General features: G+C 41.1%; 1 long non-coding RNA gene across 1 annotated transcript; it reads left to right on the forward strand.

Moving 5' to 3' along the window:
• Nucleotides 1-31,025: 31,025 nt before the first annotated feature.
• Nucleotides 31,026-43,606, forward strand: LOC110080346 (uncharacterized). The gene is made up of 3 exons (XR_002300770.3): nucleotides 31,026-39,267; nucleotides 39,471-39,622; nucleotides 43,478-43,606. It is a non-coding gene; the product is annotated as an uncharacterized LOC110080346 (long non-coding RNA).
• Nucleotides 43,607-72,089: the final 28,483 nt, after the last annotated feature.

Consider the following 72,089-nt stretch of genomic DNA (forward strand, 5'->3'; position numbering starts at 1 on the left):
TGGATTCAACTTGCAAACTTTTCAACTAGTTCTGGTCATCTAATAGAGCATGTATTTCCAAAGGGTGTTGCAGCAAGGAAACTAACTGTGATTCGTGACTTCTAACTGGATTACAGTACCTGCTTCCTGATTTCAGCTACTATAGTTTGTATTCAGTTTTTTTGGCTCATCAAGAACATTGTTCATGGCTTTGTGTGGCCTAACCTGTTGTGCCTTGCATGCTATAAACGTTCAATTATGTCAGAAAATGGAGATTTGGTCTTATGCTGAGCATGTGCTACTGCTGGTGAATGGGATCAGGTTAAGCTTTGTGTTGCTGTTCTTTTGCATAACCTAAAGTAAATAAGGAAAACCAGCTGTTAAATAGTTTAATTCCACTATTTATCCTCCACAGAACTAAAAGGGACCTCTCAATGCAGTGCCAAATCAGACAAATCATTTCTAACTTAATATAAGCTTGAGCTGTAGCTGGGCAGAGTTGCACAACAATCTCAGCTGTCATTGAGACATTTCTATAAGCATGGGGAGGAAGTGGATGAAAGGAAATGTAAAATATAGGTAGAGTGGTATAAGTCTTATCACTGGCTGATAATGGCCTATATTAATGCCACTGTTGACTGCTGTTCACTTTACATGGTTCAAATGTTATTCTGTTATAGTTTATTAAATATTTTATTACACTATTTGGTTCAGAATATATTTCCCCTGTGTTCCTCCTCTAAAAATTAGGTGCGTCTTAAGGTCAGGTGTGTCTTATGGAACAAAAAATACGGTATGCCTATATTGTTCATCTTTAATTCATTGATTCCATTTTCTCATTGATGTGTCTCCTGCAGAAAGAAAATGTCCAGCTTGTTTTTCTTCAGTAGTGCTTCTATTCTTATTCTTTTCACTGTTGATCCAAGGCCTTTCACAGTTAAAGTTGCAAGTCTTATTCTTTTACCCATGTGAATTCAAAATTTCTCTTTCCAATAGGACCCGTGTGCAACCTTTCCTCCCATCAAACTACCAAAAATAAACTGAAACATAAACATAATAACACCCAATAGTTTACTATCGCCAATCTTGTGAACATAATTTTTCATCCACTCCACCATATTCCCATGCCATAACCACTGGCATGAGCAAAAAGTGGCAGAAAGTGAGGAGGAATTAAAGAACCTCTTAATGAGGGTGAAAGAGGAGAGCATAAAAAATGGCCTGAAGCTCAACATCAAAACACTAAGATCATGGCCACTGGTCCCATCACCTCCTGGCAAATAGAAGGGGAATATAAGGAGGCAGTGACAGATTTTACTTTCTTGGGCTCCATGATCACTGCAGATGGGGACAGCAGCCATGAAATTAAAATACATCTGTTTCTTGGGAGTAAAGTGATGACAAACCTAGAGAGCATCTTAAAAAGCAGAGACATCATGTTGCTGACAAAGGTCCACATAATCAAAGCGATTTTTCCCCCAGTAGCGATGTATGGAAATGAGAGCTGGACCATAAAGAAGGCTGACCGCTGAAGAATTGATGCTTTCGAATTGTGGTGCTGGAGAAGACTCTTGAGAGTCCCCTGGACTGCAAAGAGAACAAACCCAACCATTTTGAAGGAAATGAACCCTAAGTGCTCACTGGAATGACAGATCCTGAAGCTGAGGCTCCAATACTTTGGCCATCTCATGGGAAGAGAACACTCCCTGGAAAAGCCCCTGATGTTAGGAAAGTGTGAAGGAAAGAGAAGAAGAGGATGACAGAAGACGAGATGGATGGACAGCGTCATCGAAGCTACCAGAATGAATTTGACCCAACTCTGGGAGGCAGTGGAAGACAGGAAGGCATGGCGTGCTCTGGTCCATGGGGTCACAAAGAGTAGGACATGACTTAACAGCACTTAAAAGCATACTTTTTAACGACTAAACAACAACATGCCCAGTTTTCAATTGGAAAGAACCAAGGTCAAAAAAATACCTTCTGGTCTGCCTGTTTCTAGATTTCATTGGTGCAGAAAGACAACATTTATAGGTTTTGCTCTTGCCTCACTACCCTTCCCTTAGGAAACCCATGGAAACTCAAATCAAGAGACACTGAGTTTTCTGCCCCCACTAACTTTGGGGAGTCATCAGAGAGTCTTTAAGTGTCATTCCTCAGAAAATCAGTCTAGGATGCCTGAGAAATAAGTTTCACTTTCACTTCTCCCTCTGGCAAGCAGAAACCTAGCCTTTTGCTTTCTAATCTATAAGTGTAAGGGGGTTCTGCTTGGAATTATTATTACATATATTTGGAATTATTCAGATATATTTGGAAGTATGTGAATATTGCATTATTTGGTGAATTCCAAATACTTCTGCATCCAGTTGCACATTCCTCCTTACTACTTTGGTTGAGTTGTCTGTTTCTCCAAGCAAGTGCATGAGGAACAACATCTTTCTCCTGGGAGGCATGTGTCCCACTATCTCTATGTTAGTTTGTGTTTTTTAACCAAACTCTCATTGATGATTTTGAGAACAGGCAGAGATAATCTGATGCAATATTCATACTGAGCTTTCCTTAAAAATACATGTTAGTTAGACATAGTAGTTTTACAAGCAAGGTGTTCCTAATTATAGAAGGGTAATGGAGTCTTTGCTTAGCTGCTATTATTATTACTGCTTGGATTGTAATCATCATCATCCATTTACAAGCCTGTAGTAATAAGTGACTGAAAAATCTATACGCTGAAGAGTATTAAAATTGGCAAGATTCAGGAATCCCTTAATGATGCACTTAAATCTCAGAATCAGCATGTTGAACTAAATAAATTAGTTACAAAATATTTCTGTTAATCAGTCTTAAAATGGCAGGAGATAGCAAAGGAGGTGTAGGGTAGTTCTAAAAGGGTAGAACAATATTTTTGGCAATGCACTGGTAAATATGTAGGCCACCTACAATGCTGACTTTACCTTATTGCCTTGTGGACCATGGAGTTCAAAAGGTGGGAGAAATGTACCAAAACTAAATAAAGTTTGCCATTCCCAAATGGCAAACATCCAGCCGCCTAGCTCTCCCTCAATCGCATCTAATCAACTTGGCTTATGACATGTTCCTGCAATATTTTGTATTTGCTTGCTTTCCCTCCACACCACTGACTTTCACAGGAAGTGAATGGATGGATCAGAAATTTCATCCTTTAAACATACAGGGAAGTTCTATGGGATGGAGTGGAAGGGAAGGAAATGGATGGGTGCTATTTTTCAAGCTGCCAATTGTCTACACACAACCACATTTTGTCCAAAGGAAAAGTCCTACATAATTGCATTTTTCCTATATGTGTCTATCCGCTCTTTTTAAAAATAAGGTTTATATATCATTCAGTTAGAGATATTTGAGGTCAGTTACAATACTGAGTAACCCTATATGTTGGCATGTGGTGAATATAGTCCCATTGCTATTTAATTGTTTTAATGTTTAGTCACATGACAGGTAGTGCAGAAGGAAACTGAATTGGTGAGTGCCCATGGAGCTCAAGCAGTGCATAGCAGGTCTGAACTTTGGGCGCTGCGGATCATGAGGTTACAGTGCTGGGAGTAAAGACCTGTTGGGGTCCTTCCCGGGATGAGGGCCGCCAAAGGAAGGGGGCTTGCATGCTCGGGCGGGGCATGATATTTTGCCAGTCGGGGTCATGCTGTCTTAGAGGCAGTACAACAACGGGGCATGGGACTCACCCATATAGGTTGGTGAGGGGGGTCCTGTGTGACCTTTGGCACCAAACCTGATACTGTACTATCACAGGCCTCTGGTTTCTAAGCCATAAATTATGGCATGTTGATTTAATAAAGTGTGGCCCTATTTATACCCATCACCTGCATCTCACCTCATTATTCCAGAGTGGGAGGGCAATGTCCTTTGTGGTCAAAACAATTACAATGTAAATAACATAAAGCTTTCCTCCTCTTGGTATGGCTTTACTGCAAATGGTCTCCAAGTCAGATGAACAATCTCATCTTTATCTCTCTTCCCCTTCTATAACAATTTCTTAATTGTAAAGTTACTATTGCTTTGTCTTAATCACAAGAATCTCTCCCTGTATTGTTTCCTCCCTTGCCAAACCCAACTATTGGAAAAGCCATCTTCAGTTTTTATGGTGGCAGTGGAACTATAATAATAAGGCAGAGGTAGGCCAAATCAGGATCAAGAACATCCAGCCAGGGAAGACCAACACTTTGTTGGCCTATACAATTGTGCAACCCAGCATTTATATATGTTTATATAAGGATGACTGAGATGTGTTATTTATATAATAGAAACTAACCAGGGACAGGGACTTGAGTCATAGGACTCGCTGTCAAATCAGACCTAAGTCACTCAACTTGACTCAACTTTTTCCCCCCAATGACTTGGACTTGACTCATGATTTGGAAACCACCTACCTCTTCCCTTTCTTTCTGGGGAATAAAGCCTATTTTAAAAAGAGATCCATAATTGGAGCTTGGGACTTGAGACTTGGTACCAAAGACTCAGACTCATATTTGAGACTTGGCCCCCAAGACTTGCCTGCTTCTAACCAATTGGATTCTGTCTGATATTAGTGTATAAATATACATTAACTGCCAGATCAAAGAAAAAGTGACAGTTAGGGTGAGGCTTATTCTGCTTTTTCTGTTTGACTGTTAACATGATTGCTTTTCTACTAAGAATTAGTTTTTTAATTTCAGTTTTACAGAGGGCAGCGGGTGCAGCTATTACTATATATTATTACCAAAGTTGTTATGAAACCGTAAGTCTGTCAAACACACCAAATAAAATACAGTGGTGCCTCGCAAAACGAGCGCACCATAGAGCGATGAATTCGCTCTACGGTGACACTTATTCGATTGCTAATGCGATCGCAGAGCGACGGCTCCAATGGCTTTTTTCTTACCGCTCAGCGATGTTTCACACAGCGAGGGTTAATCTGGGACGAATTAACCTTGCTGTGCGAGGCACCACTGTATCTTCCAGTATTATTAGTTTATTTTACATGTTATACATTCATACATGCATCCATTCATTATATCAGTGGTTCTTAACCTTGGGTTACTCAGCTGTTTTTGGACTGCAACTCCCAGAAGCCTTCACCACCAGCTGTGCTGGCTGGGGTGTCTGGGAGTTGCAGTTCAAAAATACCTGAGTAACCCAAGGTTAAGAACCACTGCCTTATATGACTAAATGAATATTATTCCAAATGCGGGCACACATGAGTCCATATATGTGTATCAAGGGAGAATCTAGTATTCATGATCTGTGTGGTTTTATATAGTCATGCTTGATCCACTTCTGTGTGTAAACTCTCAGCAATGTCAACACTCTTCCCTTAACCGGTCCACAAAGGGGGAAGTAATTCTCATACATTGGTATAAAGCAGCAGGTTGGCATTGCTGTATCCTATATATAACAACCAAGCATTCAGTTCCAGTGTCTCTGTCACCCATCTGAAGTGATACAAACCTGATAGCAATTTTACCAATTCTCTGGAAACTAGACCTTTGGATCTTACCATATAGGACAATGATTCAAATTTCCCAAACATATAACTGTCATTGCGAACATACAGTCAGTTGCCATAGGCTGTGTTACTTCTGAAACAGCTAGATTTTGAGAAAAGTAATTTCAATCCCAGCAGGTGTGCTGGCTCAACTTCTCATCCCCTCAGTTTTAAATTAGTAAAACTATTGGCAGAAAGGGTTTGTAGTGGGTGAAATCAGGACACATCCCCTTTAGGTGCTTCCCAGAGGTAGATGCCATTCACTCTGCTACTGGTGGCTGCGTTGCAATTTAGGAAGAATCTAAGAGGAGAGTTTAAGTACTTCACACACTGAATACTTAGGTATACAGTGGTGCCTCGCTTAGCGAGTGCTTCGCTATGCGATGAATTCGCATAGCGAGGGGGTCCGGGCCATCGCTGGAGCATTCGCTCAGCGATGGCCCCTATGGCGATTTTTCGCTTTGCGATCTTCGCAGAATGAAGCGGGGGAGAACAGCTGATCGGCGGTTCCAAAATGGACGGTGGAAGGTCCGCGCCGCATTTTCGCGCCCTGCCCTCGCTTACCGAGGGCGCAAAAATGGCGGCGCTATGGAGAAACATCGCTTAACAGTGAGTTTTCAAGCCATAGGAACGCATTGAACGAAGTTCAATACGTTTCTATGGCTTTTTTATTCCCGTTTAGCGATGTTTTTGCATAGCGAAGGTTAATCCGGAACGGATTAACCTTGCTATGCGAGGCACCACTGTACTAGTAAAATATTTCCTTTTTCTAGAATGACACAGTTATAGACTTGGAAGGTACACCTAAGTTCATCCAGTCTTAATCCCTGCCAGTGTGAAAAGCCACAGCTAAAGCATCTCTAACGGACAGACATCCAATATCCATTTGGAAACCTCTGGTGAGGGGGGAGCCCATGACTTTCTGAGGTTGTCCCTTTGACATTATCTTAAAACTGTTGAGCTGCAAGGAACCACATAGATCACCAAGCACCTGTTAGGGAGACACAGTGGGTAATTGAACTCCCAACCTTTGGATCCACAGCCAGATGCCTAAATCACTGAACTTCAAACAGCACTTTGTATCGAGATATAATTTCTGCAGAGTATATGTGTGTGGCGAAATGCCCACGTCACTCCTGTCCATCATATGGAGCTCATATGCAGGAGCCTATGATAGGACAGGAGGGGCAGAGCTAGAATGACAGACAGTTAGAGAGAAAGGGAGAGTTAGGATATGAAATTGAGTGAGTGAGGATATTGAATTGAGAGAGTTATGACAGAGCTTGGAAAGTAGGAGTGTTAAAGAGAACAGGAAAGAGTGAGAAGGAATAGTGAATAGACAGATCGTATTGTTGAAGTGGTTATTGTGAATAAGTATATGCAAGCAAACCCAAGTTCTTTAATGAGAGATCTTAAACAGTAGTAAAGGAACACCTGTGATTTACCAACTAAAAGATCAATAAACCTGTTGCATTGGCAGCACGCGTCTGAGTTAAATATATTTGGTATAGTGTGGACTAGATCCACTGGTGGCAGCATAAAAAGAGTAAACACATCCAGAGGGTGGACCTGAGTGTTGGGGGAGAACAAACAAGGGACACTGAGTGGACACGACAATCTGTAAGGAGGAAAGGGTAGGATAGCTTCTCCCTGCCCATCACTACTTCCATTTGTGAAGTTATGAGGGGTTTTAACACTTAAAAGGTGGGGGGAAGAAGGGAGGAAAGGAAAGAGGAGGGACGTGCTACAGCTTCTTGTTGTATCAATAGGATTATCCATGGTACATTTTTCTTCTTTCTACACTTTTGGAAGTAAACAGATTGGCTTTGGTTGCCTTCTGACACATGTGCATTTCTCAGAGTGCCAATGGAAAAATATCATCTCAGTGAGTCTTCTGGGGAACATAGTGAGGTCACCACAGGAAAGTCAAAAAGTTATGTTTTAAAGAAAGAAGAAAAAATACGGAGGATAGAGGTAAATGCAGCACTACTGATAACCTTTGAGAGACCAAACACAGCTGCACTGCTATATTTAGTACATTAAAATGAAAGAAAAACATTTCCCATTTTATAACAGAAGATAAACCCTTCCAAAAATAATAAATAAATAAAATCAGAAAATATTTTCTCTCCAGCACTAGCCCTACCACTGCCACTTTTTCATGTCAGGGGGAAATGACACCCTAACAACAAGAGGGAATTGTCAACTTACATTGGACCCTTGACTCATGAAGGTACCTACTTAGAAATTTCAAGGTACGTAAAGCTCCAGCCGCAAAATTTTAGTTCGACTTGCAGCCGGAGCTTCAACCTACGAAAGGCGGGGGGAAAGGGCAGGAAATTCAAAGCAGCCCCCACTGCCCCCTTGTCTCCTGCCCCCTGTGCCCTCTGCCTGGCAGGGGAGGGCTTCCCTAGTAGGCCCTGTCTACCCCCAGGAAAGCCTGAAGACAGTGATCGGCGGTGGCAGGGGACCCCCGGGAGGTCTCCCATGGCGGTAGGGAAGCCCTGGAAGGCCTCTGAAGGCAGCGATCGGTGGCGGCGCCGGAAGCCTGGGAGGCTGAGCCTCCTTTTCCCTTACTGTTTGGGCGAAAGAGTTACAAAGAAGCAGTCTCTTCACCACCAATGGTTAGGGTTTTTTAATTTCCCGCCCTCTTTCCCTGCCTGTTTCTGTTCACAGGTCAAAGCTCCGGCCACAAGTCAAAGCAAAATTTTGCAGCTGGAACTGTTCCTAAGTCAAAATGTGCACAGGTCAGGGTGTTCATAAGTCAAGGCACCACTGTACTTGCGACTGGAGCTCCGAGTTACGACCAGGGAAAAGGTGGGAAATTTAAATTACTAATTGTTGGTCGACGAAGAGGCTGCTTCTTTGTAGCTCTTTTGCCCCAATGGTTAGACAGTGTGCATCAGAGGAGGCTTCGGACTGCCTGGTGCTGCTTTCTGCTTCTGAGTGAGAACATATTGTACAGGGTTTTGCAAGGTGGGTTTGGGCTGGGGGGGGAAGCATGTTTCTGTTCTGTGATTTTTGTGTGTGTGTGTTTTGGTGTGTGTGTGTGTTTTTCAGCCCCAGGACGTTCCGATGGGGCTTGCTCTGTTTGCTCTGTGTGTGTGTGTGTGTGTGTGTGTGTGTGGTTTGTTGTTGTTGTTGTTGTTGTTGTTGTTGTTGTTGTTGTTGTTGTTGTTTTTGCCTCAGTGCATTCCAGTGGGGCTTGCTATGTTGTGTTTTGTTTTGGGGTTTTTTTGGTGAATTTTTTCCAGCCCCGATGCGTTCCGATGGGGCTTGCAGTGGGTTTTGTTTGTGGGGGTTTTTTGGTGATTTTTCTTCCATCTGGAACTGATTAATTGTGTTCCAATGCATTCCTATGGGAAATGGTGCTTTGACCTATGACCATTTCAAGTTACGACCATCTGGAACAGATTACGTTCATAAGTCGAGGCACTACTGTAATTCAAAACTCTGGAACAAAAAATAGTTTATATTTTTTCTCAAAATGTTTATTTAAATGCACATTTAAAAATATATAATTGTAGAGAACTATATCAGGACATTCTTAGAAGTGGACATTCAGGTTTTTATCTAAGAAATATGGATCAGGTAGTATTATGTAGGAATTCATAGAGAAGAATTGTGCTTGAAACATCCTCAGGTTATTCTTAATTTTTTCCCCTCACTGAGAGGAAAAGGAGCTGAGGGGTAGGTGGGATCAGTGGGCACAGGAGGCAAAAGGGAAATTGTGAAGCATTTCTTTTTCTCGTTCTTGTACCTATCTTTCACTTCAAATTGCATCCTCAGTGGTACTCCAGGAATCATATTTTTCAGCTTCCGAAAACAAAGCTCAAATTTGGGTAAATGGTGTAAAAGGACATGTACTGAAACATACTCTGACCGCCCTGATTCTGGCCATGGCACAGTGTGGCTGACAGGATCTCTTTTTATAGAGAAACTCTCCGGTGAGTTCAACTGATGCCATTCCCCTACACTTTGGCACGGTTCTTTCATTGATTCGGCTTCCCTCACAGCTATTTGCGGGAGTTTCCTTTTCCTGTCCCAGTGCAGTTCTTCCTTTCTAGCTTGCAAATGGTAATGGATCTCTATATCATACTGAGTTTGGAGGACTTATTCATTTTTCCTGCAAAAGTTAAATAAAGTGCAAAACTTTCAGCCCATCAATCCTTTAGCAAGCTGTCCAAGGTGACATTTCATTAGCACATTTTGTCAGTGGATAAATTGTACAGCATGCTCAGAAGGGAAGGTGGAAAACATCCAGTCCTTTTTCATTAGATCCATCTGAAGTTGAACCACTGGAGATTACATACAAAAAGCACACGAGACAGAGGAAGCGCTACCCTGTCTATAAAGTACATTAATCATTCATTCCTTTCTGAGTGCCTTAAGTCAGTGCCATCTCTCTGGTTAGGCCCAAAACTGGCTATTCAATTTTGAACTGCGTGACAGATGCATTTCAAGGAAAATCACAGACATAACGACTCCTGCCATGCTTGATAAAGTCCTCATTCATCAATTAAGAAGTTTCCAATAAGGCAAGAAGGATGCAGCAAAATGGGTCCATGCACACCACACAATAATATGTTCTACTTTCTCCTCTCTGCTCCTGCTTTTGCTGATCTCAGTGGTTGCAGCTGATTTCATTTTTATTCCTCCCTTTCTCCATGGAGCTCAGGGTGGGAGGTGTACAACTTTCTTGACATTCACCTTTGCAGTGACCCTGTGAAGTAGGGTGATGCTGAGAGGCAATGGTTGGCCTATAGTCATCCAGGGAGTTTTGTGATTGAGCAAAGACTTACAACAGCAGGCTCAGAAGGGAAGGTGGAAAACTTCCAGTCCTTTTTCATTAGATCCATCAGAAGCTAAGCTAGCTGGAAAGCTCAGTGGTTCAGGTATCTGGTTACAGAGTTCAGTTCACTGTGTCTCCTGTGAATAGAGCCAGCCTATGTGGTCTTGGGCAAGGTGCCCCCAGAAGAAGGGAATGGCAAACCACTTCTGAGTATTCTCTACCTGGAAAACCCTGAAAAGGGTTGTCATAAGTCAGAAATGACTTGATAGCACGTGTTGATGATTAGAGATGTATGCATTTTGCCTTTTCCCCTGTTCAAATGGTTGAACTTCTCCAGTTTTTACCTAGAACAGAATCCACAGAATTCAGTGGGATTTCATCTGTGTATGTAGAACTGAATTTTACAAAAGTTTGAGGTTTGTAGATGCAGAGCTTAGAAAATCTGTTTTTTAATCATAATTGTTTAGAAGCCTCCCCCCCCCCAAGTATAAGTATAATGTTGCCATTAAAGTTATAGATTTAACAAATGCAGCTTTCCTTCTCAAAAGTAAAAGAGTTACAGTGTGTGAAAACTGTAACTTTAATGGCAACTGTTTGCTTTTGGAGGCCTTGGAACGATAATTATAATTACAAGATAGCAGCTTGTAGCAGTCAGATTTTTCTGAGAAAGAGCAGGCAGTATCTAGCTGCTCCATTCATCCATTTACCATCTCATGCGAGAAACAAAACAAAACATGATAAATGGTATTGAAGCCAACGTTAAGGAGCCATACGATTCTCTCCTGACAAATGTGAGTGGCAGGAGGAGATGCAGGCCTGTTGTCCAGCTAGCAGGGAGGTGGCCTTACTGCTAGAAGCTCAGAAAGTATTCAGAGAACCCAGGGAGCTTTCTCAATATGGTGCTCATCACAGTGCATGATAGTATGTGGTAATCATTATTGGAATGCTTAGGAGGATATAATTCAGATCTTCTGGTGATTCCAGGGAGAAAGTGGAGGAGGAGGAACTAGGCTTTGTTATGAGGCCTAGACAAGTAAAATATGGAGGGTCCAAAGGAAGAAGCCAGGATAGAGGGTATGATGGGAACAGCCAGACAGGAGGGATGGACAGACTTCAGGCTGGAACTTTGAAATCCACTGACCTCAGCTTAGTGCAAAAGACACACACTTAGAATTAAATAATCAGGAAGCTAGGATTTTCTTTAGAATAGCAGGAAGAAAATAGGTCACCGTCCTATACAAACATCCACTCCTTGTTACTAACTCCAACATGTCTTTGTTTTGGCAATGTAATGTGGGGGAGGAGAGGCCACTTGACATTGTAAAACTATTGGAAGAAGTTCCTCATGATTTGGTTATCAAACTTGCTAATAGACTTTGCTCCACCTTCTGCCCTCCACCTGTGACAGAGAGGAAGTGCTGAATCGTTCCATATTTAATTATTGTATGTCTCTGGGTCCACCCGTATCCACTGCCAGCACAAAATCCAAGAATTTGTGGATGTGACAAGTTGTTGTTTCTTGATGAAGAACAAAACCACCATTTACCATGTTCTTTCCCATGAAAGAAGCATTAATATGTTTTAAATAGTCAAAGCACTCTCAAAGAAAAAAAGATGCATACCTGAAGTACTTCAATGTTCCAATAAATTTGAATTTGAATTCGAAATGTTTTAAAGTAGTCTCCAAAGTACAGAACTTTTCAAGGTTGTTCCCATCCCACTGCAGCATTGTGTAATATTTTTTTCAGTGAAAGAGGGGGACTTCCTGAGACAGCAGCTCCTTTTGCTACCATCCTATGTTAAAATTTCTCATTACCATTGTCTCACAGAGATCTAAACAGAAGCTAAAAGCACAAATGGGAGAGGAGAAAAGGATATATATGATGGGGGTACCTCATGCGATCTGCAATGCACGATACTCTCTTTATGAATTCTGTCCCTTGGATGTTATAAAGGAATTCCCACCATGACCTTTATTCCATTAAACAGGGCAAGTATTACAGCCCAGAACAGGTGGTGCATTAAGGCCTTTGATCATGCTATAAACCACCTCTCTATTGCATAAGAGAGTATTGGAAATGAAATGAAAATGTAATGAAGGGAAAATTCGCGCCTACAAAATGGTGCTGTGTGAGGTAGAGCTAATTGGATCGTAATATAAAATATTGTAAAAACAAAAGGATGGTGCCGTAGGGGAAGCTGGCAATATATTCATAATGCAAAAATGACTTTTCCAGTTGTGGGAAAGAGATGAAGAGGTTTCCAAAATGACAGGCCAAAGTACCACCTGAAAAAAAGTCTCTATATATTTGATTTTAAGACTCAAATGTGGGACTAATTCCTGTGATTCTCTATTAAGAAATATACCAGTCCTTTGTGCAGGTGGTGCTCGGGCACAATGCAGCTTGCTCAAGGTGACATGGGTGGTGAAGAGAATAAACCCATCAAATGTGCGACAAAGAGGCAGCCACCCTTCATTTTGTACAGTCATATTGTGGCACTGTGGCACAGGGGTTAAACTGCAGTATTGCAGTCAAGCCTCTGCTCATGACCTGAATTCAATTCTGATGGATTCAGGTACCTGGCTCAAGGCTGACTCAGCTTTCCATCCTTCTGAAGCCAGTAAAATGAGTACCCAGTTCTCTGGAAGGGCAAAGCATTGTTTGCTTAATTACTGTATGTTGTTAACTGCTCAGAGAGTGCTTTATTACTATGGGGTGGTATATAAGTTGAAACAATGACAATAGCAACAAACCATTTGCGTTAAAGCATTATTTGCAGTCTTGATTAATTTGATAAGTTAATTATTCTCAGCCTTTTTCTCTTCTCTTTCAGAGCACTAATTGTCCTTTCACTGATACTGCAAATAGTTCACTGTTTCCTCATTCTTGTGTGTGGGGATGTATGTGTCCCTAGGCAAGAAATCCATGGGTTCGAGCCTGATTTTGTCGCTCACAGAAGCTTTTGTTAAGAGTCAGCCTGAACTGCCCCTTCCCCTGCATTCCAGGAGGTTGAGTTTCCAGCACTAACCTCCTGGGCAAAGTTTTTCTGACTGTGATCGAAGTGGGGTCCCTGAAAGTCCAAATCTGGAGAAGCAGGAGGGAAGTATGGGTCCTGATCTGGGTTGCAGTTCTTTTAGAGAGAGTTCCCCGGTGATGCTCCTCTCAGAGCCTCTTTTGCCACATCTATTGTGCACCTGTTGTTGCTTGCATCTCCAGTGCCAAATCTGGGTTGGGGGTAGGTGCAGTGAGGATACCAAGAGTGGAGTGGCTGGGGGTTGCATTGGCAGAGCCTCAAGTTCCCAATCCCTTCCCCAGCTGATTGGGCTGGTCGGAGGAAGTCACTCCACTCTATCTTTATGTGCACCTCTGCAGAGGTGCAGAAGATGCTGTCCCAGTGCTTGATTGCCTCTTCCCGTGTCTCCCTTTCACCCAGCTTGGTTGACAGTGACATCCCTGAGTCCTGCAACTCCTGCCATCATGCCCTCCCCCATTTGTCCTGCATCACGTGATGGCCTTTCCTCTACCTGCAGTGGTGCATCCCCACTGGCTAGGGATCTGGGAGACTTGTTCTCTCCCAGGCTCCCTGGGCTTGTAGTTCAAGGCTTGTCCTACCCTGTGGTCCCCTCAAGCACTAGAACATAGATCTCCCAAGACTGCTTCAACCCTCTCACCATTATACTACCTGGTTCTCACATGTACATTGTTCCAGCTGGTCTGTGGCTGAATATAGGGTCACTCTGATAGACCTGTATGCACAGTTGCTGGGAATAGGCTTCTTTCAACTCTCTGAACTGTATTAAGAGATATAACAGTGTTCTGCACCTTTAAACAAGGGCTATCTGAGATCCATGTGTATGTCACTGCTCTGAGCTTTCTTCATTATGCTCAGGAATCATGCGCCATATGGTGGCTCATGGAGAAACACCCAAACATGTCTTCACTTAGCCTGGATCATTTACAGTTTTCCACTCTCTCCTAAAGTTGCCATGACTGAATTGTAAGCACTTGCCTCAGATCTAGAGAGGAGACATTTGCTTCAGTAAACCTTGGAATCCAATGAATTGAAGAGGGAGGTTCAGCTTCATGGACTGTCATCTAAAAAGGTACCCCCACCATCATGGAATTCTTGGTGGCTGCAGAAACACCACATATCTATACATTCTGGTTCTATAAACAGAACATCCTGATGAAACCAGCATGGCCATGGTCAGATTTGCAACCTATATATATATATATATATCCATGGACCCCATGGCCTAGAGCACGCCAGCCCCTCCTGTCTTCCACTGCCTCCCAGAGTTGGGTCAAATTCATGTCTGTAGCTTTGATGACATTGTCTAACTATCCTGTCCTCTGTCCAGCTCTCACTTCCATACATCACTACATAGCTTTGACTATGCAGACTTTTGTTGGCAAGGTGATGTCTCTGCTTTTTAAAATGTCCCCTCACCTTAGGGATCATTATATGTACATACTTTTGTGTCTACTTGTAATCCTCCTTCTCCTTAACCCCCCCCCACCAAAATCCTTCCAAAAATACATATATTCATCACCCTTCCCCCCTTTACCTTTGCACAATACAGCTTTTATAAATTATTCCCATATTTCATTCAGTCTGTTAATCTTTATCTCTTCTTTTTAAACTTGATTTCTGAAGTCAGTTTATCATTAGCTGCTATATTCCATACTTCACTATACCACTCTTGCAGCTGAAAATTCTGCTTCCAATTTTTCACTATAAGCAATCAAGCTGCTGTTATCAGGTTCATTTTTGTTGTTTTTTATTTTTATTTTTCTGCATTATTCACCTCATAATTTTCTATCGTCAAGAACAATGCTGTTTTTGGAACCATTTCAATGTTAAGTCAAATACTTTGACCCATACTTTTTGTATAACTTCACAATACCACCACAAATGAAAATATGTGCCAACTTCTTTATTATAACACCAACATTTCTTAGAATATTTCGAATCTATAATATTTAATTTTACTGGTGTTAAATACCATATTCACAATACCTTATGTCCATTTTATTCTACTCTAATGGATATATTTTTAAAAACCCTTCTATTCCAGATTTTTTTCCAATGCTCTTCATCTGTCTTCCCTATATCCATCTCCCATACTGTTTTTAGAACTTCCAGCTGTTCCCACAATCTATCAAAATTCTGTAAATTACCTCTCTTCTTCCTTTCTCTTTCACCCCATCTATTTCCTTTTCCAAATTCTTTATAATTTCTCCAATTTAGTCAGTTTTCTATCATCTAATTTAAATTTCTCACTGTCTATTAGCTACCACTCCAATCGCATTAAGTTTTATCAGTTTAGTTTTCCTCTGTGAAACTGGTTCTTATTTGTTCTTTAGTTTTAATTTTTTTTCCTTCCCATTATTCCCATTTGTATATCTGTTTTCTTTTTAAAACACTTCTTAAACCCATATCTTGGGAAATTTTCCTATTCTACTACTAGAGTTAAAGAAGATATTCCAGGACTTAGTATCTGTCTCCATTTATTCCAGATCTCCATTACATTCTTTATAAAGGGATTTTGAATCTTTTAAATATTTTTCTGAGACTTTTTTAATACCAGTAATTTTCTTGTACTTCCCCCATTTCCTATAATTCTTGAAATTGGATTTACTTCCATATTATCTCCTTATTTCATATTATAACGTCTGGATAAACTCTTCCAGTTTATTGTTAATACAATTAGTTCCCCAAAATGCTTTAAATATTTTTGTATCCTATCTATAATATGTATTGCGTTTTCTATCATTAATGAAGTATGATCTGTAAATAGACTTATTTCAGTTTCCTGTTGAAATCCAATCCCTTTTATTAATTCATCTGTTCTTATTGCATTCACCATTGTTAATGCAAACAATATTGGGGATAGGGGGCATCCCTGTCTTTTTCCCCGACTTAGGTTAATCATTTCTGTAAGACCATCATTTACTATCACCATTGCTTTGTCATCGGAATATAATTATTGTGTGACATTGTTAAATTTTGTTTCCAACCCCATTTCATTTATTGATATCTTGGCCATTTCATATAATCAAAAGCTTTGGAAATAGCTAATGCTAATATACCTGATTTTAATTTATTTTTCTCTGTATAATAACTTTTATTCATAGCTCTCCAAACCAGCTCCAACATTTGTCAACCACCCTATAATGCCACACTGATCGTTTTTCACATATTTATCTATAAATTTATTCATTTGTCCTGCCAAAACTGCTGTAAATATCTTTTCATCCTGATTTATTAAATATATTGGTCTATACCAGTGGTTCTTAACCTTTGTTACTCGGATGCTTTTGAACTGCAACTCCCAGAAACCTCAGTCAGGACAGCTGGTGGTGAAGGCTTCTGGGGGTCGCAGTCCAAAACTCCTGAGTAACCCAAGGTTAAGAACCAGTGGTCTATAAGAACCTGGGTCTGTAGCATCCCTATTTGGTTTCAATATTATTATTATTATTATTATTATGATAGATTGTTTCCAACAAGGTGGTATTTCACCTCCATCTTAGGTAGGCATCCTTCAGTCATGAGAGACTATGGTAACGTGCTCTGAATAGAGGTCTTGGAACAACGTCTAGTGTGGCTGAGAAGGTCAATTCGAGAGTGATAATCCCTTCCACACTGAAGACAATCTGTCCCCTGTCCAGCTCACTGATTTTGTTGTTTCGGGACTGCCTCATTGCTTCGGCCTGCTGAACAAGTGTCTCTTCAAATTGGGAGAGGCCATGATGCACTGTCTGCCTCCAGGCTGAACGCTCAGATGTCAGGGTTTCCCTTCTGTTGAGGTCCATTCCTAAGGCCTTCAGATCCCGCTCACAGATGTCCTTGTATCGCAGCTGTGGTCTCCCTCTGGGGATATTTCACTGCACTAATTCTCCATACAGGGTATCTTTTGGAATCCGACCATCAACAATTCTCATAACATGCCCAAGCCAACGTAGATGGCATTGTTTCAGTAATGTATACATGCTAAAAATTCCAGCTCGTTCTAGGACTACTTTGTTTGGAACTTTGTCCTGCCAGGTGATACCAAAAATGCATCAGAGACAATGCTTATGGAATGTGTTCAACTTCCTTTCCTGCTGTGCACAAACGGTCCAGGACTCACTGCAGTACAGGAGTGTACTCAGGTCACAAGCTCTATAGACCTGGATCTTGGTACCGCATTTTTCACAAAATAAGATGCACTTTGCCACAAAAAAGTGGGGGGGAAGTGTGTGTGTCTTATGGAGCAAAAACTGTCCCCCCACGCCACCATTGCTGGTTTCTGAGGCCTCTGGAGCCTCAGAAGTCCCCAAGGGGCCCCCCCACACCACCATCGCTGGCTTCTGAAGCCTCCGGAGGCCTCAGAAGGCCCCGCGGGCGTCCCCCCAGGTCAACATTGCTGGCTTCTAGGGCCTCCGGAGGCCTCAGAAGGCCCCGTGGGGGTCCCCCTGCCATCATCGCTGGCTTCTGAAGACCTCCAGGGGGCTTTGGACCAGTAAGGAGCTTCTTTTTTACTTTTTAAAAAAATGTTCTGGGTGGGTTTTGGAGGGTAGATTTGGGCTGGGGATATGTTTCTATGTTGCTTTGTTTTTTGGTGATTTTTTTTTGCAGTCCCAGCGTGGGACTCGCTCTGTTTATTTATTTTTACTTTATTTTTTGGTAATTAAAAATTAGGTGCTGCCTTTTACTTTTTAAAAAAGTTTTATGGGTGGGTTTTAGAGGGTAGATTTGGGCTGGGGGTATGTTTCTATGTTGCTTTGTTTTCTGGTTTTGGTTTGTTGTTGTTGTTGTTGTTGTTGTTGTTGTTGTTGTTGTTGTTTTTGCAGTCCCAGCATGGGACTTGCTCTGTTTATTTATTTTTACTTTATTTTTTGGTATTTAAAAATTAGGTGTTGCTTTTTACTTTTTAAAAATGTTCTGGATGGGTTTTGGAGGGTAGGTTTGGACTGGGGGTATGCTTCTCTGTTGCTTTGTTTTTTGGTGATTTTTTTTTGCAGTCCCAGCGTGGGACTTGCTCTGTTTATTTATTTTTACTTAATTTTTTGGTATTTAAAAATTAGGTGCTGCTTTTTACTTTTTAAAAATGTTCTGGATGGGTTTTGGAGGGTAGGTTTGGACTGGGGGTATGTTTCTATGTTGCTTTGTTTTTTGGTGATTTTTTTTTTGCAGTCCCAACATGGGACTTGCTCTGTTTATTTATTTTTACTTTATTTTTTGGTATTTAAAAATTAGGTGCTGCTTTTTACTTTTTAAAAATGTTCTGGATGGGTTTTGGAGGGTAGGTTTGGACTGGGGGTATGCTTCTCTGTTGCTTTGTTTTTTGGTGATTTTTTTTTGCAGTCCCAATGTGGGACTTGCTCTGTTTATTTATTTTTACTTTATTTTTTGGTATTTAAAAATTAGGTGTTGCTTTTTACTTTTTAAAAATGTTCTGGATGGGTTTTGGAGGGTAGGTTTGGACTGGGGGTATGCTTCTCTGTTGCTTTGTTTTTTGGTGATTTTTTTTTGCAGTCCCAGCGTGGGACTTGCTCTGTTTATTTATTTTTACTTTATTTTTTGGTATTTAAAAATTAGGTGCTGCTTTTTACTTTTTAAAAATGTTCTGGATGGGTTTTGGAGGGTAGGTTTGGACTGGGGGTATGCTTCTCTGTTGCTTTGTTTTTTGGTGATTTTTTTTTTTTTTGCAGTCCCAGCGTGGGACTTGCTCTGTTTATTTATTTTTACTTAATTTTTTGGTATTTAAAAATTAGGTGCTGCTTTTTACTTTTTAAAAATGTTCTGGATGGGTTTTGGAGGGTAGGTTTCGACTGGGGGTATGTTTCTATGTTGCTTTGTTTTTTGGTGATTTTTTTTTTGCAGTCCCAACATGGGACTTGCTCTGTTTATTTATTTTTACTTTATTTTTTGGTATTTAAAAATTAGGTGTTGCTTTTTACTTTTTAAAAATGTTCTGGATGGGTTTTGGAGGGTAGGTTTGGACTGGGGGTATGCTTCTCTGTTGCTTTGTTTTTTGGTGATTTTTTTTTGCAGTCCCAGCGTGGGACTTGCTCTGTTTATTTATTTTTACTTTATTTTTTGGTATTTAAAAATTAGGTGCTGCTTTTTACTTTTTAAAAATGTTCTGGATGGGTTTTGGAGGGTAGGTTTGGACTGGGGGTATGTTTCTATGTTGCTTTGTTTTTTGGTGATTTTTTTTTTGCAGTCCCAACATGGGACTTGCTCTGTTTATTTATTTTTACTTAATTTTTTGGTATTTAAAAATTAGGTGCTGCTTTTTACTTTTTAAAAATGTTCTGGATGGGTTTTGGAGGGTAGGTTTGGACTGGGGGTATGTTTCTATGTTGCTTTGTTTTTTGGTGATTTTTTTTTGCAGTCCCAATGTGGGACTTGCTCTGTTTATTTATTTTTACGTAATTTTTTGGTATTTAAAAATTAGGTGCTGCTTTTTACTTTTTAAAAATGTTCTGGATGGGTTTTGGAGGGTAGGTTTGGACTGGGGGTATGTTTCTATGTTGCTTTGTTTTTTGGTGATTTTTTTTTGCAGTCCCAATGTGGGACTTGCTCTGTTTATTTATTTTTACTTAATTTTTTGGTATTTAAAAATTAGGTGCTTTTTACTTTTTAAAAATATTCTGGGTGGGTTTTGGAGGGTAGGTTTGGGCTGGGGGGTATGTTTCTATGTTGCTTTGTTTTTGGTGATTTTTTTTTTTTTTTGCAGTCCCAGCATGGGACTTGCTCTGTTTATTTATTTTTATTTTATTTTAATTTTTGGTATTTAAAAATTAGGTGCGTCTTATGGCCAGGTGTGTCTTATGAAGCGAAAAATACGGTATGTGCCGTCAGCTTCTTATTAAGCCATACTCTCTTTGTGAGTTTAGAAAACATGGTAGCTGCTTTGCCAATGTGTTTATCGAATTCGACATCTAGAGAGAGTGTGTCAGAGATGGTTGAGCCAAGGTACACGAAGTCATGAACAACCTCCAATTCTTGTGTAGAGATGGTAATAGAGGGAGGTGAGTCCACACCCTGCCCCATGACTTGTGTTTTCTTAAATAATTATTTTATTAAAAATACTTTTAATTTTGGAACCAATAAGTTAAAAGTTTTATAGTATTCCCTATTTAAACCATCTGTCCCTGGAGCTTAACCCACTTTAAATTTATTTATTGTTTCTAAAATTTCATCTTCTGTAATTGTTTATTCCATCTTTTTTTTAAATCTTCTTTCTTGGATTTTACCATTTGTTTTTTTATATATATGTAGTGATCCCATATAGAGATATTGTATTCTAAGACCCTCGATTTTCTTTCTTTTTATCACATAACTCCCCTTTCTCATTCCTTATTGCTCATATCATATTTTTTGCTTTTCTTGATTGTGTGGCCTTAGGCATAATTTTAGAATTTTTATTAGCATTTTCATAATAATACTTTTTAAAATATATTAAATTCCTCTGTACTTTTTCTATCTCCACATTCTCTACTTTCCTTTTTGCCATAATTTCCATCAAAATCTTTCTTCCTTTGTATTTTAAATATCTTTCCTCTATTTCCCTAATTTCTTCCTCTACCTCACTCATTTTTTGCTCCTTTACATTTTTCAAATTATATGAATATTTTAAACTTAATCCACAACTGGACACTTTTAAAGTGCCCCACATTATATTCATACTGCTTCCACCATTTTCATTAATTTGCCAAATTTTTCCAGTTCTTTTTCCATTGTTTCTATTACCTTTTTGTTTTTGTGAATATTCCCATCAATCCTCAATTGTTTTGTTTCTTTATAATCATACTCCATTCCTATTTTCATAATTACCACTGCATGGTAATTACTTAATTCAGTATATCTGAAGTTAAAAATTTATAAGTTATTCTAGAAAAATTCTTGTATCTATTTGAATAAAATATATAACTCTTTTCCCCCTTGTAGAATTCCCTCCGTACAGCCCTAAGACCCATTCCTTTTATTACTTTATTTAGTTCACTAATCTTATTTTTCATTTCATCCTTAGTTTGATTTGTTTCATCTATCTCTTTATCCATTTTCATATTTCAATCCCCTGCCATTATTACACTTCCTTTTTAAATTTCTTCCACTTCTTTGCATATTTTTTGAAAAAAAAACACCTCTCTGTTTCTTAGTGGGTGCATATATACGTATTTACTAATATTACTTCTCCTTTCATTATAATTGCATTATAATTTATCTTCCCATCTCATTTTTTCTTATCTCTTCTGTTTTCATTTCATATCCTTTAGCAATAATAAGGGCTACCCCTCTTGTTTCATTAGTTCCATATGCTTTTTTCATATTTATTAGCCCAATGGAATTTCAATTCATTTATTCCTTCCTTCTTTTGATGTATCTCTTGCAAAAATAATAGATCTACCTTCTCTCTACCTTCCTGTTAGCCGCTCAGAGTGGTATAGATTTACCAGATGAGCGGGATATAAATCAAATAAATAAATAAATAAATAAATAAATCTCTATTAATCATATTTTCATCTCTTTTCCTTTTAATTATATTACCTAAGCTATTTACATTCCACATTGCTATTCTTCTACTCTTCAACTATTTCAAAATATTATTAACATTTTCACTTTCAGTTCCATCTATGTATCTGTAAAAACTTAACATGAACACATCACATTTATTACTTAGACATAAACAATATCTAACCTATACTCTCCTGACTGATCTCCTTTCCCATCCCCCACACCACAAATACCCATTCTTCTCCTGCTTCCTTCCTTCTGGGAATTTTCCCATTCCACTGCTTCACAGCGGGCAGGGGGAGAGGAGACACATAGGCACCAAACAGGCCATCACCCTTCACCCTGTTCCATACATATACACACATATATGTGCATATTCATCTCTTTCTTTATTTCTAGCTCTATTCACTCCCCCCTCTTTCTAATCTAGTTTGTGTGATTAAAATGAAAGCATTGCACCATGATTTCAAGAAGTGACCAATTCTTGTCAGGGACCTCAAGCTTCACTGGCTCAAGCCATGTAGTTGCAAGTCTGCAGTAAAGGTATCTCAAAGCAATAGTTCCATTTGGTCATTATGCTCTTTGAAGGACATGCTTTGAGCAAGGGAGTCTTGCTTTGAATTTGTGCTTTTCCATTGCCTGTGATTCAGACAGTAGCTTATTTAAAGAGGGTTTATTTTTCCTGCTTTGCTTCTCAAAATTGTTGAATCAGGGAACTTCCACATGGAAAATTTGTCACAATTTATGTCCCAGGTTCTACACTGATCTTATGGATTTTTTCCTGCCATCCATGTGATAAGCATCTTGTATTCTCTTCTGGGATTTCTCATGACTTGTCCCTCCAGAAAATAAATTTGTTTTTTTTTTAAGTCTACTGTTGCTTTGTTAATGGGAGGCAGTACAGGGTTTCATGCTGTGGTGCTTTCCATGGAAGTCCATTCCAGTGGGAGACCTTTCCTGTTGAAAGCTTCCAGATGGAACTAAAGAGGACTAAATCATGCCAAACCATGACCACAGTCCCCTGTAAGAGCAGAGAAATCTCAGCAGAGAAGCAGCTTTTTGAACTTTTTCTTTAATTTGTCTTGAAAGACTTCTCGTTATTATTTATTAATCACTGAAAGGGTCAAACTGAGGGGGTCCCCCGCTCTGCATTTGTGAGGATGTCTTTTTCAGTACTCACAAATTCTTGGAGTTCTTATGAGGAGTTGAAAAGAATGCATGCAAAAATATGAACATGTGGAAATGTCCATGCAGTCCGGAAGGTATGCCTGGAGCAGCCACTTGGGCAGGGACATAATGAGCATTCACCTCTGAGGGTGGCTGATTCTTCTCCATCTCTCCCTTAGGAATGACTGAATCATTTGGGGCTCCCAGGCATTTTTTGTGATTACATTCCTTTCCTTTCTTTTTTCTCTTTCGAGCGACCCATAGAGATATTCAGGGACTTCACTCTGATCATATTTCTAAGTGAACTAATCTGATTTGCCCTTTCTTGAATAATAAACAAATCAGGCCTGTATTATCGCTTATAGATGTTTTGCACTTATCCAAATATTGTGATAGACTTCTTGGCTTGAAAAGTACAAGCCACAATGCATATTTTAGCACAAAAACAGTACAAAATTTTATATTTCAGAATGCAGTGGTGCATCTTGTACAAGAGAATACATTCAGGGGGGAATGCATGGAAAAATTAAAATTTTTATTTTAAAAAATGTAAATTGAAATTGAAGCCAGAAGAAACAGACTTATAAATGAATACATGCAAAACTGACAGGAGCTGCAAACAAGCTGATCAGTCAAGCTCTATCTACACCAGGTAATCATAGTATCATAGTTTGTCCAGGCTTGCAGTGGAAAAACTGCCCTGCTAGAAAAATAGTATAATGAAGGTTGATCCATAGACAGAAATTCACTCTCTCCCTAGATCAGTATTTAAATAAATGGGTATATAAGTAGAAAGCAGTAATGACAAGAGCTACTGTTCTCACAAGCAAATTAGGGAAATAATAGAGAGGCAACATTAAAACAATTGACAGTATATATTATTTATATTTATAACCCTAATAAAACTGTGTTAGTAACCACAAAAACAAAGATCTCATTGGAAAGAAACATGTTGGATAATAATTTTATATTATCAGTTGTATAGTTACCATAGTTTTACAACAGCACATGTAATCCAAATAGAATTTTATGGGGGGGGGTGTGAAGGGAGAGAAGAACACTGAAAAATGCTGCTGTTTCTGTGACGGATGAAGCCCAGTTTGCGGCTCCAGCAACCTGCCAAGGATTGGTTCCCAGACGCTTATTGATGGAAAGTGTTCGGGTTGAAAAGCCATTACATTTAAGGCCGCTTTTTTGTGAAAATAAAAATTCTTGGTCCTGAAACAGTCACTTCAATGACTTCGTAGTAATTGGAGCCTTTCCCCTCTCCCTGTTGCTCTAGCTCAGGGGTGAGGGAACTTTTTTACCTTTAACCCCCCCCCCCCCCAAATTTTATACACTGACATTACCCCCTTGATTTGAAAGAAAGGAAATCATACATTATTTGAATTCAAAATCTTATTGATATCCTGCTAGTTCAGTACAGGCTGTGTACCGAACTAGCAATATATCATCAGTATCAGTGGCTGCCAGGATATTTACCAAACTAGAAGGATGCACCAAATGTAATAAAGATGTGCACTATTTTTCCTGGAACACATTGCACACCAGCCATGGGGTGGTATAGGGAGTAGTAAGGTGTCCAATGTGCCTATCAAGTTGCATTAAATTTTTGCTACCCCGCAGAGGATTAAATCATCATCAATTACTGCCAGAGTGGTGCTAGCAATGACGTGCTTGCTACAGACAGCCAAAGCAGAGTTTTTTTTAGGGGGGGGCTTTTCCTACCACTTTAATCATTCTGTGTTTGGTGTGCAAAAAGGAACAACCAGGCTAAAGGTCATGTCACCCACCCTGCTGCCACAGCCCAACATCAAAGGACCAACGCACTATTTTGTTTAATCATCATCAATGGAAAACTCAAAGGGGCCAGAGGATTGAACAAGATCAGTCTACATCCCAATCCCAAAGAAGGACAGTGCCAAAGAATGTTCCAACTACCGTACAATTCCACTCATTTCACACGCTAGCAAAGTTATGCTCAAAATCCTCCAAGGTAGGCTTCATCAGTATGTGGACTGAGAACCCCAGAAGTACAAGCCGGATTTCAAAGGGGCAGAGGAGCTAGAGACCAAATTGCTAACATGCACTGGATTATGGAGAAAGCCAGAGAGTTCCAGAAAAACATCTACTTCTGCTTCATTGACTATTCAAAAGCCTTTGATTGTGTTGACCACAGCAAACTATGGCAAGTCCTTAAAGAAATGGGAGTGCCTGATCACATCTGTCTCCTGAGAAACCTATACGTGGGACAGGAAGCAACAGTTAGAACTGGATATAGAACAACTGATTGATTCAACATTGGGAAAGGAATACGATTGTATCCCTGCTTATCCCTGCTTATTTAACTTATATGCACAATACATAATAGAAAAGGCAGGACTGGATGAATCCCAAACCAAAATTAAGATTGCCGGAAGAAATATCAACAACCTCTGATATGCAGATGATACCACTCTGATGGCAGAAAGTGAGGAGGAATGGAAGAACCTCTTAATGAGGGTGAAAGAGGAGAGTGACAAAAATGGTCTGAAGCTCAACATCAAAAAAACTAAGATCATGATCACTGGCCCCATCACCTCCTGGGAAATAGAAGGGGAAGATATGGAGGCGGTGATGAATTTTACTTTCTTAGACTCCATGATCACTGCAGATGGTAACAGCAGCCACGAAATTAAAATACACCTGCTTCTTGGGAGGAAAGCGATAACAAACCTAAACAGTATCTTAAAAAGCAGAGACATCATGTTGCCAACAGAGGTCTGCATAGTCAAAGGTATGGTTTTTCCAGTAGCAATGTATGGAACTGAGAGCTGGACCATAAAGAAGGCTGGCAGCTGAAGAATTGTTGCTTTTGAACTGTGGTGCTAGAGGAGACTCTTGAAAGTCCCCTGGACTACAAGGAGAACAAACCTATCCATTATTAAGGAAATCAACCCTGAGTGCTCACTGGGAGGACAGATCCCGAAGCTGAGGCTCCAATACTTTGGCCATCTCATGAAAAGAGAAGACCCCCTGGAAAATACCCTGATGTTGGAAAAGTGTGAAGGGAAGAGGAGAAGGGGACGACAGAGGATGAGATGGTTGGACAGTGTCATCGAAGCTACGAACATGAACTTGACCCAACTCCGGGAGGCAGTGGAAGACAGGAGGGCTTGGCGTGCTCTGGTCCATGGGGTCATGAAGAGTCAGACATGAGTTAATAACTAAACAACAACAGCATTTATAAAGCTTATTTAGTACTTTGAAATCCTGGACTTGTTTCCTCCAAAGTAAACCACCGTTAGAAAAACAGCTATACATAGGAGTGCAGACTTTTAATGCACATTTTATACACTACATAAAGTGTATATGCACATTTCAGTTATTTGAAATGTGGTGTTGGAAACTAGTTTTACAGATAGCATGATTTGTCAAAGAGATAAGTAAAGCAAATTTAGTATGGAGCCTCACCAGAAGCTAAAATAACCAAACAAAGGGTGTTGTACTACAGTGGCATCATAAGAAGACAAGCTCACTGGAAAAGGCAGCAGTGCAGGAAAAAGTGCAAAGCAGTAGGAAAAGAAGAAGAGCGCACATGAGATAGATTGACACAATAAAGAAAACCACAGGCTTTCTTTGTAAGACCTTTTGTTTCGTGTTGCAGTCAAGGCAGGACCAGGAGCAGAGAGACAGGGATTCAGATTTGGGGAATAAACTATGATACTCTTGCCTGCTTTGGGGATGATAAATAGAGAAACGTGATTGCTACACACTTCTGGCATCTAGTCCCAGGTGTGTCAATTGTCTTTTACTAGGTGTTTCCTGTTAGCGAGACTCTTCTAAATATTCTGGTTCTGCCCAGTACAAATTCAGCATCTGAACAGAACCTTGAAGTACAGTGGTGCCTCGCTTAGCGATTGCTTCATTTAACGATGTATTCGCTTTGCGATGGGTTTCTTTGAGGAATTTTCAGCATCGTTTAACGATGTTCTCTGTGGGGGAATTTCACTTAACGATGTCCGTGTTTGCTTATTTTTAAGTGTCTTACAATGTTTGGAACATGTTTTAAATGGTTGGAATAGTTAGTCCACCTTGTGAAACCTATGCACACTTAGTTTGGCTTTCTTCTGAGTCTTCGTTAATTTTTGGTGATTTTTTGTTTTTTCCCTCATTGAAATCCAATGGACTAACTATTCCAACTATTTAAAACATGTTCCAAACATTGTAAGACACTTAAAAATGTGCAAACACGGATATCGGAAAGCCATTCAAAAGCACTGAAGCCTGCTTCAGTGCTTTTGAATGGCTTTCCGTTGGGGAAACATTGTTTCACTTAGCGATGTTTCCTATGGGGATTTTCGCTTAAGGACGTTAATCCGTTCCCATTGGAACGGATTAACCGGTTTTCAATGCATTCCTATGGGAAATGGTGTTTCACTTAACGATGTTTCCCATAGCGATGGGTTTTTTGGAACCAATTCACATCGTTAAGCGAGGCACCACTGTACTTGGTCTTCTCAGCAGAAACCGCAGAGCTTAATGCAGTAGAGATTAAATTTGGAAGGTTGCTTTTTTCATGGTTTTATGAAAGAGTCAAGTTTCTCTCTCTCTCTCTCTCTCTCTCTCTCACACACACACACACACACACACACATGCACACAACAATCAGTTGCTTCAGTACAGTATGTATGTTTCCTCTCATTACATTTAAATACCGTAAGCGTGATGAAACCACCTGGTCCTTCTCTTGCACCTTCCTTGCCGCCTTAATTGGAGCCTTCTCTCATTGCATTCACGTCCTTTTTTCATGGTTTTATGAGAGTTAGTCTCTCTGTCACATACCCCCTCCCTCCCTAAATTTTCTACAATCTTACCTTTAAACAAGCTTGATGAATCCACCCATCCCTCTCTCACACCCTCCTTTCCGCCTTAATTGGAGCTTTCCACCTCCAGCAGAAGTAGTCATGCATAAGCCGGATTGGCTGCCCCGGGCTGTTCTATAGCCATAAACAATAAGGAGCCCCCATCTCCAATTTCTAAAAGAACTAATTTACAAGTGCCGCAACCAAGGAAGGTAGTAGGGATAGGTGGCTTACAATTTGAGGTTCGGCTGCAGGGGGTGGGGGTGTAGTGCTCTGTTCATTATCCCCAGGATTTTCATTTTTATCCCATTTGCGGTAATTTACCCCTGTTCCCTGACCACTGGTCTAGCTAATCTCTAAAGCACACACACACACACACACACACACACACACACACACACACCCTTTTTTAAAAAAATGCAAGTCAGTTTTATGATTGAAAGACATATTCATTCAGGTACGTTTTTCAAAACAGTTAATACATCTGATCTTGTCCAGCTGATGCTTCTATGCTGTAGCCTAAAATAATCTCCAAGGAGAAGCCCCAAAGTGGCATAGACAATACACCAAACATGCATGTAACTAGCAGCTAAGTATTAGACATCAGGCATTTTATTTCTGAACTGAGCAGCCTCCAGCTCAAGCTATGGATAATTGTTTTAATTCCTACTGCTGGCCATACCTGACCACTCCTGCCTAACCCACTGCATTTGCTCTCCGTTTTTCTTACTTCGTCCAACACCTTCCTCTGTACTTTGCTGTGCTCTGCTATTCTTTCAGTCTTCTTGAAGTCTCCCTTTCTCTTTCATTTCCTTTATGCCCAAGACCCAAAAACATTACACGGATATTAAAACTTATATGTTTCCTTCCCATATAAAACCTGTGATTCTGTTCTATATGTACAGTCTCATGAATCCTGAAAGGCCGGTTTCAGTATTAGTCATGACATTTTACTTCTGATATTTCTGAGATTTGCGCATACTTTTCTAACTGAAGTCACTTATCTGTGAACACTAGGAAAACAATAAGCTTTTAAACAATAATGATGTGACATCAACTCAATTCTGACTTACGGCAATCCTTTTCAAGATTTTCCAGGTAGGGTATACTCAGAAGTGGTTTATCATTCTCTTCTTTCTGGGGGCATCCTGGGACAGTGTCGTTTGCCCAAGGCCACACAGGCTGGCTCTACTCCCTGGAGGCACAGTGGTGGATTGAACTCCCAACCTCTGGCTCCACAGCCAGATACTTAACCCACTGAGCTATCCAGCTAGATTATTCTTGACTACCCAGAGAATAAGTCCACCCATACACATACACCGCCTTTTTGGCTGTACAAGTAAAGCATATGTCCAGTTTTAGGCCAGGAAAAAACAATGTGTCCGAAGTTTATTAGGTGCTGCTGCTGCAACCTCAGTGACAGAATGAGCGTTTGAAGCCCATGGCCAGAAAAATGCAAACTGCAGCATTATTAAAAATTAATCAGTGTTAAAATGCCTATTTGGCTACTGGTAAGTAAGAAAAATATATAGCACCATAAATTTCAGCACTTGTACTAAACCTCTCTCCTCATAAAGATGCACTGATTTGCATCCACTCGTTCTGTTTCAGAATTTAAATAACAGAGTGATTCAACATTTTGTTCTTGGGAGGAAAGGAGATACAGTCTGAAAATAAACAGCCAACTTAGCCTGTAATCTGAGGCACCCAAGAGTCCCATTGAATTGAATAAGACTCAGCGTGGAATAGACACCTGTAAGTCCGCATTGCTGGTACAGTGGGGTCTTGACTTGAGAACTTAATCCGTATTGGAAGGTGGTTCTCAAGTCAAAAAGTTCTCGGGTCAAATCTGCATTTCCCATAGGAATGCATTGAAAACCATTTGATCCGTATCTGCTCTTTTCCGTCCATAGAAACTAATGGGAAGCTGCTATTCCGCCTTCGACCACTAGAGGGGGATATTTTGTTTCTTTTTTTCTTAGGTCAAGAAAGGTTCAGGGAAGGCAGGGAAAATACAGTCCAGGCAGTACAGTACCAGGCAGTCTGAAGACTGTCTCCCAATCCACTCTCTAAACGCTGGGAGGAGTGAGGAAGCAGACAGGCACCCTTTTCACTGGCCAACAGCTAACTGAAAGTTCAAATTTTGCACTTTCCCTGCCTCCCACGTGGTTTTTTTTTCAGTTCTTAACTCAAATCTAAGTATGTAAGTCAAGTCAATATTTTCCTATGAGAGCGGTTCTTAAGTCAAAATGTTCTTAACTCAAGCCATTCTTAAGTCAAGACCCCACTGTAATCCAGGCCAGCTTGACCTCTCCTTCTTTTCCTCCTTCTGAGACAATTCACATGTTGCATGAGAGGCGGGTTTGCCTCTCGGGGGCATTTTTCTTTGGTAACAAATGGGTGAGCAGGTGGCATGAATGTTGCATGGGAAGTTTGGTGCATGTCATTGATAATGGTAGTTGTAACACAGGAACATCTATGTGACTCCATTATACAAGCATTACATATAACAAAAAGGATTTTGAAGGGTCTGGAGGCTGAATGTTTCCCCAGCACTTAGTATAGCCTGTGCCAGGCCTTCAAATTGCTGAAAATGGCCTAAATGTTGTCCTCCACAACCCACCCCATGCCACAAAAACACCTTCTGGATTTGTGTTGTTGTTGAGTTAGAAGGAAACTAGGCAGACTACATGAGTTCTTGAAGCAAAAGGCTGCTTCTGGAGGTCTCCAAAAATCAAAACAAAAAAGGTGAGAATGTTGTTAGGTACCTTTCATCTTTTCATTCTTTCTCCTACTAATGTCTTAGAGTGAGTTATTGAGACTAGAGATGAGGACGAATATAAAAATGCTTTTTCAACAAAAATAGCCAATTCATTAAATATTCCTCCCTTCATTTATGTGGGTTCCAGAGACCCCCATGAATACGAAGGGATGAATATTTACCCATTTTATTCATCCTTCGTATTATAATTTTTTTAAAAAAACATTCAGCCTACCAGCTGCCAATCAGCTGATTGGTGGGAGAAAGGCAACCGCCCCCTCCCAGCCATGCATGTAAAAAGAGAGACTGGCTGCCCTTTGCAAATATGTTGGCTGTGGCTTCATTTAGGGTAGGGAAGCTGCAGCTGCCATCTTTGCAAAGGGCAGCCTGGATTTCCTTAAAGCAAGCTAAGGGAAGGCCAGAAGGAGACCTCGGCATCAGCCATTAAGGTAAGGGGGTGTCAGTGGGGGTTGGGTGGGGGCTACGGTAGGGAGAGGAAGGGGCGTGGGGGTAGGCTGTTGGGGTGGCTGGCTGTGGGGTGATGGTGGCTATCTATTGGCCACCGACTAGTTGGTCAGCGGCCGGTAGGCAGAATGGTGTTTTTCTTTTTTTCTTTTTTGTAATAGGAAGGGGGCGGTGGGGTGCTGTTGTTTTTCAAATAACCCCCCTCATGAATCAACAAACAACTTTATTATTCATCAGTTAATGGGGGCAACTTCGTCTTTCGTGAATCGTCAACTTTTGACGACTCACAAAGCAGGACAAATTGCCAAAATTGTGAGTCATCCCCATCTTTAATTGAGACTGTCATTGTCAGTTAGTGAGAAAAGGGGTGGACTATCCTGGGGAACTTGAAGCTATTCTCTTCTGTGAAGCCTTGCACTTCTGTGCAGCTAGAGGAATTTAACAAAAATTCAAAACTCTGCGACACTTTTTGAGCCAAAGGAAAACAAAATTACCTCTGGAGTCTGCATGTGGCTTGCAGGATTTAGTTTGCTCCACCAGCATAGATACATCTGGAGGTGTCAACTGTCATATAGTTAGGCTATGTCAGGACACTTAAATCTCACCAGTGGCTCTTTCCTCCATTTTCAAGAAGTCAATCCACATAGAACTTGCTTCTGCATGTAAGGAAGAACATGCTTCTATTATTGAGGTGGGATCCCAGGGCACTTAGAATCAGTCTGTGAGTCCCCATTGCCTGCTTATTTATAAGTCAACTGATCACATCAGAATGTGGGACAACATAGCATCCATGAGAAGCCATAAAGTCAGTTTTGGTACATGTAACCTGTATAATGGACTTTTGGGCAAAGAGAAAACAGCATGTTCTGATATGTTTCTTGGCCTTAGCGGGGAGGTGTCTTCTTATTAAAGAAAGACTAATGGGACTTTTACTAGAACATCTAATTGTATGTAAATCATTGTGTACAAAGTCCCACATAAAGACAAGGACTTATACCATGGAATGGCTCTTTGGAAAAATAAGTGGCACTTAAGTACCTGATCATTAATTTGGTTTAGACAAGATATCCAATGCCTACTATTATCTTTTCAGTTAGTAATAAAAATTTATGGCAGGTTTGCCAACATCTGTAGACGCTTGGGTGAGTGACTGCAGTTTTGGTCTTGAATTAAAGCCCCAATGGGGTCCTTCTGCTCCATGAGTGACTTTACCTCTGATACATTATATAAACTCATACCTCCTGTGCACTCACTGTTGCATTCATCTTTTGGGAGTTACTATTAGTGATTCCACATTTTGAAAGGTTCATCCATGAAGTTCAGGAGGCCAAATTCCAGTGTTCCACATTTTTCTTTCAGTTTACCAAACTCTACTGAGGGAAAAAGCTTGGGGCTGGAAACAACTACAGAGAAACCCAAACAGAAACAACTACCCCTCTCAACTAGAGGTTGGCAGCTTTTTATTTTTGCAGCTGTAGTCCAAAAACTTAAATCAGTAGACCTCTACTTCCAACTCTACTGCCATCCTCTCCACTTCTACTCTTCATGCAGCAGACATTGCAAGAGTGGTTGTGCTTATATAGAGTTTACACACCTGCCATTTGGGCAAGCAGAAGCACCCATTGTTTTAAATGGGTGCTTCTGCTTGCCCAAATGGCAGAATGCCTGCTTCCTGCCAGATCTGTCCGTAACACCCATTGTTCATGGTCAGGGCAGTTGAAGGCCTTGACCCTGAAGAGGGAAAGAACAAGAAACTGGGCCTTTTTGGTAGTTGCCCTCTGCCTATGGAACAACTTGCCTATTGAGATCTGCCTGGCACCCTCGCTGGATGGGTTCAAAAGAGCATTGAAGACCTGGCTCTTCTGCCAGGCTTTCCCGGAGCACTAGGATCTCGCCCTCCCTTTTTACCATTCTTTTTGCCATCCTCTCCATCACCCTTTTTACCACCTTTATTGCCATCTGTTTTAATTTCTCTAATCATGTAGTAATTTATTTTTATCGTGTTTTTTAATATTATTCCTTATATTGTTGGTAGCAGCCCAGTGGCCTGGTTGCCAGATGGTGTGGGATATAAATTCAAATACATTGGTGCCTCGCATAGCAAGTGCCCTGTTTAACAACGAATCCACATAATGATGATGTTTTCAATGGGCAAACATCGCATTGCAATGATGGGTAAGCATTTCGCTTACTGATTTTTGCATTGCGATATTTAAGAAACAGCTGATCGGTGGTTCCAAAATGGCCGCCGGAAAAGAAATGGCTGCCCGCAGCATTTTCGCACCCTTTCCTCGCTTACCGGGGAGTGAAAATGGTGGCCGGATGGAGGATTTCTGCATAGCGGTGAGTTTTTTCCCCATAGGAATGCATTAAACGAGGTTTAATGCGTTCCTATGGGGTTTTCCGTTCCATATAGTGACGATTCTGGATAGAAACGATTTTCCTGGAACAGATTATCGTCACTATGAGGGGCACCACTGTAATAAATGTGGTGATTTCTATTTATACAATGGTAGCTTATGCCTGGGCTAAACAATATACTAACCTATGATTCACTGAGTCAGGCATTCATAAATTTGGGATGCATGTCTATGTCCACTCTCAGGGAAGCAAGTTCTGTAGGACATGATGGCCAAAATCCTGTTGCTTAGTGTAAGTCAGCTTGTACCTTTTTATCTATTCCTCTGTAGTAAACAAATTATCCCTGCTGCAATTCTTGGGAATGTGTATATGTACACTGGCTTGGCGCATGTGTGCACATGCCCTGAGAATAGTGGTGTAGATGCATTGTTTACCAGGGAGGAATAGATTGAAAGTTACAGTTTGGTTGACACTAAGCAACAGGATTTTGGCCAGTGGGTCTAACTACAGATATGCATAATTTAGAAAAGGTTTGTATGTTCCTACTATGAAATCTACTCTGTCCCATTTTTGTATTGTGTACACCAACATAAACTGAAAACAACTGATGAGAGCCAATCTAAAGGAGGGATGGTCTCAAGATGAGAGAAGGAAAAAAGTGTGTGGAGAGGTTTTCAATAATTGAACAAGACCAACATATTTCAGCCAATTATTCGTCTTGTGGTGATACATCAACATCATCTGTAGAGGCATCTGCCAACAGACTGCCAGGAGATGTTCTAACAATTATTGGCTTCAGCTCTGCTCTCAGATACAGATAGCAGCGGACAAACGTAACATCAAGGGATTGTATGATGGTATCAAGCAGGCTTTGGGTCCAAAACAGAATAAATCTGCTGCTTTGAAGTCTGCTACAGGCGTGATTATCCAGGACCAAGCACAGCAAATGGAACACTGGGTACAGCACTACTCTGAGCTATATTCTAGACAGAATGTAGTAACCAAAGAGGCATTAAATAACATCAAGTGCCTGTCTGTCTTGGAAAAGTTGAACAGTGAACCAACTTTAGCAGATATAAAAGCGGCCCTGGATTTTCTTGCATCTGCCAAGGCACCTGGAAAGGACAACATCCCCGTTGAAGTTTTGAAGTGCTGTAAAGAGATCATCACCACTGAGCTGTATGAAGTCTTTTGTCTTTGCTGGAGAGAAGGTGGAGTACCACAGGACATGAAGGATGCAAACATTGTCACATTGTATAAGAACAAAGGAGACAGGGGTGACTGCAATAACTACCATGGCATCTCTCTTTTCAATATTGTAGGGAAGCTGCTTGCCCATCTTGTGCTGAAGAGACTCCAGGTGCTTGCAGACAGTCTATCCAGAATCACAGTGTGGATTTGGAGTTAATAGATCCACCACCGACATGGTATTCTCCCTCAGACAGTTGCAGAAGTGTAGGAAACAACAACAGCCACTCCTTGTGCCCTTCATAGATCTTACAAAGGCCTTTGATTTGGTTAGCATGGATGGCCTTTTTAAAACACTTCCCAAGATTGGATGTCCATCTTGACTCCTTAACATTATCAGGTCCTTTCATGAGGAAATGAAGGGCATTGTAGTTTTTATGGCTCAACACCAGATCCCTTTGACATTCGAAGTGGAGTGAAACAGGGCTGAGTCCTTGCGCTGACTCTGTTTGGGATCTTTTTTGCTGTCATGTTGAAGCAGGCCTTTGGAACTGCAACAGAAGGTGTCTATCTCTGGACTAGATCAGATGGAAAGCTCTTTAATCTCTCCAGATTGAGAGCGAGGACCAACGTCCAAATGAAATGCATGTGGGACTTCCTCTTCACCAATGATGCAGCTGCTGTTGCCCACTCTGCTGAAGACCTCCAACAACTCATGAATCGTTTTACCTAGGCCTGCCAAGACTTTGGACTAACAATCAACCTGAAGGAAACACAAGTTATGGGCCAGGGTGTGGACTCACCTCCCTCTATTACCATCTCCATGCAAGAATTGGAGGTTGTTCATGACTTTGTGTACCTCGGCTCATCCATCTCTGACACTCTTTCCCTAGATGTTGAGTTGGATAAATGCATTGGCAAAGCAGCTACCATGTTCTCTAGACTAACAAAGAGAGTATGTCTCAATAAGAAGCTGACGACATATACCAAGATCCAGGTCTATAGAGCCTGTGTCCTGAGTACACTCCTGTACTGCAGTGAGTCCTGGACCGTTCGAGCACAACAGGAGAGGAAGCTGAACACTTTCCATATGCATTGCCTCCGACACATTTTTGGTATCACCTGGCAGTACAAAGTTCCAAATAGAGTAGTCCTGGAATGAGCTGGAATTTTTAGCATGTATACATTACTGAAACAGTGACGGCTACGTTGGCTCGGGCATGTTGTGAGAATGGCTGAAGGTTGAATTCCGAAAGATCCCCTTTATGGAGAATTATTTATTTATTTATTTTATTTATATCCCGCCTATCTAGTCGGTTAAGACCACTCTAGGTGGCTTTCAAGAAACAACTAGCAATATATATAAAAACAATACTACGTAAAGACAAAACTTTCAACAAAATAGGACAAATAGTGGGAGAGGAGAGGAAGGGGAGGTCAAGAGTTGATTGAGGAGAAGGCCTGCTGGAACATCAGTGTTTTTAGTTGCTTTTTAAAAAGCAGAGGGTGACCCCAGCTGTGATACAAGGACATCTACGAGCGGGATCTGAAGGCCTTAGGAATGGACCTCAACAGATGGGAAACCTTGACATCTGAGTGTTCAGCCTGGAGGCAAACGTTGCATCACGGCCTCTCCCAATTTGAAGAGACACTTGTACAGCAGGCCGAAGCAATGAGGCAGTCCCGAACCAACAAAATCAGGGAGCTGGACAGGAGACAGATTGTATTTGTCTTCAGTGTGGAAGGGATTGTCACTCTCGAATTGGCCTCCTCAGCCACACTAGACACTGTTCCAAGACGTCTATTCAGAGCCCATTAACCTTAGTCTCTTGAGACAGAAGGATGCCTACACAGAGGCATCTGATACAGTAAACCTGTTTCTAAACATCACCAAGTGGCACCTGATCGCATAGTTTGGAAGCAGTATATCAGAGACCTCTGAAAGCACTGTTAACTAAATGTCCTTGATTAAGGACACACAATGCACAATTTCCTTTAGATTGGGCATTTAATGGCAAGATTTTTTTAAAAAAAACAGTAAAATGGGTACTCATTTTACTGACCTCGGAAGGATAGAAGGCTGAGTCAACCTTGAGCTGGCTATCTGGGATTGAACCCCATGTCGTGAGCATGGTTTTGGCTGCAGAACAGCGGTTTTAACCACTGTGCCACGAGGCTCTTTAATAGATGCCTTAAAATATATTTCCCCTCTTCCTCCTTTTTATGGTAATAACCCTTTCACAGCGTTAGAGACGCTGTCCACATATTGAAAAAGGAACCAAAAATGCCTGAGGAAGCAGTGAGGAGTGATGCCATGTAGCTTGCAGGGGTACTGTATGGGGAAAAAGAATGGTTGCCATTAAATTCAGATTAGAAAGGAGATCTATATACTGATTTACATACATAGTGGGCCAGGAGATACAGAGGAGCTACTCTTGCTTCAGAATTTTGCCCTAATTAATTCTTCAAACATTCCTACTTCTGCCAAAACATGAGATTGTGTTGATAACAGATGACACTCAGCTGTGAATGGCCATGTTTATCAAACTGGGATGCTCTCAATCATGTATTTATAACAGAGTTATCATATATAAAGTGCTGTCTGGATAGCTCAGTGTATTCAGCGTCTGACTGTGGAGTGGGAGGTTGGGAGATCAATTCCGCACTGTGCCTCCTGCAATAAGATTCAGCCAATGTGGCCTTTGGCAGACTGCAAAGTCCTAGAGTCCATAGGGAGGAAACATTAAGCCACTTCTGAGTACTCAATATCCAGAAGACCCTGCAAAGTTGGAATTAAGTTGATGGCACATCACTGTTGTTGTCTTCATCACCATTCTGTATAATATGTACATATTTGTAACAAATTTTTACATGTCAGTAGCATCCTTTGTTGTATTGGATTAGATTCTATAGTGGCATGCTCACTCCTTTAAGATTTAAAGGTGTGCACCTTAAGGTTTAAAAGGAAATGGAGGTAATAATTCCCTAGAAGAGCGCAGATAATGCAGTAATTATGGTGTGTCTTTCTCTTTTTTTCCTCCAACAATCTGGAAAGCTAGACTGGAACAGAACAATTGTAAAAGCTTTCAAGCTAATCTGGTTACTTGCCTTTATCTGCTAAAGAATTTGTGTTAATCTGTCTATATTTAGGACAATTTAGCAGGCTTTGATCCTCTACCTAATGAGTGAACATTTCAGTGTCTGAGTGCGCTGCCGCTGGTGCCACTTGATATCAATGAGGCAGAGCAGAGAGGCATTTGGGATGTATTGTCCGTCAAATCTTTCCAGCCACTGATCATCCATCAGTAAAGGTCTTGCTATTGCAGGAAGATCCACTTCAGCTGCATCGGAAAAGTGAAGACGAGGCCTGCAATTGAATTTCTTGCTTACTTAGGGGTTTCAGCTTGAGAAGGGCAATGCATTATCTGAACAGCCTTCTCTCTTTGTAAAGCAGACTGTCTCAGACTCTACTGGAAAGTATAGCTGACTTGTGAGCAGAGTAAAGGGAGGGGGAGATGACTCTCCCTGAAGTTTGAGGGTGAGGTAGCATCCCCAACTAGGATCATGAGCCATACCTACCAACATCAAGACAATCTCCATGTATCATTATCAGGACCTGACAACTCCTACATAACGGCTCAAATGACATCTCCTAATCAGAGGACAGGGCACATGGAACAGGACCAGGGGAGATAGGGCATATAGAGGAATGAAGGCACCTTCCATGCCCTGAAAGCAAAGCAAAGTGTGCTGCTTATATACCGCCCCATAGTGCTTCAAGCACTCTCTGGGCGGTTTACAAGTTAATTATGCAGGCTACACATTGCCCTGCCCCCAGTGAGCTGGGTACTCATTTTACTGACCTCAGAAGGATAGAAGGCTGAGTCAACCTTGAGCCAGCTACCTGGGACTGAACCCTGGGTCATGAGCATAGTTTTACCTGTAGTACAGCAGTTTAACTACTGCGCAAAGAGACTCCCCTCCTTATCTGAGCCTCTCTTTTCCTAACTGTTGGGGCGAAGAAGCAGTCTCTTCGCCACCAATGGCTTGAATTTCCCGCCCTTTTGCCCTGCCTTTTTTCTTTCGTACCTCAAAGCTCCAGCCGCAAGTCAAAGCAAATTTTTGTGGCCGGAGCTTTTCGTAAGTCAAAATTTTCATTAGTCGGGACATCTATAAGTCGAGGCACCACTGTAGATTGTCAAGAATCTGAAGAAAAAAATTTCATCCTGCCTTATCTGTCTGCTCGAAGCTACCATCAAAGATTTCACATGCAAGCACAGCCAAGCTGCAAAGATGATTTTCAGAAGTTGGTTAAATCTTATGGATTACGGACATCTTTTGCTCTGTTTTATAAATTCCAGTCACCTCTAGTTTTAGAAAATGAAACCACAGTACTATACTGAGACAAGCAAGTTATCATGGATAAAACAGTTGATTTTTATTAAAACTGATATTATCCCTCCGGAAAAGCAAGAAAGAAAAATGTGCCTGTGAGGATGGGGGCTGTGGCATATGCACCTACCTATATCAGCGGACAGTCTCACTCCCCCCCCCCCCCCGGACATCATGGAATTCCATACAGTGAGCTTCCCAGTGGACTTTGGAGACATGTTGCTGGCTGACAACTCCCCTAAGGAGCCCACACTTACAGAAGAAGCGAGAACCCACACAGGAACCCAGGAAAGAGTGGGTAAGGGAGCAATCCCAGGACTGGAGAAGGAAATGGTTAGCATGGTTTCCCTGTTCTTGGCATCCCATACTATCCGTCAAGCTGCTTCTTCTTTCTTTTATATGTGTGACAACTAATATGATTAGGTTTGAGGCATTTATGACATCATTCCATCTGAGCTATCATTCTGACATCATTGACACAAATCATGTTGCTTTCTACAGCCAGTAGTGTTAAAGCAGCAGTTGGGGCAAATGAAACAGAGGACAGAGACAACAAAGAAGAAGAAAAAAAGAAAATTAAAATGAAGCAAGAAGAGCATTGAAATAACATGAATATTGTTTTGACACCGACAAAACTGCGCACACAATGAGAGGTAAGTAGTTTTGACTCATCCCTATTGTAATACACAAAGCAATGTTGAAAAAAAGCACCAGATGCTAAATTACAGGAATTATAGCTGCTCTCTTTCTGAATCTGCCTTTTTAGTAGGGAAAAAGCAGTCTTGATTTGCATTTAGCACAGTTAAAAAAAACACAAAAAAACATGCGCACAAACACATATACAGATCTTTTCCTCCTGTTTAAGATGCATGCAAAAAAAAAAAAAAGGGTAATCAGGAAAGCAATAGAGCTTCTTCCTTCTCCAACAGAGAGGCAGCAAAGCAGGCGACACCTCCTGAACTGAACTGGAGCGAGGAGTAGAGAAATCTAACTGTGCCATTTTGCTGCTCTGAGTGCACATGGTAAAGTCCTCTAAGTTATGGCAGATGTAGGGCCATTCAGCAGTATTTAGGTAGCAGCAGGGGGGGTGGGATAACCACAATGAAGCTGGTCATGCTGAAGTGCATCATCTAGAAAATTAGACCATCAAGAAAACTTAGAGCATTTCCAGACAGGTTCAAGGCTTTATCAGTTCTGATACTTCACTGAAGACTGTTGCAAATTTTCCTGTTTAGCTCATTACTTTTTCCATGTGTCTTAGGATCTCTGTCTCTTCCCCCTTGACTCTGAAACAGATTCAGCACAGTAATTAAGTGCAGGAAATTAGCTGCTCCAGGGATGTCTCCGTGTATTCACTATTTACAGGCCATAGGGAAACCACTATTTCTTTGGCTCAGCACTGGTTCATTCCTCCCCCTCCAGCATCTACAATAATGAAATTATAATGGTGATGTACCTTAAAAGTTGGCATAAAATTTACCAAAGGGATGTTTTGAAGAGTTGTGCATATTTGCAGCCAGACTGGAAAAGGGTTATTGGGAAACACAGGCAACTTCCTTGTTACAACAATTGCATTCAGCTTCCAGGTTGGTTCCAAATCCAGAATTAAAGAATCAGTTCTGATACTGAGATACATGGTTCTGCTTACCTACTAGCAGCCAGGGCATTCAGATCATCAGCAGAGATCACAGATATCAGAAGTGCATATGATGGAATCCTGAATGGCTCTGAAGGGCCATTCATGATTCATTGCAATCAGACTAGAGAATTCCTTCCCCTTGGAGGTTCTTGTCATCTCCTGGTTAAGGGAATTCCGCCGGGCAAGGAATATCTTTCATTTTTGGTTATTGTTTGGGCCAAAAGCTTGGCTGATTTTTAATGTTCCTTAAGTATATTTTGATGATACCCAGTGTGGGGTAGTGCAGTGGTCCCTAAACTTTTCCCAACCACAGACTGGCTGGGTGTGTGTGGCACACTCGTGTGGAGGGGAATCACTCTCGCAGAGGGCATGTCATGCTCGCAGGGGGCAAGGGGCATGTCACACTCCTGCACATGCGTAAGGCGCACTCTCCAGGGGAGTGCTTGCGGGGGAGGGAAGAGATCTGTGTCCGCAGCCTGGTCTGGCCGAGGCCGCAGACCGCTGCTGGGTTGCAGACTGGGGATTGCGGACCCCTGGTGTAGTGGATAGACTGACAGACTAGGGCTCAGGAGAGCCTGGTTCAAAGCCAGGTTCAGCCACGGAAACTCATTGGGGAAATGGAGCTGGTAAAACTATTCCTTAACTATCTCACTTACACTGGAATTCCTATTGGAGTTGCTATAAGTTGATTCTGACTTGACTGCACATAACACAGAATGTTTTAAGCTACATTCTAAAAATGCAAAAAGCATAATAATCTTTTAGCCTTACTTAAAATGTGTGAAAAAATATTAAAGTTGTTAGAAGTAAAAATATATTGAAGAAAATGACTTTCTTAGCATCTCATATTAATAACACACAGATAAAAATTACTCTAAGCTCTCATACTGCCAAGCCAGCCTTGTGCCAGTTTGAATCAATGGAGGAAAATCTATGGTGATTGCTATTCTTTGATGTCTGGTGACCAAAATGGCATGGATTTCTGATTATGAGATGAATGACTGAATGAATTTATAATTCCGTGTATTTATAATCCTTACCGATAGTTTTCCTTTTCCCCTAACTATGAGCAAGCCTTTTCTGCAGGTCTCAGAAGCCCAAATGAGTTAAAAAGCAAGAATCCTTTCTGCAATGGGAAATTTTATTGTTGTTATATATAACTCTAACAGTTTGTAATGTACAACCCAGCATGGTGTCATTATACTGATAAAGATTATTGTCTTGACTAATAATTTTTGCAGAACTTATATGAACAGCATTTTAAAAATGAAGCATAAAAAACTCAATATCCCAGAATCCAGGAAAATCAAATGCTGCAGTAGAAAGGCATTGGAACTACCAAGAGTGCTTATTATCAGGCTGTGGCGTTTGCCCCTCGTGCCCCTTGCCTAATTCTCCAAACACAGAGTACATGAAGGCAAACTAATACTCCTTTCTACCCACTGCCACCAGTTGATCACTAAATCAATATTAATTATGGAAGGATGAAGATGCAGGTCCAAACTTCACTGTCTTTTAAATAAAACTTGTTTATTGATTATAGATGTTTGATTATTAATCATAGGTAACTTCTATTATCATCAATCTCAACCTTCTATTTGTCATAACAGTTCTTATTCACTCTTTAATCACACCTCAGATCTCCCAAATACAACACTTTATCTCCTTCTCCACTCTCACTGACTCTCTGACTCCACCTCTTTTACATATCCCTTGGCTCCGCCTCTCAGCAACATTAGCCTGCAATATGAATAATGCATGACTATTTAACATAGTAGGGAGAACGCTACATAGGCATACAAACATCATTTCTGTTTTCACAAGTCATAACCAAAACATCATTCAGGTCCAGGATTGTTTATAATTCATTGACCTTGCTCATTCAGAGCTGGCTAATAGTTTTGGTAGATATAAAAATTGTTTTTCCATGATTACAGTAAACTATTCAAGTCACATTTTTAAATATACAGCTGTGCCCCGCTGGCCGATTACCCCGCTCTATGATGAATCCGCTTAACGTTGAAGTTTTTGCGATCGCTTTTGCGATCGCTTTTGCAATCACTTCACAATGTTTAGATGGGTTTTTTTCGCTTAGCGATGATCGGTTCCCTGCTTCGGGAACCGACTTTTCACCTTACGACGATCAGCAAACAGCTGATTGTTGGGTTTCAAAATGGCCACCAGCTGAAGAAAATGGCTCCCCGCTGTGTTAGGAACGAATTCCTCGCATTACAGGCACCAAAAATGGCCACCGTATGGAGGATCTTCACTGGACGAGCAGGTCTTCAGCCCATTGGAACGCATTGAACGGTTTCAATGGGTTTTTAATTTCATTTGACGATTTCGCTCTACAGCAATTTTGCTGGAACGAATTAACATTGTCAAGCGAGGCACCACTGTACTTTCATTTTCAGGGCAACTTTTCCTGTGCCCCCTTAACTATTTCTTAACGCTATTACATACAATTTTTCAAACCTTGACACACAAATGCAGTATTAATTCTTTCTTTGTTTCTCTTTGCTTTAGACCTGTTCATTCTGTTTGTGCTGATTTTTATTATACTTTAAAAATATTATTTTAATTAGCATGCATGGTATGTAATGATGTTTTACATGGAATTATATAAATAGAACAAAAGATAAGGACAGAACCACATAGCACTGTAAAACTTTGTGGTGCATTTTAAAAAATATATCTGACTTCCTATTTGGATGAATATTATTTTCAGCCACTCTGAGCAAAATTGGCCAGTAAAGTAGGACAGGAATATTCTGATATAAATAAATATTGTATAAATATATTTGGGAGATTTTGGACATTCAGGAAAAGTGTAATATAAATGTCAAGCATTATTGCTGTTTCTTTCCAGTTTATCTTTGCCCTTCCACTGAGACAAGACACAAAGTACCTCATTATCAGACAACCCATCCTGAACCAGTTTCTAGCCATCAGGTAATGCTGACTGACTCCTTTTCTGAAAGTGAGTTGAATCATCACACTAAATTTTAACATTTTAAAGTGGCATTTTCTTCAAGGTTTCTTTAAAAAATACTTGAATACCAAATTGCTTGAATTATTGAAAGCTAGTAAAAACACAGGTTTTCTGATACATCTTTAGGGATCTCCTTCGCTCAACGTCATGTTATGTTCGTTGTGGGTTTTTCGGGCTCTCGTTTCGCCAGTCAGGAAGAACAACCTTCAGAACACAGCCAAGAGCCCGAAAAACCCACAACAACCATTAGATCCCGGTCGTGAAAGCCTTCGCGAAGACATCATGTTATATCTTTGTTATAATTTTGATTTTGTTTACTGCCTGCTGTCACCACCAAGGATTCCAGCTTTTTTGTGGGGGGAGATTGTTTTGGGGTCTATCAATGGGTTGGGGGGACCTGGGGTTTGTATCTTATGTTTGTGTTTCTAAACTGCATAGAGTGGTATAAAAATCTAATAAAAAGACAAACAAATGAATAATTTGAATAACTGAAATTATTGATTTGTTTAAATTTATTAAAGTAAAATGAAATTTCAAAAACAATGAACAAGCAAAAGGAGAGATCACAAAAGAGATACTGAGCACATCATTCCCCACGGCAGCACTTCCTAAAATGGCACTGTCCGGCTATGCTGGATTGCAGTTCCCATTATCCTGATCCAAGAGGCCACTGATGGGTATGGCTGAGCATGGTAGAATGCGTAGTCTGACTTAGTAGGGGCGCCAAGCTGCAACATGTAGTCTTAAAGCAGCTGTGGACTACATGTGACCCTCCCTCCCATTTTTGCAGTCTAAATTTGACAGCACAATAGCATTAAAGAATCCACCTGTTTTTCTGTATTAAGGCACAAACCTTGTTTTAAAAAGAGAATCACACCCTCAGAAATATAGTATTCTATTATTGTTGTTACTTTTTCTAAGAAATCCATGAAAAAAATAATTACTTTAAGAAAATTAGCTATAATGGTGGCCAGCTGCCTTTCTGGGACTTGTAGTTGCAGACAATTACTCTTACAAAGTAACTTTCCAATCTGTGGTTCCTACACATGTAGCATAAGGTCACCAGGACTATGGAAACTTTCCTCATTCACATTAATTCCTTTTTTCCACCTTCTTTCTAGCACTTTTACCAAGTCATGGCAAAAATCATCTGGTACATAATGAAAACAACTAGCTCTGTCTTTCCTATTACTTATTTTCACAGTTTCCTCCATTTCCCCTTTTACCAGATTGCTTACATTGTTAAAAGCTTTCTACTTATCACCGACACAGTTATTTATGTTGTCACTTAACCACATTGGCCTCTACTTCTAATGCTTTCCCCCCCTTCTAAATGGTTGGACTCTGCTGAGATATATTTGCATGTGCAGTCATTTCTCTTCTCAGTGTTTGGGCACCCCTGGCCCATATTGATAGGTAACCAGGAAGACTTTCTTGCTCCCAGGGTTCAGAGTAGTTGCTCCATTTAAATTTCAGGCCATTATGGAAAAACTATGACTTCAACTTCAAGTCAGCTCCCTCCTCCTACCACTGCTTTTGCAACATCCGTCTGGATGAAGGCATCTAAAATTCTCAGTAGCTTGCTGTACATGTTTGTTTCCTCTTTATTTGCCAGCTGAAGGTATTCCTTTGATTTGAATTTGGGAATCAAATGCCATAATGCCTGGATTCAACATCTTCTCATACAGCAAGATAGCCAGGAGTGACAGACGGTTTCACTGCACAGATGCAATGTCTACCTCCCAGATACCTCAAGACTTAATTCTACTCTGCACTAGTTGATAAACACTACATATTGGAGGCAGGACCTATCAGTGTCCTTTCACATTTAACCTAGAGATGTGTGGACACTTCCTTGAGAAATTATATTGCGTCCTCAAAAATTATTTGAACATGTTCAGTGCTTTGCATGCTACTGTATTATTGTGGGCCATAGATGAAACATTGGTGGCCATGCTCCCTGAGGAATTCTTGGAACTGTAATCCAAAAAAGTAATTTTTCTAAGCTCTGATCTTCCTTATAACCTACTTGTATGCTTATCCTCCAAGAACCAACTGTTGGAGACTGATTGGATCCAGAGACCTTGGTTTCAGTCCTAACTAGTCAAGATGGCTATAGGATGGCTGAGTTGGCACTAAGCCACTTGAGACTATGCTGAATCCAATCTCTTCCCAGTTTAGGGATGTTGGAAATTACTTAGGATTACAGTATTCTCGCCATGGCCTAACATTGTAGTGGCATAGTGGCTGCAAAATATGGGCTGAGAGGAGTTTGCATCTGGTGCAACCAAACCCCTCCCCTGCTCCCACCATGCTTCAACACTCTCTTTTTGCTTCTTCTGCCAACTGTTCTCTGTCACCACAATGGCTTCACCAAAAGATCTGAGATCAACTAGCTCAAGGGAAATTGTGCTGGCATAGAATTATAGAACCATAAAACAGCAAAGTTGGAAGGGGGATATATGGCTGTTAAATCCAACTCCCTGTTGATGCAGTAATACAAATCAAAGGATATCTGCCAGGTGGTTGTCTACGTTTCTTTGAATGCCTCCAGTGTTGGAGCACTCACCACCTCCCGAGGTATTTGGTTCTACTGTCTTACTGCTCTAGCAGTTAACAAAAATTTTCCTGATACCCAATAGAAATTCCTGTAACTTGAGCCTGTTGTTGCATATCCTGCACTCTGTGTTGATCGAGAACAAATCCTGCCCTTTCTCTATACGACAGCCTTTCAAGTATTTGAAAAGTTCTATTATATCACCCCTCTGTCTTCTTTTCTCAAGGCTCAGTTCTTTCAGTCTTTCCTCACAGGGCTTGGTTTCCAGCCCCCTGATCATCCTTGTCACCCTCCTCTGAACTGTTCCAATTTGTTAGCATCCTTCTTGAAATGTAGTGTCCAGAACGGGACACAATATTCAAGGTGAGGCCTAACCAGTGCCAAATAGAGGGAAACTAGCACCTCACAGGATCTAGAAACTATACTTCTATTAATGCAGCCTAAAATAGCATTTGCCTTTTCTGTAGCCTCATCACACTGTTGGCTCATATTCAGCCTATGATCTACAACAATTCCAAGATCCTTCTCACTTGTAGTTTTGCTGAGCCAGGTATCCCCCATCTTGTAACTGTGCAATTGGGTTTTTCCCCCTGAGGTGCAGTACTTTGCCCTTATCTCTGCTGAATTTCATTCTGTTGTTTTCAGCCCCATACTCCAGCCTGTGAAGATCATTTTGAATTTTGTTTCTGTCTTCTAGGGTATTAGTTATTCCACCCAAGTTTGTGTCATCCACACATTTAATTAAGAATCGCTGCACACTGCCATCCAAATCAAAAATAAAAATATTGAAGAGCACAGGGCCCAGGACTGAGCTTTGGGGTACCCCGCTTGTTACCTCCTCCCAGTTGGAGAAGGAGCCATTAATCATCACCCTCTGAGTATGCTTCTGGAGTCAATTGTGTATCCACCTGACCCTTGATCTAACTAACCCATACCTAGTTAGCTTACTAATTGGGATATCATGGGGCACTTTGTCAAAAGATTTGCAAAAGTCAATATATACTATGTTTACAGCATTCCCTCTGTCTATAAGGGCAGTAACTCAATCAAAAAATGAGATCAGATTAGTCTGGCAGGATTTGTTCTTGACAAATTCATGTTGGCTTTTAGCTATTACTGCACTTTTTCTAGGTGCTTGCATAGTGACTGTTTTATAATTTGTTCCAGAATTTTCATGTCACGCTGACTGGCCTGGAGTTCCGAGGTTCTTTTTTTTCCCTTTGAGAAGATAAAAACAATATTAGCCCTCCTCCTCTGGCACCTCACCCATTTCCCATGATTTCAAGAAAATAACGGATAGCAGTTCTGAGAGTTCTTCAGCCAACTCCTTCAGAACTCTCGGATTCAGTTCATCAGGCTCTGGAGATCCAGACTCATTGAAAGTGGTAAGGTATTCCTCGACTATTTGTTTATCAATCTCCAGCTGCAATCCTGTCCCCTCCAATTGCACTTCACATTTGTCTGGAGGTTTGTAGTCTGTCCCTTGGGAAAAGGGTCAACTAAAATAGAAATTGAGCACCTCTGCCTTTTCTTTGTCATCTGTTATCATTTTTTCATCTCCATTGAGTAGCTGTGCAACTATTTCTTTTGTCTTTTGCTTCACACATAACTGAAGAATGCTTTTTTATTGCTTTTAGTGTCTCTAGGTAGCCTCAGCTCATTCTCAGCTTTTGGTCTCCTTATGCCATACCTTCATTTCCTTGCAACTTGTCTGTACTCATTCTTTGCGACCTGGACTTCTTTCCACTTCCTGTTCATGTTTTTTTTCCAGGTCCTCCCTCAGCTTCTTGTGAAAACACACTGTCCTTTTTTGGCTGCCTCCCACCTTTTTTTCTTGTTGGAATTGTTTGTAGTTGGGCTTTTAGAATTTCTTTTTAAAGAAACTCCTACTCTTTTTGAACTCCTTTTCTTCTTAGGATCTCCCGCCTTACTCATCCTTGTTCTGTGATTATTAAAATTGGCTTTCTTAAAATCCAGCATATGTGTGTGGCTACCTCATTGGTTTCCATTGGAATCAAGAATTCTACAAGTCTAGAGTTCCTCCTACTGCCACTTCCTCCACCAAGTCACCTCTGTTGGTTAGAATCAATTCAAGGATAGCTAGTCCTCTAGTTTCTTTCTCCACTTTCTGTAGGAGAAAAATTTCAGCCACACAAGCCAGGAATTTCTTGAAAGGAATTCCAAGAAATTCTTTGCAGAATTTGCCTCCCAACATATATCCTGATACTTGAAATCTCCCTTCACTACTACATTGTGTGTTTTCGAAATCCTTTCAATTTGTTTTTGAAATGTTTCATCCTTTCCTTGATTGGGTGGCTGGTAGTAGACTCCAACTATCAAGTTCCTTTTGTTTTTTGCTCCAACTAGATTTATTTAGATGCTCTCAAAGGGACATCCAATCTCGTCCTCCTTTATTTCTGTGCAGGAATGCATATTTCTTTTACATATACTATAATTCCACCTCCCTTTCTATTTTCTCTGTCCTTTTTGAACAATTTATATCCTTCAAATGCTCTATTCCAGTCGTGGGAGTCATCCCACCAAGTTTCAGTTATTTCTATCAAGTCATATATAGTCTCCTGAACTAAAATTTCTAGTTCTTCTTGTTTGTTTCCCATATTCCTGGCATTGTATATAGACATCCAAGATGGTGTAATTTGTGACCTGTTTGTCTTTGTACATTTTTATGAATACTACTAATGTTAATTTTATTATTGGTCCCCATTTGAACAATTTGGTCTGTTCCTCTTACTGTGAGTAAGGCTTCATCTATCTTTAGTTCTGTGCTTATGTCCATTCCAAAGCCACTACAACCAGTATATTAATATATTTTTGGGTTGGATTATAGTGTGAGTTGAATGGAAGTTCTACTGAAATCAGTCATTAGTTACAACATAAATCCTGTTTAACAGGAATTGAATTTGACTCAGTCTTTATTCATTCCAGAGTAGCTTGGATTTATCCAGGGAGACGTTTCTAATATTTCTTGTCTGTCTTCTGTTGTTGCTGATGTTGTTTTTGTTTTATAGGAATAGTGTTTTCATCTATAGCCAGCTTTCTTTCATCTCTTGATGAGGAGAAAAAGAGTCTACAGTATTAGAATAAAGTATGGAAACAACCAGTACCACAGCATCCATGAAGACTTACAGCTCCATTAACCTCTATGCAGTTTTCCACAAAACCCTGTAGGAAACACTGAACGAAGAAACCATAAAGAAGTACTTTGCATATTTTGTGCTTCAGCAAAATGACAAGGGAAGGATTGAAGGAAAACAGGAGAGAATTTTTCCCCCCAAAAAAGTGGAAAACAATAAAGGGCGGCTCTTGTATCTACAATGGGTTGTCTGAGTTCCTGATAACATTGTTTAAAAAGTGTTTGATTGAAGGCAAGAATGTGGTAATCTGTCTCCTAATGCACATAAGCTTTGCAGCCATAAACTTTCCTAAATGCTAAGTTTCAGAAAATGCTGTGCAGGCAGATGGCAAATATGTGCCTAAAGTCTATCCCAAAGCTGCAGAAATTGCCATCTGCTTCTGTAGTGATCCCTCTGTTGACAATGTTGAGAGAGTTTTGAAAGTTGATCTAATGCAATAGCTTGTCTCTGATGGTTCATTAAAACATTCCCAGAATGATGCTCACTCCGCCCCTTTCCAGGCCATTTAATCAAGGGCTCTCCTGGTCTTTTAATGAGAGATGCAAAAGAAATTCTCATTACTAAAATGTTTTTATGGCTTTCTCAGGTTCATGCAAGGCTATTAGCAAAACATCTTTCTCTTTCTCATCATAGGTAAGAAAATGAAAACAGCAGATAAGCCTCCTTCCTGCCTTTTCCTTTCTGGATTGTAGGGAAATCTGTGAAACTCAAAATATATGACTTGATTTTCCTCTACATTTTATGCTGTTAGCCGCCTAGAGTGGTCTCAACCGACCAGATAGGTGGGATATAAAATAAATAAATAAATAAATAAATATATCAACCCAAGAAATTTCATGGGATTTTTTAGATGTTTCATTCTGATTTTTTCTGGAAAAAACACTTATTTGCATGGAATTATTACAATTCCTCTAGAAAGGGGCATCTTCTCTGTTCAAGATTCCCCACCAAGTACATGGAGGTGCCTAGAATGTGGCAGTTTCATGCACAAAAGAACAGGTGAAAAACAAAGAATAGGGGGAAATTAAAAAAATGGGGATTTCATTTTCAAAAGAATTAGATCTCACTGATGCTGGGGAAATCTTGGCAGGAAGTCTGATTATGGTAAGAGATGGAAAATTGCTAAGAATTAGTATTTTTTTTAAAAAAAGTATTCTTTACATCCCTGTTTGGAAAAAAAATGCAACAAAACAGATGTTCATATCCTTACTGTTTAAAAACCAACAGATGGTCTGTTGTTCACTGTTGAGCAAATATACAATAGGAAAGAAAGAGTCCTCTTTGTCATATGAGAAGATCCTTGAGATAGGTCCACAAATAGTAAAAGAAGAGATCAGTACAGGAATCAAATCAAAGCAGATCTGACAGATGGTTGTCCAATTTTCTCTCAAATGCTTTCAGCATTGGAGCGCTCACCACCTCCTGAAGAAATTGACTCCATCGTTGTAATACTTTAACAGTTAATTTTTTTTCCTGATAATCTGGTTTTCTATAATTTTGCCCATTATAGCATGTCCTGCACTCTGCAATGATCGAGAACAAATACTGCCCCTGTTGAGATTTTGATCTGAATATGTATTAAATATAAATGTTATATAGTTGAAATTAACACAGGCGTACTGGTCAAAAAAAAAAAAAGCAATAGAAAGGGAACTTTAAAAAGTCAAGAGGCATGGAAGACCAGCTGCTTATTAAGACAATACTAAAGAATGCAAAAAGATGGAAAATAGCCTGGATTTATTTTGACACAGCTGGATTAACACCTGCCCTAAAAAATTGAGAGTAGTAAAAATATTCAGAGGTTCCTCAAGAAAAACATGGAAAAACTGAAAACTGTATTAATGGCCTATGGCAGTGATGGTGAAACTTTTTGAGCCCGAGTGCCCAAACGGCAATACAAAACGAAATTATTTCCTTTGAAGTGCCAACACTGCAATAAAATCTGAATACTGATGTTTTAGTTTAGAAAAAAACAACTCATACAGTTGTCTGAATTAATCATCACCTTTTGTCTTCAAAACATAACAGAACTTTCAATGATACAAACACTTTTTTATTGAAAAATAACCATTAACTCTAGTAAATGGAAAAAAAATATTAAATTAATACATTGTACACAGCCTGAAGCCAGGTAATTTATACAAACTTTTAAAATAATTATGAGCATGTATTTTTTGACAAGGGATACTGAATTTAGCATGCTTTTGCACAATTAATGTGATTTTTGATGTTGTATGCATGCTGATAATTTGTCAAACCTGGGCTCATATGTTCTTAGTTTGAGAGCAACACATGCAGCACCCGGACAACCCAGATAGGTTACTGATCTTGAGCCAGACATCCTGGAGAGTGAAGTCAAGTGGGCCTTATGTGGACCGATTATATTTACCACAAAAAACTTGATTACTCCAAATACAGCAGACAGTAGAGGAGGAAAAAAGAAGTATAAATGATTCTATAAGTGTAAGTAGAGAAACATTACTTAAGTTTGTGAAAATGGAGAATATTTTGAAAACAACAGAAACAAAGGCTTAATATAAGAAACAACAACTGAAAATAAATTAAACAGAAAAATAAGCCACTACATACATAATGTCTGAGAAATATTAATGGAAGGCATGGCATTAATTCAATATGGGCATGGCTAAAACTGGGGATCATCAAGAAAGAAACTGAAGGGTTGATTTTGGCTGCACAAGAACAAACACTCCAAACCAATGTGATGAAAGCTAAGATCCAAGGAGTTAGTGCTAACAGCACATGTAGACTCTGCCAAGAAAAATATGAAAATGTGTCACATCTCATCTGTGAATGTCCAAAGATTGCATAGATTACAAAGTTAGGTATAATAGAGTGGCAAAATTTGTGTTCTGGTCATTATGCAACAAATATAATTTAGCAGCCTCCAAAAACCCATGGGAACATCAGATAGAAAAGGTGTCAGAAAATGAGGAAGTCAAGATCTTGAGGGATTTCCAGATCCAAACTGATAGACATCTTGAATATAAACACCAGACATAATAGTAATAGAATGAAGAAAGTTCTGGATCATTGACATTGCAATTCCAGGGGATGCCAGAGTTGAAGCTAAAGAACTGGAAAAATTAACAAAATACAGAGATCTGGTAATGGAAACATCTCGCTTGTGGATGAAACACACTTCAGTGATCCTTGTAGTCATTGGGACTTTGGGAATAATCCTAGGAAGAGCATACATACTGCGCCGATATTTAACAAACACTTAAGTTTTTGGTTAAAACTTATATCTGTTAGTTAATACTAGTCATGTTTTTATAACTTTGATTGACTGTGCCTGGTGTTTTTGAATAATAGGCCACCCTTGCCTGAGACTTCCTTACTCCTAGTCATGGTAAAAGTTGATGTTTTCAGTATGGATATGGATCTAGGTGCATTTGGCCCACTTTAAGCAGCCTGCCAATGCATTATAGAAGGCAGATTTATGAGTATGTGCAGGAGCTAGAGAGCTGTAGTACTTTAAGACAAGTTTTAAGGAGTTCTTATAGTCAGAAAAGAGGGAGCTGGAAACTTTTTATGAATGTCATAATTCTGTCTGCAGAACACAGTCCCTCAGGAGATACTGTCATAAAAATGTACACTAGGATTAGAAGTCAGACCTGACAGCTGCATAACCCCACTACCTGATTCCTGCCCCACCCAGGATATTTTCTACAAAACAGAAACTATCTTTGATAACAGATTGCCCGCTATCCTGAAGTACAGATCCTGAGCTTCAGTTTTGTTAGCTTTGAGGAGAAAGCCCATTTCCCCCTGAAAAACACCTAAAGGGGGCTCCAATTCTGTCAGGATTTCAATGAAATTCGATGCATATCACTACTAAGAACTGACTATGTCTATTTGTTCTTTAAATAAAGGTGACAAGACATTCTACATATGTGAAGGCCATCAGACTGCAGGTTACTCTTTCTCAACACAAGAATGGGGATGGTAGACCCTTCCCTTACTGCATCTAAATTCTTCTTGTACAAGTTAAACAGGTATCTCTCTGCACATACGGGCATATTTCTCTTCCATTCATACATGGAGCTCAAAAGCTTGTCTTGTTTGTAACATTTTAGCAACCCAATAAAGGTATTGCCCAACTCAAACTTTTTAGGTTTATCTATGTCTCAGACTGGACTTATATATCCGGGGGGGGGGTCTAGGCCAGAGAACCCCTGTCCTCATTGAAGAAAGGTTTGAAAAGGCAATTTACTTCTGAAAAGTGATAGAGAGGTTATAGTGCTTGATTATTCACCTGTCTTCAATGTGTAGCCTGCATAATTAACTTGTAAACTGCCCAGAGAGTGCTTGAAGCATTATGGGGTGGTATATAAGCAGCACGCTTTGCTTTTTTTTCCCTGCTTTTCTCCTACCTTTTATGCTAGAATTAAATCTGAAATCATGGCAGGGAGGCAAAGGCTGGCAGAAGAATTTTCAGAGATAACTGGATGGGAAATAGCTTAGCCAACCACTCCTCCATGCCACTTCTTTGCTGCAAATTACCTTTCTAGTGTATGATTTTGCACCAGTTCAGCAAACAGATCACTGATACTTCACATGTAGTCTCAGATATGGTTTTATTCATAATATTTGCTTTCATTTTGGACTGAAACATGTGGAACAGATGTCTACGCCAACAAAACCTAATGCCAGAGTTTCCCCTGATTAACCAAAAACCAAACCCTCAGAAACTAACCCCTCCCAAATAAGAAGACATGAACATACGGTATAGCAAACTCAAACAGTAACCTATGTAAATAACTAAATAATGGAATTAATCATAAGTAGTGGCAACATTTTCCTATGATGTAACTAAAACAGGAGTCAAACTGCTACCTGGGAGGGAGAATGTCCTTGAAGAACTCTTTAAACAAAGCCAATTTAAATAATTTCTTGACAGTCTGAAAGGATGGGAGCTTTCCTATATCTGGTGGGAGGCCAAGTGAAGGGGCCACCACCAAGAAGGCCTGATTCATAGTCAAGGATTTCCTTGCCTTCTCTCGATGTGGCCATTCCAAACAACAAGGCTTGGAATGACTAGGTGTGACAAGTAGTTGATCTTCAAGGGAGACATTTCAACAGGCATCAAGGTCTGAAACTATACAGAGGTTTATATGTTAAGACCAAAATTTTGAACCTGGCATGGAAAAGAACAGATAACCAATTATTAATTACTCATTTGGAAGTCTATGGCCATGCCTTGTGACTTAGGCGGCCAGATGAAAAAGAGACCAGCAATCAAAGCCAAACTATTCCACGCTGGAATTTTTAACTGGTTACAGAAAGAACCTATTTCTAAAACCTATATAAAGCAAATGGTAGTTCGTTTAGTCAACAAATTTGGGGAAATGAAGCAGTAATAAGGTACAAGTGAAAACTCAAGCCTTTGAAATTCTTATTCTTAAGCCCCCAAGTCAGTTGTTTTTCTTGGTGAGTCCTTTTTATCACAACAATAGGTAAGGAGGAAGGACAGACCTTCTGTTCAGAAGAATCTGTTCAATGAGATATTGGTCCTCAGTGACCTAAGAGACTTGAGCCAAAGTCAATTTGCAGATGGCAGGTTGGAGGCAGACAAACATAGAGACAATTCAGTAAAAATTTCTTCCTTCATTTCCAGTTCTAATTTACAGCGTTTGTTGGGAGGATAAGATACCGAAAGAGCTTAATCATGCAAACAGAAGATAGCTTTGTGCATTTAAGGACTATTGGTAAGGGTGATTTTAAATCATTTTTATTGTTATTGGTCATGGGCAAGATCTGTTTCTTTGTTTATTTCTGATTTTTACTCAGCTAAATACCTAGGTCTATGATTATCCTTCAGTCTATGTCTAAAACCAGGGGAAAAAAAGCAAGATGTTAGATAACAATTTTCTGTACGGTACATGTCATCTTGTACCCCATACTGTTCTCAGCTGTGCTGGAGAAAACTGTCCCATCCAAAGTGTTGCTGTAACACTGAACTGGCAGTCCAGTATAGGGAAGCTGAGAGGAGCAATGCAGCTCTCCAAGGTGCTGAAGAAGGCAAAAATGGTCCCAGGCCCCTTCAGAGTTACCCACCTAAAGATACTAGCAAGGGATAGACAGGAAATGTGACAGAGTAGCGGTAGTACAGGTATACACCAGGGGGCGATAACCAAAAGAATCTTCCCTGAGATGATGAAGACACCAAGCATCAGAGTAGTGTTGATAGCAGATATTGTATTATTTACAGAATATACAGGTATATTTACAGCTAAGTCTTTGTTCTCAGTTCCACAGTAATGCACAACAGTTTCCACAGAGTTTAGTGCATATATCAGAGTTAATGTCCAGTAAATAAGTTCAATAGTCGTATACCATACATTCCGTCCAACTTGCCAGAGTTCCTCTTCAATACCAAGCATGTAGACACGGCTTCCTCTAGGATTCTCAGGCACAGGAACACGATGACTCTTCTCCATGAACACACCAACAGCATCACCACCAACAACCCACAACAACCCACAGACTGTGTGTGCTTGTGCTGCTAGTTTTATCTCAGTATTGTCCAATCCTATGATTGCATTCACAGCTGTAACAATCACCTCAGCTGTGTATATTCAAGCTTTGCTTCACTTTTACAATACTGATCCTGACAATACTTATCGTCATATTACAAAACTTGATTTAACAATTCTATCCAGGTTTAGCCCAAACCAGTCAAAATGGCAAATTCTTCATAGTGGTCTTAATATTCTGTGCAAATTCTCTGTTTGTCTTAAGAGATCATTCTCTATATACCACTAACTAGTGTCACATCAACAAAGAGAATCCAGGTGGGCATTCATCATCAAACGTCCCAAGAGGGTTAACAACAAAACCTTTTTTAGAAATATAAAAAAATCCAATGTGAATAAAAGGCAGCACAACTCTACAAAATGCAAATGAGAAACACTGGGTAGGGTTAAAAGAGAGCTGGCTGTTCTTCAAATACTGAAGCCCCAAGTTATAAGGGACTTCAAAGGTCAGTGCTCAAAACCAGCAGGTTGAGCAGTGCCTAGAAATGAAGTGGAATCCAATTAAGTGTTTTGTTCTTTCCAAGACACTGTGATGATTTTTCCCATTGATAAATTCCAGTCAGTTACTTTGGGTGTCAGATTCTGAATCAAGTCTCCAAGAGAAGCCCAATATACAATGCACTGCAGCAAGCAAGTCTGGATGTTCTCCAACAATTATTGTTGGTAATGGTGAGGAGCCTTCAGGAACAAATGGCTCTCTTTTACAGCCATGGCTAAAGAAGATAAAGCATTGTTCCAAAAACCAACGTTGCAAAACTCACCTTCCATGTTAATTGGTGACTACACATTATACATTGACAAAGGTCCTATGGAGGGCAAACCATGTCTTTGCATAGAACATAGGAAAACTCTATGGAATCTCTGGAGGACATCTGGTGCACCTATACAGGGTTTTCATTGCTACACATTCCTTTGTGTCCTGGGCCATCAAGCTGAAACCAACTTTTAACGACCCTAATGGGGCTTTCAAGGTAAGTGAGATATTTAAGGAATGCTTTTACCACTTCCACTCTCCCTGTGAGTTTCCATGGCCAAGTGAGGATTCAGACCCTATTCTCCAGAGTCCTAGTCTATCACTCTATCCACTACATCACACTGGGAATCCACATTATGAATGACACATATTTTAGCAGTGCAAAGCAATTGTGATGTAAAGGACAATCCTTCATACAGCCTCTATTTTAGCTTCATGGGTAAATGAATTAACAGTTCTTTTTAAATATTTGAGGAATGGGGTTCACTTCTGATTTCTTCAGGCAGAATTAAACTTTTCCACCAATGAGTTTTCTCATGCTCACTTTTTCTTCTTCTGTACTATGCTAGCTAGAACCATCCTGGGTCTCTTCAAACCAATGAACTAGAATTAAAAGGTTCATTATCTGTTTGCTTAATCCACAGTTCCAGCCATTTACTTCAAATTAAGCTGCACTCCATGCATGATTTGTTTTTACAGATTGATGTCAACAGGAAGACAACTAGCTGTTCTTTAGAACAGTCTTCGTAATGGGAAGATGTGCTGTGCATTAAGGCTAATTAGCTATGCAGTTATGACAACCTTCACAAGGCTATGTCCAGTTGTTAGTGTGAACCAGAACAGAGCCATTGAATGAATTTATCAAATCAACTCTAATTCAATAGGCTTATTCTGGTTGGACTAACAACTAGATTTACCTCATGGTGGTTCAAGTAAAGCCCAGAGTTGATAATACTGAATATGTATAAATGTATATGAAATTTATTTTTGCATTATTTTTACATAATAATGGACAAATCGAATCCTGCTATTCATTTATTTATTTCTATGTGTATATTTGTATTCATTTAATATACAAATACTGTATGAAATATTGATATATTATACTCTTTTCAGAAATCTTATTGTCACACTGAGAAGTGTACATATGAGGTGCTGTGTGGACATCTCCAAAAGAAGGGAAGGGTTAGCATAAATATTTGTGGAATTTTTCAATGGAAAGCGGTATACAAATCCCTTAAAACAGAGTGGCAGACCTTTGATGCTGCAGATGTTTTGGGCTATAACTCCCAAAGTCCTTTATAATCTGTCAGGCTGGATCCAGGTTCTGTGCTCCTGTATAACAGGAAACATAGTTTAATGAAATATGAAGCAAGCTTTTTTTCAAATATGTATTTAAGGCTGCTATTTTTATGTTGAAAGAAAAATCAGCCATTAGCTACTGGTGTATCTCTGATACGGGTCAGGATCCTGATGCTTTTTGTCCTAGAATGTGTTGTTCTTTCAAAACAATGTCCTAAGTTGTAAATAGCTGCTAGGAGCAGGTAAAGACAGTAAGAAACTGGCATGGAACCCCAGTCAAAGTTGGGTGCTGAGTCCCAGATTATGGGCCTTTGCTCTTGCTAGGGACAAAGTGACACCTTACTCAATGGGATGTTTTTGTTTTGTTTTTTTACCCCTGGGCAAGCAAATCAGAAACAGGAAGGATAGCCAAGAAAAAAAAAATCAACAAAGATATATCAAAAAAGAGAAGAAAATGAAGGCATCTAACATCACCAGCACAAATCATAACACCAAGAAGAATAAGTAGATTGCAGCGAAGAGTACAATATGAAAAAGAAGACAGGGAGAAGAAATAGAAAAAGAATGAGCCAAAACTGAAGAAACTGAGAACTATGTTAAGAGACACTCACAAAAAATTTAAAATGAATGCTACCATTACAAATTTAATTGCCCCCCCAAACACTTCCTTTCTTCTTTTGTTCCACACTGACTAACAAAAACACCTGTTAATTAGAGAGCCAATTCATAAATGCAATGCAGAAATTAATAACTGCTACTTTTCTCAATATACTTGTTTCCCTCGGTGCACTGTGGCCAAGATATATGAACAGTTGCAATGATAGCTATCAATTGTGAAATCCGACTATGTTGCTAAACCCTTTTCTTCCTATTGGTAAGTGGCAGGATCCTTTGATAAAATGGCTTAGTAATCCTTGCCAGCCATTATGCAAAACCAAGTGGTAAAGAGCAGAGCCATTCTTAGGAAGCCCTCATTAAACAGACAATAGACACGGCAATTCATTGAATGCTTGAAAGCTAAATAAGCTTGTTCACCCACAAAACACAAAAGGTATATTATGGAGAGATATGTGTGTGTCATGTGGTGTCAGGTTGTTTCCAATGAAAGTGAACCAATGAATTTACACCTGCCAAAAGATTGTATCATTAACAGTGTTGCTTCTATCTTACTAATTAAAGGCAGTAGCTTCTGTTACTGACACAATCCACCTCATTTTAGGCATTCCTCTTTCCCAATTACCTTTACTTTTTGGTAACATACTTGTCTTTTCCAGTGCATCCTATCTGCTCATGATATATCCAAAGTATTTAATCATTTCAGCTTTTGAAGACAGTTTAGCCTGATTTTGTCTCTAACTCACATACTTGTTTTCTATCCAATCCATCATATCTACAAAGCTCTCCTTGAACACCTTATTTCTTAAGAACATAAAAACATGAGAAGAGCCCTGCTAGATCAGGCCAGGGGGCCATCTAGTCTAGCTTCCTGCATCTCGCAGTGGCATATGAGATAACTAGATACCTGTTGCCTGATACCCCTCCCCTGCATCTGGCATTTTGAGGCACTTTCCTTCTAAGCCTGGAGATCATACATCCCCATCATGGCTTGTAATCTGTGATGGATATTTCCTCCAGGAATCGGTCGAATCCCCTTTTAAAGGCATCTAGGACAGATGCCATCAACACATGCTGTGGCAAGGAGTTCCACAGACTAACAACATGCTGGGTAAAGAAATATTTTCTTTTTTCTGTTCTCACTCTCCCAAAACCCAGTTTAAGTGGATGTCCCCTGGTTCTGGAACTGTGTGACAGGGAAAAGAGTTTCCCTCGCTCCATTTTTTCATCCCCTGCATAATTGTATACATCTCAATCATGTCACACCCCAGGAGCCTTTTCTCTAAAGAGCCCCAAACACTGTAGCCTTTCCTCATAAGGGAGGTGCCCCAGCCCATTTATCATTTTAGTCGCTCTCTTCTGCAACTTTTCCAATATTTTTGAGGTGCGGTGATCAGAACTCCAGGTTACCAGTGTTTTCTATAATGGCATTATAATGTTGGCAGTTCTATGTTCAATCCCCTTTTTAATGATACCTAACATGGAATTGGCCTTCTTCACTGCTGCCGCATACTGAGTTGACATTTTCACCGATCTGTCCACCAGCACACCAAGATCTCTTTCCTGATTCCTCACAGACAGCTCAGAACTAGACATGGGGACGAATATAAAAATGAATCAGGATATTTGTTAAATATCCCTGATTTGTCGGATATTCGTTGCTTCGTATTCTTGGGGTCCAGAGACCCCAACGAATGTGAAGCAATGAATATAACCCTTTTATATTCATCCCTTCATAACTTTCCTGCTTATGTCCCCACAGATATTTTCCCTTCGAGCAGATTGCTAAAGGCTGCCCAAAGGGAATCACACTCCCCGGGGCTGGGGGGGATGGATTGGTTCCCCTTTCTTCCTCTTCCTATGTCCTTGCGGCATAAGAAGAGGAGGGAAGGGATCAAAGAGGGATCAAAGGGATCCTCCAGCCCATGGCTGCAGGGTGGCTTTGATTCCTTTCCTCCTCCTCTTGCAACAAATGTGGAAGCTGGGCAATGCTAACACTCATAGGGGGAAAATGATTCATTTGAAAGAAAAGCCTTGCTGAGGGAAAATCAGCATGGCTTCTGCAAGGATAAGACTTGCCTCACAGACCTTTTAGAATTCTTTAAAAAGGTCAACAGGCATGTGGATGAGGGCAAACGAGGGGATATTGTCTATCTGGATTTTCAGAAGGTGTTTGATGCTGTCCCTCACCAAAAGCTGCTGAGAATATTCCACAGTCAGGGGATAAGAGGGCAGGTTCTGTTATGGACTGAGAATCGGTTGAGAATCAGGAACCAGAGACCATCTGCCGGCCACAGCCCAGTGGGTGAGAGACAGTGGAACTGTGGTTGGGCCCCTGTTGAATGCCAGCTCTTTCTCAAGGGAGCTGGCTCAGCCTTCCCCTGTGCCTGCAGGATCAGGCCCTGCTGCTCCTGGCTGCCTCACCCCCCTCTCAACATGAGCCACATGGCTGGGAGGGAGAGAAGGGGCTTTAGAAAGGTTTTATTTAATATATTTTTAAAACTTATTTTAAATTGTGATTAATTGCCATCAATTAAGAAGAGACCCACAGTGGAGTTTAGGGAACAGGAAGGGGAGAGGGCGTTGGAGGGGGCAGCCATTGAGGTGGTGCTGGGTAAGGGAAGGAATGGCGGTGGGGGTAGAACATGCCCGCGTAGGAGGAGAGAGGTTAGATATCTTACATCTATCTCCTCTTCTAGTCCTACCCCCAACCAGATGGTATCAGGTGACCATATCAGCAAACCCTCGAGCCACACGGTGCTGTTGATGAACGCCAGGTCAGTACAAAATAAAACTGCCCTCATCCATGATGTAATTCTGGATGAGGGTGCTGACCTGGCATGCATTACTGAGACCTGGGTGGGAGATGAGGGTGGTGGCCCCCTCTCCCAGTTGTGTCCACCTGGGTACTCAGTCCAGCACCAATGTCACTCGGAGGGTCGGGGAGGGGGAGTTGCTATAGTCTATAGGAGTTCTATCTCCTTGACCAGGCTTCCTGTCCCTTTGAGAGGAGGTCTTGAGGGCCTGTATTGTGTGTTGGGCTTGTGAGACAGATTAGGGATTCTGTTGGTATACCGCCCACCCTGCTGCGTACCAACAGTCTCCCTGCCTGAGCTGACGGAGGTAGTCTCGGACCTGGTGTTGAGGACTCCCAGGCTGTTGGTGCTAGGAGACTTTAACATCCATGCCGAGGCTGCCTTGACTGGGGCGGCTCAGGACTTCATGGCCACCATGACAACCATGGGGCTGTCTCAATGTGTCATCAGCCCGACACATGAGAAGGGCCATACCTTGGACCTGGTTTTCTCAACGGGACTGGAAGATGGTGGTTTGGATGTGGAGGGGCTGGTTGTGACCCCATTGTCATGGTCAGACCACTTCCTGGTCAAGTTTAGTCTATTAGCTTCTTCTCCCCTCTGCAAGGGTGGGGGATCTATTAAGATGATCCGCCTTCGGAGACTAATGGATCCAGATGGATTCCTGAATGCTCTGGGGGATTATCCATCTGATATGGTCAGCGTTCCTGTCAAAGCTCAGGTCACCCTATGGAATAGGGAGATGACCCAGGCGGTTGACACGATTGCGCCTAAGCAGCCTCTCCCTGCTCGCCGAGCCCAGACAGCTCCTTGGTATACTTCTGAACTGCGGGCGATGAAGCAAGAGGGGAGACGGCTGGAGCGCATGTGGAGGAAATCCCGCTGGGGGATTAGAACACGACTTAGAGCCCATTATCGGGCCTATTTCGTGGCAATACGGCTGGTGAAACGGCAATATTTCTCCAGCCGTATTGCTTCCTCAGAATGTCGTCCAGCAGAGCTGTTTTGGGTGGTCTGGGATCTTCTTCAACCGGGAAATCCGGTGGAGGTCCCAGACTGCTCATCAGCTTGCTGTGATGAGTTTGCCATCCATTTTGAGGGAAAAATTGCTCAGATTCGCAGTGGGTTGGACTCCACAGTTACTGCAGAATCAGAGGATGTGTCCAGTGCGCCATGCTTAGGTCAAGTATTAATGGATGAGTTTCAATTGTTGAGACCTGATGATGTGGACAGGGTGCTTGGATCTGTCTGTTCTACCACCACTCCACTTGACCCTTGCCCATCCTGGCTAATTGGAAGATCAGCCGGGGGGGGGGTTCGCACCTGGGTCCAGGAGGCTGTGAATGCCTCTCTGAGAGAGGGAGTGGTCCCTACCACCTTGAAAGAGGCGGTAATTCGACCACTCCTTAAAAAGCCTAACCTGGACCCAAGGCTGGTGGTCAACTACCGACCAGTGGCGAACCTCCCTTATTTGGACAAGGTGTTGGAGCGGGTTGTGGCCAGGCAACTCCAGACGCTGCTGGATGAAATGGATTTTCTGGATCCATTTCAATCGGGTTTCAGGCCGGGTTTTGGTACAGAGACTGCCTTGGTCGCACTGTACGATGACCTTTGCCGGGAGAGAGACAGGGGGAGTGTGACCCTGTTGATACTCCTGGACCTCTCAGTGTCATGTTCCCAGGGGTTACAACAGCCAAAGTCTGATAAACCAGTCCAGGGTCAAGAATACCAAGAATGCAAAGCCAATGTCCATAAATCAACTCACAGAGGGAAGTCCAGCGTCAAAGTCCAGAGTCCGATACACAGCATAGTCCAGGGTCAGAGTCCAAAGTCCAATACCAGCGTAGTCCAGGGGCAGAGCCTAGAGTTCAGAGTCAGGAACACGGTTCAAGAAGCGTGGATGCACGCCAAGGTTTTGACTCTTTGCTTCCACAGAATTTCTGGCTTTACTGGGAGCTGTTTTATAGTAAAACAACTCCTTTGAGCTGCTGGAAAGCTTTCTATCCTGTTAATACTCAGGACTAGATGAACATAGGTTTCTGTGGACAGCCTCTGAGCGATCCTCTGATCTTTTTGTCCTAAGTCTTTCCCGAAGCCTGGCCCGAAGTTCGGCTGCTGTGGAAGGAGAATCTGGAGGCGGTTCAGGTGTTTCTGATCTCTCAGCATTCTCTTCAGCGTCAGTTAACCCTTCTGGTTCCAGGTCTTCGGATGCACTCATGACACTCAGCGTCTTTCGACACCATCAACCATGGTGTCCTGGATAGGCTGGCTGGGTTGGGAGTTGGGGGCACTGTTTTACGGTGGTTCCGCTCCTTCCTGGCTGACCGTGTCCAGAGGGTGGTGCTGGGGGACAGTTGCTCTGCCCCATGGTAGTTATGTCATGGGGTTCCTCAGGGCTCAATACTGTCCCCCATGCTGTTCAACATCTACATGAAACCACTGGGAGAGGTCATCAGGAGGTTTGGGCTGAGGAGTCAGCAATATGCTGACGACACTCAGCTCTACCTCTCGTTTTCCACCAATCCAGGTGAGGCGGTTTCTGTGCTGAACTTGTGTCTAGACCTGATAATGGACTGGATGAGGGTTAATAAATTGAAACTTGGTCCAGACAAGACGGAAGTGCTGTTAGTGGGTGCTTCACCGGACAGGCTGGAGGGCCATTTCAAAGCCCTGAATGGGGTTACACTCCCCCTAAGGGACAGGGTCTGCAGCTTGGGGGTGCTCCTGGACCCCAATCTAACACTGGAAGCCCAGGTGGACTTGGTGGCCAGGGGTGCCTTCCTTCAGCTGCGGAAATTATACCAGCTATGGCCCTACCTGGACGAGTGGAGTCTCATGATAGTCACACATGCACTGGTAACATCCCGCATAGATTACTGCAATGCACTTTATGTGGGGCTGCCTTTGAAGACAGTCCGGCGACTGCAATTTGTCCAGAATCGAGCTGCGCGGCTGGTGAGTGGTGCAGCCGCCAGGGAACATATCAAGCCGATTCTGTATAAGTTACATTGGCTACCAGTTGCTGCCCGGGCCCAATTCAAAGTGCTTGTTTTGACATATAAAGCCCTAAATGGCTTGGGCCCTGGATACCTGAAGGACCACCTCCTTCCATATGAACCTACCCCGCAGTTAAGATCTAGTCAGGGGTCCCTTTTGAAAGAGCCGTCCCTCAAGGAGGTAAGAGGGATGGCTTGTAGACAAAGGGCCTTTTCGGCAGCTGCCCCCATACTATGGAACGCCCTCCCAACTGAGATTCGTCTGGCACAAACGGTGATGACATTTCGGCGCCAGGTCAAAACCTTCCTGTTCCAGAAGGCTTTTAGTTGAAATAATATTAGCTGTGGGTCCGATGGCAATTTTAATTGTATTTTAATTGTATTTTAATTATTTTATCTTTTACTGTATTGAATTTTAATTATTGTACGCCGCCCAGAGACCTCTGGGTAGTGTGGGCAGCATATAAACAAACAAACAAGCAAACAAACAAATAAATAAATAAATAAATAAATAAATAAATAAATAAATAAATAAATGAGAGAGTAGGTGTCAATAGACAATCTTCACAATGGAGAGAGGTGAAGAGCGGTGTGCCCCAAGGATCTGTTCTGGGACTTGTGCTTTTCAGCCTGTTTATAAATGGCCTGGAGACAGAAATAAGCAGTGAGGTGGTCAGGTTTGCAGATGACACAAAAAAATTTCTGGTGGTGAAGAGTAGAAGAGATTGTGAAGAGATCTAGAAGGATCTCTCCAAACTGAGAGAATGGGCAGCAAGATGGCAAATGCATTTCAATATAAGAAAATGTAAAGTAATGCACATTGGGGCAAAAAAAATAAATCAAAACTTATCAGCTGATGGATTCTGAGTAGAGATGGGGATGAAGCCCCAAAATGGCACTTTGTTTTGGTTTGTGGGTTATCAAACTTGATGACCCACAAATCACAAATTGCCCCCCAATGACCTGATGAACAATGAATGAATTTATTATTCATAAGGTCATTTTTTTTCATTTTTATTATTTATTTATTTTTGCTTTTCCCTCCTCTTACTATGCCCCGCGGGGCATATATACTGTATATGGATTCACCTCTTCAGTGGCCCTTCTGCACAAACATACTGAAATTCTCTGTCAAACCCCAGGGGGGTAAAGGGACCCTAAAGATGGGCACAAACCTTGGTTTGGAGGTTCATGATGGTTCGTATGCATGGCACTACATGTGCCATGTGTTCTCTTCCCCTGCCTGTCTGGCTGGTCCCCCCCCCCCCACTCACCAATCAGAGCACTCTCTGCTCTGCTCTTCTCCTCTTTGTCTGTTCGACCATTCCCTGGCAGGAGCACAGGGTTGCCTGTCCTGTCTCCTGGTCTGATCAGCCAAGGATACAGGACAGGGAAGCCCAGGCTCCTGCCAGAGCCTGGTTGAACAGCTGAAGAGGAGGAGGAGAGGAGTGCCCGCTGGCTGGTGAGTGGGGGATCCAGCCAGGGAAGTGAGGGAAGGAAATGTGCAATACCTGTGGTTTTTCACTCGAGTCCTCTCTTATCCTTGTTAGGTAAGTCATCTTGAAGACTGTGATATAAAAGAGAACCTAGGAATCTTTTACTGTATTCCAAGGTTAAAAAGTTAGGTTTAACTGTCTGCTGTTTTGTACACAGATCCTGCTCTGGGCAGGTTTATACAGGCATTGCCTTCTACAATGTATTTTGAGGGGAGCAGCAATGGTCTTAAGCACCAAGACCATTTTTTATGCAGGGAAATTGATGAACCCCCAGAGGAGAGGTTTCTGCTCACATGCAGCCTCTTCATGCAAGAAAGGGCTCAACTTTTCAAGGTTCTTCCTTGTACGTAGAGTCCGCACCTGAGCACAAACCTCTCCTCTACAGGCAAGTTGCTGTCCATATGGAGAAAGAGATCGTAGAATTGGAATAGGCTTGGGGCTGTCCAGTCTTGGACATCAACCAGGGTGATGAGTAAGATCTCCCTAATCTGCTGGCCACCTTGGATGAGGCTCTAGTGTAGGCAAGTAAATCCTCCTTTGCCTTGACTGCTACATTCTTCTCCATGTTAATGAGGACAGGCACTCATTACCAGAGCATCAAGACAGTATTTTGCCCAAATCTCCCAAATTTTGTGCAAATCTGCACATCTGAGAACCATGTGAAAAACTGATTTGTTTTATGTAGGCTAGCCGTTTGGTTTATTTCATGGGTGTGGAAGATTGGGAAGCATTTAATGGGTTCTCTGTGACTTTCTTAGCAATCACTCAGTCCTCCGCTTGATGTGGATGTATGTGTTTTGCTCCTGAAGTATCATAACAGCTGATATAGGGCTTATTTCCCCCTCCTTGAGACTTTGTCTGAAGCTTTTACTGAAAAAGCCCTGCCTTTGCAAGCACAGTGAGGGGGCTTAGTGGGATATACACTGAGATGCATCTTGATTTAATTCCATGTTGGAGGTAAGGTTGGAGGCTGAGCAGTCTGTGTAAGAAGCAACACATTCTTAACTCCCTGTCAACCAGCACATCTCAGACACATCTCCTTTTGCCCCACTGTGGGTCAGAGTTCTGACTTTGGAAAAAGCACCAGCGGGAAGGATCAGTTCCACTTCTAAGGCCGGAAGTTCAAGCATCATTAAAGACTTCAGATGAAAAGATCTACTCCTTCTTGCCTTCCCAGGACCATACAGCTGAAGCCTGAAGGGTTCTAATTTATGTACAGTTTGCATTCTTTGGTCTTTACTCCCAGGTAAATGGACACACAATTTTATCCTCAGTATGAGCAGGCTGGTATTTAAGAAAACTCCATAGGCTTCTCTCAGTGGCTGTTTTTGTGTGTGACTTTGAAAGGTTCACCCAGAAAACAAATAAGTTGCACTGATTTTGAATAATTGCCTCTTTTGAACAATAGGCAATTTTACTACCTCATTTGCAGAATAGTGAGCCGCTTCTGTCCACTAAGGGAAAACAATCAGAAACTTGGCTGCTGTATCAAATAGGCAATAAAATAGCATATTTAGCAAATGAAATTAGAAAATTTCATTTACTCTCTTTGCCAAGTCAGCACCAATGGGCTTGCTTAAAGATGTGTTTTAAATATTTTGATGGAGATGTTATAAATCTCTGGGAAAATATCCGAAAGGAAACACGGAACTGTTCCTGTTAAATTGTCTTCAAAATATTTGTTCCCCTTAAAGTAATGTGCATGATTTATTTCACTCTCCCCTTCCATATAATGACCTTTAAGGAAGCATTGGCAATCCAATTTTTCTTTTCTTTTCTTTTTCTTCTTCGCATTTTAATTTCAGTAGTCTATCTGTTCACATCATTTCATACATAATACAGGTATTTGCATAGTGATATTATACTCTTGTTTTACGGAATGCAAAGCTGAAGGAAAATAACATGAATTATGCTTCCACAGTACAAATCAAATGTCGCCCTTCAGTGTTACAGGGACTGAAGGAGCCATGCTGTGTCAAATGGCTGTGCTAGGACATGAACTTAGTACAATAGCTTGGTGAAAATGGCCCTGAAATGGTCCTAGGCCAGGGTTAACCCATATCCTAGAGGTATGGACCAGAAAGAAGAAAGCAAGAGGAGCATGTTAGAATCATCTCATATTTTATTGCTTCTTAAAAGCACTTCCATCATGTTTTCTTTAACCAGTTCCTTCCCTTTGAAATCACTCAGGAGGAACTAAAATCAACAGAAGGGAATCAATCTGTTCCAGGGCCACTGTTAAATAAGGACCAATGTGAGGGGAGTATCTAGAGCCCAGGAGATAAAGAGGTTTCTTACCTTTAGTAACTCTGGTTCTTCGAGTGGTCATCTGTGATTTCATACTAATGGGTTAATCTGCACCTGCGCAGAGCAGCTTCAGAATCTTCTAGAGCTTAAGCACATGGTGCCCCGGACCTCCCACATGCTGCCTATAACCCTGCCTCGGCACCGAGTGCCTCAGTTCCTTGGAACTGTCCGCCATTGCATAGCATGCCATATAGCACACGTGACATACAGCAGGGAAGAAGGGCGGGAAGTGTGAATTCACAGATGACCACTTGAAGAACCAGAGTTACAGGTAAGTAACCTCTTTTTCATCTTCGTGGTTTATGTGAATGCACACTAATGGGTGATTAGCAAGTTGACTTACCAGGCGGAGGGACATCATGAGAGAACAGATGCCAGGACAGCACAGCCCACAGCAGTCTCTGATTTGGCTTGAAAATCCAGGTGATAATGGATCGCGAAGGTGGATGGCGTGGCCCATGTAGCAGCCTTACAGATATCTGTTAAGTCAGCTCCTCTGAAGAAGGCTGTGGAGGAAGCAACTGCCTTAGTGGAATGGGACCTCACAGTGCATGGTAAAGGTGCCTTGGCCAGCTCATATGCTAGGCAGATCGTGGCAACTAGCCAAAGGAAAATTGTTTGTGATGTGACCAGGGAAGCCTTTGATTGGCCTTGGAAGAACACAAATATACGGTGTGAGGAGCAGAAGGAGGTAGAACGGGAGACAATACGAGAGGGCCCTTTTGACATTCAGGGAGTGAAGAGCCCTTTATAGATTTGATGTAGGTGTTGGGAAAAAGGTTGGTAGTACTATTGGCTGATTCAGGTGGAAACTCATGGCCATTTTTGGCATGGAAGAAAGATCTGGGAAGAGAGTTACTTTATCTGTGTGAAACTGGAGTAAGGGTGGGTCAACCCGAAGGACTGCCAATTCTCCGGCTCTCCATGTTGAGGTAATGGTGAGAAGGAATGCAGTCTTCAGTGTAAGTAGTTTGAGTGATGCAGTGTGTCACATTCCCAGGGGTTACAACAGCAGAGTCCGATAAGCCAGTCCTATGTCAGAAATTCAGAGAATGCAGAGCCGATATCCAAATACCAAAGGCAACTCACACAACGTAGTCCAGGGTCAGAGTCCAAAGCCAAAATGTACAATGTAGTCCAGGGTCAGAGTTCAAAACCAAGGGTCCTGAGAACAAGGTTCAAGGTAGTCAGGAGCATGGATGCAAGCCAGAGGTTTGACTTGTTGCTTCCATGGATTTTCAGCCATCTGAGAGCTGTTTATATAGTAAAACAGCCCTTGAACTTCTGGAAGCCTTTTCATCTTGTCAGAACTCAGGGCTAGTTGATCGGATGTTTCTGCAGGCAGCCTTCAAGCAATCCTCTGACCTTTTTGTCATAAGTCTTCCCCGAAGCCTGGCCTGAAGCCTGTCTACTGGGGGTGGAGAATCTGGAGGCGATTCAACTGTTTGTATTTCTGATTGCTCAGCATTCTCCTCAGCTACAGTTAACCCCTCAGGTTCCGGATCTTCAGCTGCACTCATGACACTGTGGCTAATGGCTCAAATGGTGGGCCCATAAGCTTGTTCAGCACCCATTAGTGTGCATTCACAAAGAATAATATTTGGATTCACAGCTTCTCCAAGACTGCCCTTGACATGCCACAGCATGTCTCGCTTCTCAGATGTCAGAGCTCCTGTGTAGGAAAAGTTGTATATGTGGGTGTTTCTGGGACCTGAAAGTCTGCTCTAAATAAGATTTTGCCTTCAGGGCAAATAAAGTGCAAAGTCTGATCTAAATAAGATTTTCCTTTCAGAGTTGGAGGTGGTCCAATATGTTCTATGCCGTGAGAGAATCAATCCCACAGAACCCCACAGGTTCTGCATCATAAGCTTTGTGTGTGTATGTTAAAAATTAAAATCCTTCACCTCCACCAGTAGGGTGAGACATGAGATATATAAGCATCACTACAGTGACTCAGTGATATGTAAGATATAAACAGGATTAACCTCCAGGTTACATTCACTGAGCATCCCCTGGATAAATCCACCCAGGCTCCCTGCAGAGATCTAGTGTGTGTGGTAGATCCACAAGAAAAATAAAAGAACAGGAAGTCTACCATTGAATGAAATGAATTGCATCATTAGATAGGAATGAGTGACACATTTTAAAGTGAAATGCTCCCTATTCCTGAGCTGAGAGATTTTTGAGAAATTCAGCTCTGAGCATTAGACTACTTCTCCGCTACATGGTGTTTAAAGACAGGAGATTTCTTTCAATTCCTGTTTGGTGCTGAATTTCTCAAAAATCCTCAGTTCTGCTGTTTATAAAGAAGGATGAAGCACATGAAGGTGAGAAGGATGAGGCCCTAACCATGCCACTTAATTCCCATTGGCCAACATTCAGCAAAGAGAAGCTAGCCAAAGCCCTGATAGAGCCCCTTCTTATATATCTTCAGAAAGGGCAGCAATATATTTTTACAATTTAACAAGAATCTCCCTCCTCCATTTTGAAACTGCACCTTGCATATTTTCTATTTTAGAGATAGTCAGTGCAAAACATCAGTGGAATCAGAAACTTGAGGACTCAACACGCTTCTCAAGAACAACAGCAAAATCCCCTTTTCACAAACACACAACTTCACAAGTACAATCTAAGAGTTGCCAACATTTCCAGGTGATGTTTTGCTTGGTATGCTTCGAGGAAAGGAGAACTCTACCTGTTAGATTGCAGTTTTGGGGGTCTCTCTGGAAATGAAGAGCTACTTCTCACCCATCTTTCATCTGGCAGGTCCAGAAGAAGAAAACTTCACAGCATTTGTCTCTCACTCCTCTTTAAAGGCAAGTTTTAAAAGGCAGTCTTGGAAGGGCAGTGCTGTTATATGGACATTTGCCCTTGTGCCTTTTAGGATGAACAACATGTTGGGAACCCCTAGGAAGCCAATCGGTACAGACTGTAACTCTTCCTCTCTAGAGTGTCCTCATGCAAGATGACATCAGCATTAGAAGAGAAACAGGTATGGAATAACTTTGTAACTACCAGCCCATCATTATCCAATGGAGAAGTTGATTTAGTGTGTGAAATCTGTGTTGCTGTCTAGATTATTGTGGCATGTGGAAAGAAATTTGCAATGAAGTTTTATTTGTGTGTTATTATCATTTATTGTTATCCTTATGGTTTAAAGGTCATTGTTTATATTATTTCATTATTCCTGTATGTTGTTAGCCGCCCAGAGTAGACTTCGGTCTAAATGGGTGGGATATAAAGCAAGCAAGCAAGCAAGCAAGCAAGCAAGCAAGCAAGCAAGCAAATAAATAAATAAATAAATAAATAAATAAATAAATAAATAAATAAAGTGAGCGAGTGAGCAAGTGAGTAATTAATTTAACTAGTATGTTCCAACATGGTGAGACTTTGATGAATGTTCAAGCCCTGCAGTGATCCCTTGCTTCCAGGCTGGGAGTAGGGAGTGGTGTACAGTATTTTTCTCATCCAGTTCTGCTTAACTTCTCTGTCTGCCCTAAACAAGTATCCTTTGCCTTTGAGAATCAAAATGCATGCTCTCTCTCTCTCTTTCACCCACACACAAAGCAAGCGCAGAACAATGGTAGTGTCTTCTCTCTTAGTTAAGAAAAAAAACATGCCCTCACCTGTATTTCTGATCTTTCAAAGTCCATGCATTATCCAACAATTGCCCTCATTTTGTGCAAGTGGTGTTATTTGCAATGAAATGTTAGTTTCATTCAACCATTACTTTGTCCTGTGTTGCTTACTTTGAACACACACACACACAGAGACACAGAGACACAGAGACACACACATACACACACACACACACACACACACACACACACACACAGAAATCCTTCTGCATTCTCTGTTCTCAGTGATAGAATCACAAAATACCTTACCCTTTGATTGGGACAGGTGGGCAGGGTTTTGTGTGTGTGTGTGTGTC

The sequence above is a fragment of the Pogona vitticeps genome, chromosome 2, assembly GCF_051106095.1.
Source record: "Pogona vitticeps strain Pit_001003342236 chromosome 2, PviZW2.1, whole genome shotgun sequence".
NCBI classification, from domain to species: domain Eukaryota; kingdom Metazoa; phylum Chordata; class Lepidosauria; order Squamata; family Agamidae; genus Pogona; species Pogona vitticeps.